The sequence below is a fragment of the Gossypium raimondii genome, chromosome 6 (genome assembly GCF_025698545.1).
Source record: "Gossypium raimondii isolate GPD5lz chromosome 6, ASM2569854v1, whole genome shotgun sequence".
Lineage (NCBI taxonomy): Eukaryota > Viridiplantae > Streptophyta > Magnoliopsida > Malvales > Malvaceae > Gossypium > Gossypium raimondii.
The window spans coordinates 29,537,730-29,609,818 of NC_068570.1; the positions used below are offsets into that span (position 1 = coordinate 29,537,730).

The 72,089-nt window shown below is 35.8% G+C and overlaps 2 protein-coding genes and 2 non-coding genes across 4 annotated transcripts; 1 reads left to right on the top strand and 3 right to left on the bottom strand.

Moving 5' to 3' along the window:
• Positions 1–11,843: 11,843 nt before the first annotated feature.
• Positions 11,844–23,531, bottom strand: LOC105771873 (uncharacterized). The gene is made up of 2 exons (XM_012593255.1): positions 23,376–23,531; positions 11,844–12,098 (listed from the first exon to the last, which is right to left on the bottom strand). Exons 1-2 carry the CDS (start codon positions 23,529–23,531, stop codon positions 11,844–11,846), a joined length of 411 nt encoding a protein of 136 aa, XP_012448709.1.
• Positions 23,532–26,690: 3,159 nt separating this feature from the next.
• LOC128041713 (uncharacterized) lies at positions 26,691–28,561 on the top strand. The gene is made up of 4 exons (XM_052632012.1): positions 26,691–26,791; positions 26,903–27,162; positions 27,285–27,902; positions 28,212–28,561. Exons 1-4 carry the CDS (start codon positions 26,691–26,693, stop codon positions 28,559–28,561), a joined length of 1,329 nt encoding a protein of 442 aa, XP_052487972.1.
• Positions 28,562–36,966: 8,405 nt separating this feature from the next.
• On the bottom strand, positions 36,967–37,073 carry LOC128042177 (small nucleolar RNA R71). Its single transcript, XR_008197383.1, has one exon. It is a non-coding gene; the product is annotated as a small nucleolar RNA R71 (small nucleolar RNA).
• Positions 37,074–53,370: 16,297 nt separating this feature from the next.
• LOC128042020 (small nucleolar RNA R71) lies at positions 53,371–53,477 on the bottom strand. Its single transcript, XR_008197228.1, has one exon. It is a non-coding gene; the product is annotated as a small nucleolar RNA R71 (small nucleolar RNA).
• Positions 53,478–72,089: the final 18,612 nt, after the last annotated feature.

Below are 72,089 nucleotides of genomic sequence, written 5' to 3' on the forward strand. Positions count from 1 at the left end.
TTTAATTTAATTAAGTTCATGTGTGTTGTTTAGGTGCAGCCGAATTTGAAGATACATTGGGAAGATCCATGCATGTAGATTCATGCATGGGGAGATGCATTTGCAGCTGGTACATTTCATGCATTGAAGATGAATTAATTTGGGATTATTCAAGACAACTATTCAGCCAAGAGTGTTCAATCTATTTATCCATTCAAGGCTTGGCCGATTCCCTTCTCAAGGAAGCATAAAAGCTGTTCACACCATGGCTGTTCGGTTCAACCATGTTCACACCATAGGGACTCTTCAAAACTGTCCATTCACACCTAAAAAGGCTGCTCAAGTTCTTCTTTAATGTTGGTCACTTTTCAGCAAGAGTTGCCTAATGAATGAGTCCATTAAACTCATTAGCTAAATTTAGCTGCTGCATGAATCTCCAAAATTCATTTAGAAGCTACCTATTAGTCACCATTCAGCCGAATCTACATTGGCCATCATTCATGAATTAAAGCTGGAATTTAGTTCAATGTTTCCTTAGAAATTAAGCCTAGAATTTGTCCATTCGGCTACTATACATTAAGCTATAAATAGTTGCTATTTTTCATTATAAAAGGACTTTTTGCCAATTTGATAATATATTGAATATTTATGAGATTTTCTTCTCTCAATTTCGTCCAAAGACTCCGTTGGCTTATCTACTAGTTAGTAGCGTCAACCCTGCTCTTTGCAAAACCGAACTTATCACTTTCAACCAAAGTGTGGCGTTCAACTTATACCGAGGTTCCTATCTTTAATAGATAGTGGGTCGAGGTCCTTTATCTTCGTCCATTTTCCATCCTAAGAACATATAAGATTCGGATCAACACTTACCCATTGTGTTGGTTCTTTCTTGTTTTTAAGCCAATCCATCCATTTCCCATTAAACCGAAGTTCCATACCTTTCCATCGTATTACTTCTTTTCTTAGCCGAAACAAATTACGCAAACCAATTCCCTTTAACCTTAATTGAACCATAAACAACTTCATCGAACGATTATATCTCTTTGACTCAAGACGAACCAAACTTCTTCGTTAGACGATCGGGCAACGAAAGAGACTCAACTCATTCAACCGAGGCTAGGTCGCATCACTTTTTTACCTCTATCATTTTTCTTTTGATCTTTTTTGCAATCGTAAGCTCAGACAAGAAAACTAAAGGAAAGCAAAAAATTGAGATTAAGATCATTGAAAATACGGATGATAGGCTCATTGCATTTTCAAAACGACGCACAGGAATAAATACGAAAATCTCTGAGCTCTCAACTCTATGTGGTAGGGAGATTCTTTCTATTATTTTGTCACCGGCTGGTAAACCTTATTCGTTTGGTCATCCTTCTGTTGAATCTGTCGCTAAACGCAAGCCAACATCTCGAGGAAACCACAGATGCTTCTGTTGAGACTTACCGTAGGGAAAGAATCAACATGCTAGTATAAGATTTCAATGATGTCCAAGAGCGACTAAATGTAATAAAAGAAAAACAAAAGGAGATTCATTTCGCCCAACGGTCACATGGAACAGAAATTCGTCATCGGTGGAAAGCTCCCATTGATCAGCTTAACTTGAGGGAGCTCTACGAACAAGACGAACGCTTCGCAAAGTTTAACAACTTGATCTCTATCACGAGGGACAAGAAGATTGCAACTATTTCCTCAATGCAGGCTCCGATGGATGAAGATGTCCCTTCTGCCTTTCCCCCTAGATATGGCCCTAATATGCAATAGTTTCGTACTTCAATGTCAACGATGTTAAATGTTATTTTATTGATTTATATTTTATGTTTCTTAGGTGTGCCAGTATTGGGAGTCCTCAAGGCATACACGGTCCTGTTCTTGTAGCCGGCCAACATATGGTCTATGGTCTCTATTGTACCATTCTCGAGCCTTGACAATTTAGGGTTTAGGGCTATTTCTGTTCAAATTATCATGGTGTGTTTTATTTTCTTTTAGTAAATCAGTGATTAATAAAATTGTTGCATCCTGTTTTTCTAACCACTGAGATCAAAGCTGTGAATTTCCTTATATTTATAGCCCGATCAAGTTTCAATTCATGCGTGGATAAACTTTCCACTATCATGATCCCGTTAAAAAGTTTTCATGCAAAGTAAGTAGAAGAATATATCATAGTGGGATATGCTCTCTCTTCTTACAAGATTCCACGTCCAATATTGGAACCGAATGATATAAAATTAATAGAAATTTCTTGGAAAGACTGATCGACAACGATTTATTGTATAAATAGTTTTCACTTTAGGATTAATGGTAGGCCTTCAATGCAGATGGAGTCTAAATGAAATATATATTTTTGGGAGTTCTCCTTGTAGCGAATTTTGTCTCCCCTACAATTCCATGTTAATAATATGCCTACACCATATCTTTTTAATTTGCTTTATTTATTGAAAAAGGTACATTTTCATATCCTTTTTTGTTCAAGCTTCAAAATAGAAAAGAAAAGTTGATAACAATAAAATGCATGCATTAGGTACAAGTGAATTAAAATTAAAACTGGTTATACATTTGTATTTTAGGTCAATCACGTAGATGTAAATATTTTCAATTATCATTAAATAAAAATGAAAAATTTTGACAATAATTTAGATGTAATTTATTTATTTTTTAAGTAATAAAAGGAAAGGGCATAACAAATTTTCCGCAAAAATAATCTAAATGTTATGTTTAGATATATTTTACGTGTAAGTAATTTTAAAACCCTTTAACCATATATTTTATTAAATTAGGATAATGTTGAGTTCTATTGTTATGTTATTGTCATTTGCATAATAAAAAGAGCTAAATTATTCAACAAATGTAAAAATTATTGCAATAAGACAATTAAAACCAAAGAACATCGTTCTTGTACCTCCAACCAACAAACCCCATGAAAAATGGGAAATAAATTGATTATGAGAACAAATCGACACACTTTATCTTTCCTCGTGGATTAGGATTTTTATACATGGAAAATCATAACATAGGTAGCCCTATTCAGAGTGAAATTGTTCAATTTTAGGTGCTCAATATTCATTCAACAACTTGCTGTTACTCCAATTCGCAATAACTGTAGGAGTTGAATTCTTAAAGCCCAGGACAATTTTATTTTCTTAATTTATTCTTCTTTATATAACTTTGATGTAGACATTGCGATATTTCATTTATCGTAAAATAAATCCAAGTAAAAGCACAAAATCTAGGTCATTTTAGATGCTATTGGCAACATCATCATACTTTCAATGGTAGTACAACCTAACCTGTTCTAGAATTTACCAAAATTTGCAAGGAAAGAAATTTGATATCCCTTATTTCCTTATATGGTTTTGGAGCATTATTTTTCTTGATTTATGTACAAGTCTTTCTGTTCTTGGACATTATATCAGTTATGCTAATTGTGCCTCTAATTCTACCAAATAACGGTATCGGTTTTCGGTATTGTTCAACATTTAATTGACTTAAAATGTACCATAGTATCATTAATTTTTGTTTCATTTATTTCATATTCGATATAATGTATATACAATCAATAACACAACATTTATACCTCATTCAAGAAACATATTTAACTACCTAATTCAGGACTAGATTTATTTACTAACACGATATTCAATTGTTGAACGTCAAATTTGATCACCTAATTTCATTAGTTTCAGCATTTAATTTCTAGGGTTTTTATTTTCCTATATATATATATCAATTTCATCCAAGAAGATTTTCAGTCCAAACCATCTGAAAGGCTAGTAAGGCTTTCCTTTGTAACTTTTTTGCTTCTTTCTTTTTTCATTTGATCTTTTTGCAATGGCAAGCTCAGACAAGAAAACTAAAGGAAAGAAAAAAATTTGAGATTAAGATCATTTAAAATGCGGATGATAGGCTCATCGCATTTTCAAAATGACGCACAGGAATTTATAAGAAAATCTCTATGCTCTCCACTCTATGTGGTGGGGAGATTCTTTTTATTATTTTCTCACCAGCTAGTAAACCTTATTCGTTTGGTCATCCATCTTTTGAATCTATCGGTAAACGCTTTTCAAACGCAAACCAAGATTTTTTGGAAACCACTGATGCTCCTGTTAAGACTTACCGAAAGGAAAGAATCAACTTTCTTGTACAATATTTCAATGATGTTCAAGACTAACTAGATGTAATAAAAAAAAAAAGGAGATTGCATTGGCTTATCCTGAGGGAGCTCTACGAACAAGATGAATGCTTCGCAGAGTTTAACAACTTGATCTCAATCATGAGGGACAAGGAGATTGCAGTTATTTCCTCAATGCAAGCTCTGATAGATGCGGATGTCCCTTCCGCCTTTCCACCTAGATATGGCCCTAATCTGCAATAGTTTTGTACTTTAATGTCCTTGATGTTAAATGTTGTTTTATTGTCTTATCTTTTATGTTTGTTAGGCGTGCCTGTATTGGGAGTCCTCAAGGCATACATGGACGTGTTCATGTAGCCGTCCAACATATGGTCTACGATCTTTATTGTATCATTCCCGAGCCTTGACTATTTAGGGTTTAGGGCTATTTCTATTCAAATTATCATGGTGTGTTCTATTTGCTTTTAGTAAATTGGTGATTAATAAAATTGTTGCATCCTGTTTTTCTAACCTCCGAGATCAATCCCGTTAAAAAGTTTTCATGCAAAGTAAGAAGAAGAATATATCATAGTGGGATATGCTTTCTCTTCTTACATGATTCCAAGTCCAGTTTTGGAACCGAATGATATAAAAGTAATAGAAATTTTTTGGAAAGACTGATCGACAATAATTTATTGGATAAATAGTTTTCACTTTTGGGAGTTCTCCTTGTAAGAGAATTTTGTCTCCCCTACAATTCCATGTTAATGATATGCCTACACCACATCTTTTTAGTTTGCTTTATTTATTTAAAAAGGCACATTTTCATATCCTTTTTTGTTAAAGCTTCAAAAAAGAATGGAAAATTCGATAACAATAAAATGCATGCATTAGGTGTAGGTGAATTAAAATTAAATCTGATTATACATTTGTATTTTAGGTCTATTACGTAGAAGTAAATATTTTCAATTATCATTAGATAAAAATTAAAATTTTGACAATAATTTAAATGTTATTTATTTATTGAAGTAATAAAAGGACAAGGCATAACAAATTGTTCGACAAAAATAATCTAAACGTTACGTTTAGATATATTTTATGTAAGCAATTTTATATCTGCTTTAACCATATATTTTATTAAATTAGGATAATGTTGAGTTCTATTGTTATGTTATTGTCATTTGCATAATAGAAAAGAGCTAAATTATTCAAGAAATGTAAAAATTATTGCAATAAGACAATTAAAACCAATGAACATCGTTCTTGTACCTCCAACCAACGAACACCATGAAAATTGGGAAATAAATTGATTATGAGAAAAAATAAACACACTTTATCCTTGCTCTTGGATAAGGATTTTTGCGCATGGAAAATCCTAAACTAGGTAACCCTATTCAGAGTGAAATTGTTAAATTTTAGGTGCTCAACATTCATTCAACAACTTGTTGTTACTGCAATTCGTAAAAACAGTAGGAGTTGAATTCTTAAAGCTCAGAACAATTTTATTTTCTTAATTTATTGTTCTCTATATAACTCTGATGTAGACATTGCGATATTTCATTTATCGTAAACTAAAGCTAAGTAAAGATGCAAAATCTGGGTCATTTCAGATTCTATTGGCAACATCATCATACTTTCAATGGTAGTATAACCTAACCTGTTCTAGAATTTACCAAAATTTGCAAAGAAATAAATTTGATATCCCCTATTTCCTTATATAGTTTTGGAGCATTATTTTTCTTGATTTATGTCGAAGTCTTCCGTTTTTGGACATTATATCAGTTATTCTAATTGAGCTTCTAATTCTACCGAATAACGGTATCAATTTTCGAAACTTTTCAACATATAATTGACTTAAAATGTACCATAATATCATGCATTTTTGTTTCATTTATGGCATAGTCGATATAATATATATACGATCAATAACGCAACATTTATATTGCATTCAAGAAACACATTTAACTACCTAATTCAGGACTAGATTTATTTGCTAACACGATATTCAATTGTTGAACGTCAAATTTGATCACCTAATTTAATTAGTTTCAGCATTTAATTTCTAGGGTTTTTATTTTCCTATATATATATGAATTTCATCCAAGAAGAATTCCATTCCAAGCCATCTGAAAGGCTAGTAAAGCTTTCTTTTGTAAAATTTTTGCTTCTTTCCTTTTTCTTTTAATCTTTTTGCAGTGGCAAGCTCAGACAAGAAAACTAAAGGAAAGTAAAAAATTGAGATTAAGATCATTGAAAATACAGATGATGGGCTCATCGCATTTTCAAAACGATGCATAGGAATTTATAAGAAAATCTCTGAGCTCTCCACTCTATGTGGTGGGGAGATTCTATTTATTATTTTCTCACCGGTTGGTAAACCTTATTCGTTTGGTCATCCTTCTATTGAATCTATCGCTAAACGCTTTTCAAATGCAAGCCAACATTTTCTGGAAACCACTGATGCTCCTGTTGAAACTTACCAAAAGGAAAGAATCAACTTGCTTGTACAAGATTTCAATGATGTCCAAGAGCAACTAGATGCAATAACAGAAAAACAAAAGGACATTTCTTTGGCCCAACGGTCACATGGAACCGAAATTCATCATTAGTGGAAAGCTCTCATTGATCAGCTGAACTTGAGGGAGCTCTATGAACAAGACGAACGCTTCGCAAGGTTTAACAACTTGATCTCTATCACGAGAAACAAGAAGAATGTAGCTATTTCCTCAATGCATGCTTCGATGGATGAGGTTGTCCCCTCTGCCTTTCCCCCTAGATATGGCCCTAATTTGAAATAGTTTTGTACTTCAATGTGTTGGATCACCGGCACCCCTACGGCGCAGCGAAAAAATTAAAAATTCGGTGATCCTAACCACGGATCCATGTGTGAGGAACGAATCGGGGTGATAAAGGTTACGAAATTACCGAATGTTTATTCTGCGTAGACAGCAATGCCTCAACAATGAGTAGTCTGATCTACTATCGAACCAAGCCGCAGTCTATCGTGACCCCGGCCTCTACGTAATCCACCCAGTTGATTATGAACGGAAGGAATCCCCAAAACAGTTTTGAAAAGAATTTTCTTCGACAGCTGCTAGACCCAAGCAAAGAAAAATGGGATTCTTATATATATTTTTAGGGTTTCTAGAAATTAAAATAAATATAATAATATTTTAAACCGAAAATTATAATTACATTAATTATAATATAATTTCGGTAAACCATATATTTATTTGAATTTATATACTAACCAAATTCATGTTCTCATAATGCGTACAACAACCTTGTACGTAATGTGTTCGATATTTGATTACCCAAATAAATTAATTCTATAATTAATTTAATTCAAGCGACAACCAAACACAATACCAACTATGTTTTATTCTGTTCATTTCAACTATAGGGTGTGACCCTATAGGTTCTTGTAACGTTAGCAGTAATACTAGAACGATTCCAATGTTACAAACAATGAGTGGCTAGCAATGCATCATTGCTACCTAAGTCACAAGAAATCATGATTCGATATAAACTTTTTATGATTAACCTTTTATGCAATAATCCTTAAGTCCTTTATCTCTGGATTGGACACAAGTCATGAAATAGTCACACTTGCATAGTCCTTTCCATGTTCCTTGATATCTTAAGCAGACTATGATATACAAATATGTATGACATCTCATATCAACTTATTTGAGCATAGCCATGCATTTCTAGTCTCACTCAATCAAGTGGCCTAAGATATTACTCCCATTATGTAGGAGGGGCTTATCCTATCTCGATCAACCATATCCCTCTACATAGATCGTGGTACATCCAACATCAGCCTTTATAGAACAACCAGTTATGGTGTACGTTTGACTGTATCAAAATATACAACTCACGATGTTGGGATTATGATGATCTCAAGTCTGAGGATCATATACATATTAATCACTATGAGTAATGTTGTGACAATTACATAATAATCCAAGAAACATACTTATAACGGGTCAGTCCAATATGTTGTTCTGTAACACACATATCCATGCATCGATTCTGACATTTCATATCAATGACAACTCTTTATCTTCAACCAACTACATGTTAGTCTTAATGCATTATCGTTGTCCTATCCAACAATAATACTTGACTAAGGAACTTTGAAGAATAATCATATTATTCTTAGAACATTATTATAAAACAGTTTATTTATACACATAGAAAAGAAACTGAAATAATAATGGTAACACCGTATATGAATAGACATGATAAATGAAGAATGTTATTACAACCATCTCATGATTAATCTTTGGGCATACTCTAACATTCTCCCACTAGCACTAAGACCAATCACTTATATATCTAATACCAAGTGACTTAGTGTGACGATCATGCTTCTGCTGTGTCAGAGGCTTGGTCAGGGGATCAGCAATGTTATCATCTGTAGGTACTCTGCATATCTCTACATCCCCTTGATTGATAATCTCTCGAATAAGATGGTAGCGCCTAAGTATATGTTTGGATCGCTGGTGAGATCTAGGTTCTTTAGCTTGTACAATGGCTCCATTGTTATCACATCAGAGTTCTATAGCATCTGATATGCTAGGCATAACCCCTAGTTCAGTAATGAACTTTTGATCCAAACCGCTTCTTTTGCTGCCTCACTGGCTGCAATATACTAAGCCTCTATTGTAGAATCGGCTACTGTACTTTGCTTTGAACTCTTCCAGCTCACAGCACCACCATTAAGGAAAAACACAAAACCTGATTGTGATCGAGAACCATTCTTATCGGTTTGGAAGCTGGCATCAGTGTAACCTTTTACACTTAACTCTTCCTCACCTCCTTATATTAGAAAAGTATCCTTAGTTCTTCTCAAGTACTTAAGGATATTCTTGACTGTGGTCCAGTGACCTTCACCGGGATCTACTTGGTATCTGCTCGTCATACTTAAGGCATATGAGCATCTAGACAGGTACATAACATGGAAAACATGATAGATCCAATAGCGAAAGCATATGAAATTTTACTCATGTGTTCTCTCTCTTATGGAGTTGAAGGACACATTTCTTTTGAGAGTGAAATACCATGTCTCATAGGTAGGAATCCTCTCTTAGATTCTTCCATACTGAACCTTTTCAATACTTTATCTATGTATGTACTTTGGCTTAGACCTAGTAGTCGTCTTGATCTATCTCTATAGATATTTACCCCTAAGATGTAATTGGCTTCGCCCAGGTCCTTCATAGAAAAACAACTTCCTAACCAAGTCTTAATAGATTGCAAGGTAGGTATGCCATTTCCTATGATAAGTATGTCATCCACATACAGTACCAAGAATGTTATAGTGCTCCCACTAACTTTCTTGTAAACACATGGCTCATCTTCATTTTTGATAAAACCAAACTCTTTGATTGCATCATTAAAACGAAGATACCAACTTCGAGAAGCTTGCTTTAATCCATAAATGGATCTTTATAGCTTATATACGTTTCCAGTGTCCTTTGGATTGACAAAACCTTCAGGTTGTGTCATGTACACATCCACTTCAAGTTTCCCGTTAAGGAAAGTTGTTTTCACGTCCATCTGGAAAATTTCATAGTCATGAAATGTAGCTATAGCAAGCAAGATCCTGATGGATTTAAACATAGCTATAGGAGAAAATGTTTCATCATAGTCAACACCATGAACTTGGCGAAAACATTTAGCGACTAATCGCCCATTGTATGTTTGTACATTACCATCCATTTCGGTCTTCTTTTTGAAAACCCACTTGCACCCTATGGGTTTAACCCCTTCGGGTGGGTCAACCAAAGTCCATACTTGGTTTTCATACATGGAATCCATCTCAGATCTCATGGCTTCAAGCCATTTCTTAAAGTTTGGGCTCGTCACCGCTTCTTGATAAGTCTTAGGCTCATCTTGATCTATAAGTAGAACGTCACCATGCATTGTAATGAGAAATCCATATCTCTTAGGTGCTTGGCGTTCTCTTAAAGATCTACGCGGTGGTTGTGTTTCTATAGCAATTACTTGTTCCTCAATCCCTTGTGGAACTTGCTGTTGTTCTATCTCTGGTTTAGTGGTATTTTGTGATTCTCGAAGTTCATCAAGTTCAATCTTTTTCCGACTTCCTTTTCCAGAAACAAATTCTCTCTCTAGGAAGACGCCAGTTCAAGCAACAAGTATTTTGTTCTCAGTGGGATTAAAGAAATAATATCCTTTGGTTTCTTTTGGATACCCCAGAAAAACACATTTTTCAAATTTGGGTTCAAGCTTAGTAGACGTCTGACGTTTAACATAAGCTTCACAACCCCAAATTTTCATAAAAGACATACTGGGATGTTTCCCAGTCCACATCTCATATGGCATCTTTTGAACGGATTTAGATGGAACACGATTTAGTGTGAAAGCAACTGTCTCAAGTGTTGTCCTTAAAAAGAAGTCGGCAGATCAACATGACTCATCATAGAGCGAACCATGTCTAACAAAGTTCGATTTCTTCTCTCAGAAACTCCATTCCATTGAGGAGTACCAAGAGGAGTAAGTTGTGAGACAATCCCGCATTGCTTCAAAAGATCATCAAACTCTAAGCTCATATACTCCCAACCTCGATTAGATCGAAGTGTCTTAATAGTTTTTCCTAGTTGATTTTGTACCTCATTTTTGAATTCCTTGAACTTTTCAAGGGATTCAGACTTATTACGCATGAGATAGACATACCCATATCTACTGAAATCATCAGTGAAAGTAATGAAGTAGTGAAATCCTCCTCTAGCTTGTGTATTTATTGGCCCATATACATCAGAATGTATTAGGCCCAATAAATCACTAGATCGTTCACTTTTACCAGTAAAAGGAGATTTAGTCATTTTTCCCAATAAGCAAGATTCACATACTTCAAATTGTTCAAAACCAAATGAATCCAAGAGACCATCCTTATGGAGCTTGGATATGCGTTCCTCACTTATGTGGCCCAAATGACAATGCCATAGATAAGTTTGATTTGAGTCATTTATTTTTTATCTTTTAGTATTTATGTTGTAAATGGGATTCATTTGATCTAAAATATAGAGGCCATTAATCAATGGTGCCGAACCATAGAAAACATTATTGAGATAAAAGGAACAACAACTATTCTTAATAATTATCTCAAAACCAATTTTGTCTAAACAAGAAATTGAAATAATGTTTTTAATCAAACTGGGTACATAATAACAATCCACTAAACATAAACTAAGTCCACTAGGCAAAGATAAATTATATGTTCCCATAGCTAATGCAGTAACTTTTGCTTCATTTCCAACTCGTAGGTCCACATCTCCTCTAACCAAAGTCCTACTCCTTTGCAGTTCCTGTACAAAAGTACAAATGTGAGAACCACAACAAGTATCTAATACCCATGAAGTAGTAATTGATAAATTAATATCAATAACATAAGTACCTGAAGCAAACATTCCGCTTATTTTGGCCTTCTTGACTTCCTCAAGATAGATAGGGCAGTTCCGCTTCTAATGTCCAGTCACACCACAATGAAAACAGATTCCTTTCTTAGCCACCCCACCTTTAGGTTTCAATGCAGCCTTTACTTTTCCAGGCTTGGGCCTACCTTTGCCCTTGGGCTTTGTCTAAACTTTGGCTTTCCCTTGCCCTTGTTATTACGGACCATCAGTATAGGCTTGGGTCCAACCTTTTTCATGTTGCCTTCAGCAGTTCGTAACATACTAAGCAACTGTGGCAGAGTCTTATCAATTTCATTTATATTGAAATTAAGGACAAACTAGCTGTAGCTATCCGGCAACGATTGGAGAATAACATTAGTGGCCCACTCTTGGCTTAATGGAAACCCAAGCTTAGACAGGCTCTCAATATTGCCAATCATCTGAAGGACATGAGGTCCTACTGGGCTTCCTTCAGCCAGCTTACATTGGAATAGGGCCCTAGAGATATTGAACCTCTCTTGCCATGCTTGCCCCTGATAAAGTTCTTTCAGGTGCTCAATCATTTCATAAGAAACCATGTCATCATGTTGCTTCTGAAGCACAGGATTCATAGTGGCAAGCATAAGACATCCAATGTGTACCATGTCATCGAGATGCTACTTGCAAGCATCTCTATCAGCCCTCGAGGCATTAGCAGGTGGTTCGTTAGGAACTGGGTGTTCAATGACATATAATTTTCGTTCTTGTTTGAGGACAATCCTCAAGTTACGGAATCAGTCAAGAAAATTTAAACCATTCAACTTCTCCTTCTCAAGGACCGATCGCAATGAGAGTGTATTAGTGTTTGCAGCCATAATATATCTACAACAATAAAATTATGCGTGTGAAAATTTATCAAATTTATACCAGTCATTAAAAGGACTTAATTAAATGATGTTCCCACTATTTTATTACAAAACTAATACCCTCATATATTAGTTTTGGAAAGACTTTCTCGAAAAGTATTTCAAGTGGGTTAAGGATCCATATTTCACCTCCTCTTAAGTCAGCTTTGGCTTTACTCTCAAGATTATGGCTATCTAGGTAAGAAACACTTGCTAATTACATCATATGTAACTCCTAAAGTTTGGTGAACAACTCTTGTTCTAATCATCTTATGATTTATCCAAATTACTTCCCTCTAGGTTTCTAATCCTATTAGAATAACCTAGTTAAGTCATTAACCAATTTTAACCAGCAAATATCACTTGTTTATTCTTCGCGTCTAATCAAGATAAATACTCGTACTTCACTTTAGCAGAACCTACACAGTATTGATCGAGGCCTTAATGAGGGCAAAATTAGAAGGCTATGTTGACTTAATATTTTAATAGAGGGATTTTATTAAGATCATTCCATCTCACCAATTATGGTTTACATTAGTCCATTTAGCCATTTAATTGATCTCATCAATTAATGTCGTTCATTATTATCAAATTTTAACATGTTTAAAATTTGGCATGCTTTAGACATCCATAGCATCTCATACATGAATTAAGCAATAAATAAATGCAATAGTTATAGCCCATAAACTAAGGTGGTGCAACCTAAGCCAATGGGAGAACCAAAAGGAAACCTAAAGGTGTAAGTCGTTTCTCAAGCTATCAGTCTATACTGGTTGGCCCATCTTCCTTCTCGGCTAGTCCAAAGCAACTCTTGCAAATTACAATATGCAGAAACTCGTTTTACATACGAGGGAGTAAGATGAGAAGAGAAATACAAGAGAATAGTAGTAAGGCATGACACGCAGGCCGTATTTATAAAATTACAACCTTTTATCAAATGGGCTGTTGGGCTATAACTATGCATTTCAAACACCGTGCATGTCAAAAATAGCATACATGATTAAACACTTTGTTAAGGTGAATTATAACATATCCTTTCAACTTTTATGGCCCACCTAGTTTTATTTATTATAAAACATACGTTAAGAAGATGGGGGCTGAGGAGGTGCAGGGAGCGGGCCGAGCCGCATATCCCGTTCAAATGAAACCTCACGACTTGATAACTTTTATCAACAAAATCGTGTTTTCGGGATTTTAATCCCTGAGGTTTCATGTCGGAACAACCCTTGTACCATTAACCAGTTAGCTCTTACTGGAAATTGTCAACACCACTGTCGCACCATTATAGATCTATTAACACTTAACAGTAATAACATAAAACTGAATAGACCATAACACCATGATTAAAATTTAATCCATTTTCAAAAGGAACGGTTATCAGGTTACTCTTAAACGATTTAAACAGTCAGAAATTTAATAAAATTAAAGCATGCATCTCATACAATTGCATCACCCAAGTATTTAAACCCGAGTTCGTATCACACAAGTGGCTCTGAACCTACTGTTGGATCATCGGCACCCCTACGGCACAGTAGAAAAATTAAAAATTTGGCGATCCTAACCACGGATCCATGTGTGAGGAACGAATCGGGGTGATAAAGGTAACAAAATTACTGAATGTTTATTCTGAGTAGACAGCAACGCCTCAACAACGAGTAGTCTGATCTGCTATCGAACCAAACCGCAATCTATCGTGACCTCAGCTTCTACGTAATCCACCCAGTTGATTATAAACAGAAGGAATCCCCAAAACAGTTTGGAAAAAAATTTTCTTTGACTGCTGCTAGACCCAAGCAAAGAAAAACGAGATTCTTATATATATATATATTTAGGGTTTCTAGAAATTAAAATAAATATAATAATATTTTAAACCGAAAATTATAATTACATTAATTATAATATAATTTCGGTAAACCATATATTTATTTGAAATTATATACTGACCAAATTCATGTTCTCATAATGCGTACAACAACCTTGTACATAATGTGTTCGATATTTGATTACCCAATTAAATTAATTCTATAATTAATTTAATTCAAGCGACAACCAAACACAATACCAACTATGTTTTATTCTGTTCATTTCAAATATAGGGTGTGGCCCTATAGGTTCCTGTAGCGTTAGCAGTAATACTAGAACGATTCCAATGTTACAAACAATGAGTGGCTAGCAATGCATCATTGCTACCTAAGTCACAAGAAATCATGATTCGATATAAAACTTTTTATGATTAACATTTTATGCAATAATCCTTAAGTCCTTTATCTCTAGATTGGACACAAGTCATGGAATAGTCACACTTGCATAGTCCTTTCCATGTTCCTTGATATCTTAAGCAGACTACGATATACAAATAAGTATGACATCTCATATCAACTTATTTGAGCATGGCCATGCATTTCTAGTCTCACTCAATCAAGTGGCCTAAGATATTACTCCCATTATGTAGGAGGGGCTTATCCTATCTCGATCAACCATATCCCTCTACATAGATTGTGGTATATCCAACATCAGCCTTTATAGAACAACCGATTCTGATTATGCGTTTGATCGTATCAAAATATACAACTCACGATGTTGGGATTATGATGATCTCAAGTCTGAGGATCATAAACATATTAATCACTATGAGTAATGTTGTGACAATTACATAATAATCCAAGAAACATACTCATAACGGGTCAGTCAAATATGTTGTTCTCTAACACACATATCCATGCATCGATTTTGACATTTCATATCAATGACAACTCTTTATCATCAACCAACTACATGTTAGTCTTAATGCTTAATCTTTGTCCTATCCAACAATAATACTTGAATAAGGAACTTTTAATAATAATCATATTATTCTTAGGACATTATTATAAAATAGTTTATTTATACACACAGAAAAGAAACTGAAATAATAATGGTAACGCCTTATATTAATAAAAATGATAAATCAAGTATGTTATTACAACCATCTCATGATTGATCTTTGGGCATACTCTAACATAATGTCCACGATGATAAATGTTATTTAATTGTTTTATCTTTTATGTTTGTTAAGCGTCCCTGTATTGGGGGTCCTCAAGGCATACACGGACGTGTTCATGTAGTCGTCCAACATATGGTCTATGATCTCTATTGTACCATTCTCGAGCCTTGACTATTTAGGGTTTAGGGCTATTTCTATTCAAATTATCATGGTGTGTTCTATTTGCTTTTAGTAAACTGGTGAGTAATAAAATTGTTGCATCTTGTTTTTCTAACCTCTAAGATCAAGGCTTTGAATTTCCTTATATTTATAACCCGATTAAGTTTCAATTCATGCGTGGATACACTTTTCACTTTCATGATCCTGTTAAAAATTTTTCATGCAAAGTAAGAACAAGAATATATCATAGTGGGATATGCTCTCTCTTCTTACAAGATTCCGCGTCCAGTTTTGGAGACTAATGATATAAAATTAATAGAATTTTCCTTGAAAGACTGATCGACAACGATTTATTGTACAAATAGTTTTCACTTTAGGATTAATGATAGTACTTCAATGCAGATGGAGTCTAAATAGAATATATACTTTTGGGAGTTCTCCTTGTAGTGAATTTTGTCTCCTCTACAATTCCATATTAATGATATGCCTACACCACATCAGAATAGAAAGGAAAAGTCGATAACAATAAAATGCCTGCATTACGTGTAAGTGAATTAAAATAAAATCTGATTATACATTTGTATAATTTAAATGTTATTTATTTATTTTTTGAAGTAATACAAAGGACGGGGCATAACAAATTGTCGGGCAAAAATAATCTAAATGTTATGTTTATATATATTTTAAGTGTAAGCAATTTTAAATCCGCTTTAACCATATATTTTATTAAATTAGGATAATGTTGAGTTCTATTGTTATGTTATTGTCATTTTCATAATACAAAAGAGCTAAATTATTCAACAAATATAAAAATTATTGCAATAAGACAATTAAAACCAATGAACATCGTTCTTGTACCTCCAACCAATGAACACCATGAAAAATGGGAAATAAATTGATTATGAGAACAAATTGGCATACTTTATCTTTCCTCGTGGATTAGTATTTTTGCGCATGGAAAATCCTAAACTAGGTAACCCTATTCAGAGTGAAATTGTTTAATTTTAGGTGCTCAAAATTCATTCAACAACTTGATGTTACTGTAATTAGCAATAACAGTAGGAGTTGAATTCTTAAAGCCCAGAACAATTTTATTTTCTTAATTTATTCTTCTTTATACAACTCTGATGTAGACATTGCGATATTTCATTGATTGTAAAATAAAACCAAGTAACGACGCAAAAACTGGGACATTTCACTTTCTATTGGCAACATCATCATACTTTCAATGGTAGTACAACCTAACCTGTTCTAGAATTTATGAAAATTTGCAAGGAAAGAAATTTGATATCCCTTATTTCCTTATATGGTTTTGGAGCATTATTTTTCTTGATTTATGTACAAGTCTTTCCATTTTTGGACATTATATCAGTTATTCTAATTTAGCTTCTAATTCTACCGAAAAATGGTATCAATATTCGATACTTTTAACATATAATTGACTTAACATGTACCATTATATCATGAATTTTGTTTCATTTATGGTATATTCGATATAATATATATACGATCAATAATAGAACATTTATATTGCATTCAAGAAACATATTTAACTACCTAATTTAGGACTAGATTTATTTACTAACACGATATTCAATTGTTGAACATCAAATTTGATCACGCAATTTAATTAGTTTCAGCATTTAATTTCTAGGGTTTTTATTTGCCTATATATATATGAATTTCATCCATGAAGAATTTCATTCCAAACCATTTAAAAGGCTAGTAAAGCTTTCCTTTGTAACTTTTTTGCTTCTTTCATTTTTCTTTTAATCTGTTTGCAATGGTAAGCTCAAAACAATGCATAGGAATTTATAAGAAAATCTCTTAGCTTTCCACTTTATTTGGCGGGGAGATTTGTAACAACCCGAATTTTGGGCTAGTCAAAATATGGTTTTGGGACCACAGATTTGACAAAAAAAATTATGTTCATTATATTTTTATGATCTACGATTTCATTAAATGATTTTGTGAAAATTTCATTCCAAAATTTTGACGTTTGGGCACTCAATTCAGTCAAAAGGACTAAATTGTAAAAAGTGCAAAAGTTGAGTTCTACATGTTAAAAGTGACCAATTGTTATGAAATTTTAAATTGGAGGTCCTTAAATGGTAATTAGACCATTGGTTAACTTTTTGGACAAAAATGGACAAGAGATAACTGAAATAGGAAATTTTTATGTTGGGGGCATTTTGGTAATTTGTAATTAAAAGAATTAAAAAGAACAAAATAGCCAAAAATTTGTCCATCTTCTCCATGGTGAATGAAATCAGCAAGGGGGAAGCCATATTTACGGTTTTCAAGCTTCCAAGCTCCATAGTAAGTGATTCCAAGCCCTATTTTTAATGTTCTTTACGTTTTTGTAGTCCCAGTAACTTGATTTAGCTTGTTCTATCAATAATTTAACCTAGGGTTCATATTTGGAAAAATACCCATAGGTGAAATATGTTTATTTTGATGTTTTATGGTAGAATATGAAGCTTTAAATTATGTTAAATAACTTTTGCTAGCCGATTTTAAGTGAAAACGAGTAAATTAACATAATTGGTAAAAATACCTAATGTTCATAAGTAAGTGTTAGAGTGAGAATTTGATGTTGCCATAGAAGGTAAAAATGATCAGCATGTCATAAAACATAAGAATAAGGAATAAAGTTTAACTTTCGAGCCTAGGGGAAAAATGATAATTTTGTGAAACTTTAGGGGCAAAAATGTAATTTTTCCAAAATATGATTTTTGGACTGGATTGAATAATGTGAGTGTTAAATAAGTTAAATGTGTTATTATAAGTCAAGAAAGATAAGGAATTGACTTTGATTAGTGAAAAAGGAAAAAATGAGAAAAAGTGAGAAATTTCCCGATTGAACATTCGGAATAAAAAGGGATACGAATAAAGTGACAGAAATGATCACATGTGTGGCATGGACTGTGTGTAGGCCGCTATGTGAAAGTGAAAGTGATGGTCACGTGTGTAGTACTATGTGCAGGCTACTACGTGTACCAGAATGATAGGTCGCATGTGTAGTACTATGTGCAGGCTACTATGCGTACCGGATAGCTTTGATCATGTGTGTAGTACTATGTGCAGGGTACTATGTGAACCAGTATCATTAATTATAAGGTGGTTGCTATGCGCTGACCCCACCAGATATCATTGATTACAAAAGGTGGTTGCTGTGTGCTGAATCCACCGTGTATCTGTTACTATTCCGAAGTGTTCATCGGGAAATTGACTAAGTGAAAATACATGAGATCATGTAACGATTAAGTGTGATTGAATGATGAATATATGTGTGGAATTGAATTGAATAATGATTGGAAGTGAAAAACTGAAATTATGAAAAAGTAAAATTAGCAACAAAGCAGTTTTGGATAGTAACAATAGTGTGACTTTTAAAAATAACCAAAATGGTGGAAATTGAATTAGAGAGTGAATAAGATATTAAATGAAATATTAATGAGTCTATTTTACATAAAATAAATAGAACAAGCAAAAGAGTTATATATTTTGAGATGTTTGAATTTTAGTGAGGTAGGGTCGGATTGATTTTGGTATCCCTTGTTCTAACTTTGGAAAATAATTAAAATTGTACAAAAATAATTATGAGTTATAATTTATATTCTTATAATACTTAATGAGATATTTTGAAAGTAAATAAACAAAAATATGATATTAATTTTATACAATGAGATAATTCATTTTTAGTGAAGAGAAGTCAGAGATGTTGAGCAGTGAAACAAGGGTGAATTTAAAGAATAAAATTTACTAATTGGCTAAAAAAAATTTGAAAATTTTATGGTAAGAAGATATATGAGTCTAGTTTCAGGAAAAATTAACGAAACTTAATTTGAAGCTCTGTAGCTCCAGATAAAAATAATTTAGTGACTATAACTCAACTAGACAGCTTTGAATTTAAATATAAGTGAATAGTGAAATTATGTATAATGCTATTTAAGCATGTTATATACATAAAGGATGTGGGATGAAGTGGAGGAGGAGGAGGAAAATAAAGTATACGAATGAATTGTGTATAATTGGTTAAATTTCTGATTATAATTGATAAATGTTGAAATAGGAGTGATGCTTATATTGGTGCATTACTGGTCATGGTAAGCTCATGAGAGAAAATAAAGTTTCATAGCATATGCGTGTGGTATATTTGGCATGAAATGATGTCATGAGTGGCTCATGATTTAAATCATATTGGTAAGTTGATGCATAATTATAGTATTCAAATATATACATATTTGTAATATTTTGCTATGTGATTCGGAAAAAGGGGAATACATAGCATACTGAAAATTCGGCCATGGTGCTAGTTTATGTTAAATAATGGCAGATCTTAAGTAATGGAATGTTATGAATTTTGAGATTAATTTGCTAGTCATATAAATGACAAATTAATTGATTACGTATTCGTAATTTTGACATATGCTTGGTATATGAAACGCAATAATATATGCTTGAATAAACTTTAAGTATTCGAATGACATGGATTTGATGGTGATAAGATTCGAACATTGAATTCATGAAGCACAGGTGATGTATTATTGTTGTGTGATAGCTTGGCTAAAGAAATTTGTTAGGTAAATGGTAAGTGAAAGCATTAATGGATATAGAAGAAAATTTGGAGTGAATATGAAATTTAGCTCAATTAAATGATTTCATCAATTAAACATTGTGTATACCAGAATGTGTTAGTGAATTACATATTCGTAAATTGAGATTCAAAGTTCAGTTAGTGATATATGAAAATAACATGAAAAGATTTATGATTGTGATTAATATTGATTCTGACTTAAAGTGGATTCTTCAATATTGGATTGATTTAACGGATATATTGAGCATATGAATGGGTATGTATTGGGCCTCGTAAACCCTAATTAGCGACTCGAAGATTATAATCTGAAAGTTTTTAATTTGGATGAAATTTTATAACTCTATTTGATATGTTTATAAGTCTATTTATTTTGGTAATGCCTCGTACCCTATTCCAGCATAGAATACGGGTAAGGGGTGTTACAGTGTGACATCACCAGATTCGGCCCAAATGTTTAGGTCGGGATAGGGGTGTTACAAGATTCTTTTTATTTTTTTCTCACCAGCTAGTAAACCTTATTTGTTTGGTCATCCTTCTATTGAATCTGTCGCTAAATGCTTTTCAAACGCAAGCCAACATATTGAGGAAACCACTGATGCTCCTGTTGAGACTTACCGTAAGGAAAGAATCAACTTGCTTGTACAGGATTTCAATGATGTCTAAGACCAACTAGATGTAATAAAAGAAAAACAAAAGGAGATTGCTTTGGCCCAACGGTCACATGGAACAGAAATTCATCATTGGTGGAAAGTTCCCATTGATCAGCTTACCCTAAGGGAGCTCTACGAACAAGACGAATACTTCGCTGAGTTTAACAAGTTAATCTATCACAAGGGACAAAAGGATTGCAGCTATTTCCTTAATACAGGCTCCGATGGATGAGGATGTCCCTTCTACCTTTCCCCCTAGATATGGCCCTAATCTGCAATAGTTTTGTACTTCAATGCCAACAATGTTAAATGTTATTTTATTGTTTTATCTTTTATGTTTGTTAGGCGTGCCATTATTGGGAGTCCTCAAGGCATACACAAACATATTCGTGTATCCGGCCAACATATGGTCTACAATCTCTATTGTACCATTCTCGGGCTTTGACTATTTAGGGTTTTGGGCTATTTCTATTCAAATTATCATGGTGTGTTCTATTTACTTTTAGTAAACTGGTGATTAATAAAATTGTTGCATCCTGTTTTTCTAACCTTTGAGATCAAGGCTGTGAATTTCCTTATATTTATAACCCGATCAAGTTTCAATTCTTGCGTGGATACACTTTTCAATTCCATGATCCCCTGAAAAAGTTTTCAAGCAACATAGAAAGAAGAATATATCATAGTGGGATATGCTCTCTCTTCTTACAAGATTCCATGTCAAGTTTTGCAACCAAATGGTATAAAATTAACAGAAATTTCTTAGAAAGATTGATCGACAAAGATTTATTGCATAAATAGTTTTCACTTTAAGATTAATCACATGCCTTCAATGCAGATGGAGTCTAAATAGAATATATATTTTTGGAAGTTCTCCTTGTAGCGGATTTTATCTCCCCTACAATTCCATATTAATGATATGCCTACACCATACCTTTTTAAGTTGCTTTATTTATTTAAAAATTCACATTTTCATATCCTTTTTTGTTAAAGCTTCAAAATAGAAAAGAAAAGTCGATAACAATAAAATGCATGCATGAGGTGCAAGTGAATTAAAATTAAATTTGATTATACCTCAGATTTTAGGTCTACTACGTAGACCTTAAATATTTTCAATTATCATTAAATAAAAATGTAAATTTTTGAAAATAATTTAATTTTATTTATTTATTTTAAGTAATAAAAGGAGAGGGCATAACTAATTGTCCGACAAAAAAACTAAATGTTATGTTTAGATATATTTTACGTGTAAGCAATTTTTAAATTAGCTTTAACCATATATTTTCGAAATTAGGATAATGTTGAGTTCTATTCTTATGTTCTTGTCATTTACATAATAGAAAAGAAATAAATTATTCAAGAATTGTAAAAATTATTGCAATAAGACAATTAAAACTAATGAACATCGTTCTTGTACCTCTAACCAATGAACAACATGAAAAATGGGCAATAAATTGATGAAGAGAACAAAACGACCCACTTTATCTTTCCTCGTGGATTAGGATTTCTGCGCATGGAAAATCCTAAACTAAGAAACCTTTTTTAGAGTGAAATTGTTTAATTTTAGGTGCTCGACATTCATTCAACAACTTGCCATTACTGCAATTTGCAATAACAGTAGATGTTGAATTCTTAAAGCCCAGAACAATTTTACTTTCTTAATTTATTCTTTTCTATATAACTCTGATGTAGACATTACGATATTTCTTTTATCGTAAAATAAAGCCAAGTAAAGACACAAAATATGGGTCATTTCAGAGGCTATTGGAAACATCATCTTTAATGCCCCAAATTTCAAGTCTTTAATTTTTTCATGATTTGTCACTGATTGCTTATTTCCTTTAATGGTTTAGTGATTTGGGTGTGTTTGGGAGTGTTTGAGAAGCCTGGGTTTAAGTCTTGGCCTTGGTACAATTTTTTGTTTTTCTCTTAAATGAATCTGGACACTGGCACTTAGGCCTTATATATAATAATACTTGTTTTATGACACAAATAGCTTATTGCACCAGTGGTAGGTGGCGTGTGAAGTATCCTTGAGTTCTGAGGTTCAAGTCCTGGGTTGTTCAAGATAGTAATTATTTGTTTGCTTGAGCTGTGTATGTAGTGGTGTTGGACTGAAACACAGTTGTGGAGAGTTTGAATGGATTTTGAATGGAGTGGTTGGAGAAGTTCAGGAGGAATTGGTGGAGAAAATCAAGGAGGGATAATGGGAGAGTTTTTAGGAGGAAATCATGGAGTTTGAGAGTGAGGGGGAGTTGTGCCGTTTGGGGGTAAGCTTCTGCTGAATTTGGTCTTTAAGCTTTGTCGGAATCGATTTTGGGGTTGTTTTTCTCTCCGTCTGCTTTGATTTGGTCAATTTTTCTTTCACCTTTTGCTTGTGCCGAATATTGCTAAAGACTATGGGTACCTTTCGGGTTTGCTCATTTGTTTTCCTGTTTCTCCTTTTATTCTTTTTGTTTTCTCCTCTTTTTTTGCTTTGATCGAATAGTTCATTAGTCCCCTTTACCGAATCCCCTTTATCCTCCCTCTTCTCTGGGTTCCATAATCTTCTTTTCTCTCTTCCTCTCTCCTCTTTACTGCTTCTTCCTCTCCCCTACCTTTTCCCAGACATTGTTGAATTCTTGCTCTATCTCCACTCTAGATACTTTTAAAGGGAGTATTAGCATTGCTTCTTCTTTGTATCCTCGGTCAAGTGTTGATAAGTGAGTTCTGGGACACCCTTTGTCTGGTTCGGTTTGTGCTTTTCTATCCATTGAAGTTTTGTTTCTTTTCCCTGCCTTGCCTCTTTTCAGTTTTCAGATCCCCTTTTAGATTTTCTCGTGCTTGTGCTTCAAGTTGCACTCTACCCTGTCAACCAATTGGTAGGTGAGTAAGTGGTTGTTATTCGTTGTTTGGGATGCGGTTTGAATGAATGTATGTACATTGTTGGGTTACATGGTTAAGCGGAATGCGACCTAAGGGTTGGAAGTAAAGGGTTTTGTGGCTTTTGTGCTAGGTGGAGTTCAATAGTTGGTTGGTGTTTCTCCAAGGAGCTGAGGGTATGGTTCAGTTGTTTCGGTAAGAGGGTTTGAGTACTATTTTTTCCACAGCATCATTTGGCTTTGTTTGATTAGCGAATTTTGTAGTTAATGAAATGACGTTTGGTTGAATCTAGGTTGGTGTATGTGGAGATTTGCACTTTTCTGTCGAAGTCAGGTGTGTAATCAGCCCACTTCAATCGTAGATCGGCAAAAAGCTGAAAAGCCGTAAACACGACGTTTGTGACCTTACGGGCGTGCGATTGCTCAAGTGGTAAGCCTACTTGCGATTCATGGGCAAATGATCGAAATACCCTCGAAGGGTAAAATGACCGAAATACCCTCTAAGGGTAAAATGACCAAAATACCCCCAAAAGGTAAAATAACCGAAATACCCTCGTACGGTAAAATGACCAAAATACCCCCGATTGGTAAAATAACTGAAATACCCCCGAAGGGTAAAATAATCTAAACACCCTCGATGGGTAAAATGATCGAAATACCCTCGAAAGGTAAAATGACCGAAATACCCCTAAAGGGTTAAATGACAGAAATACCCCTAAAAGGTAAAATGACTGAAATACCCTCGATGGGTAAAATGACCAAAATATCCCTAAAAGGTAAAATGATCGAAATACCCCCAAAGGGTAAAATGACTGATATACCCTTAAAGGGTAAAATGACCAAAATACCCTCATGGGGTAAAATGATCGAAATACCCTCGAAGGGTAAAATTACCGAAATACCCTCAAAAAGTAAAATGATCGAAATACCCCGAAGGGTAAAATGACCGAAATACCCTCGATGGGTAAAATGATCGAAATGCCCTCTATGGGTAAATTGACCGAAATACCCCCTAAAGGTGAAATGACTGTTATACCCTTAAGAGTTGAAATATGTGTATGACCAATTTGCTTTAAGATATATATATACATGATTGTTACTGAGTTTGACATACTGCATACACGTATGATTTATGACATGACATATTGCATGGGGTTAGGATTCTGATATAGGGGAAGTATACTGTACTGGTGGCTTTGTCACATATACTATTACTGGCAGCTTTGCTGCGTTACTATTCTGGCAGCTTTCCTGCGATATTGTTGTGTTGGGTGGGTGGGACGATTTTATCCCCACATGGTGTGTTGGTGGTTCGGAGTGGTGTGTTGGTTGGATTGGGATGGGTTGCATCACTGCATTATTCTATTTACTGTATTGGGCAAAGGCCCACATTGTCACTGTACTGGGCTAAGGCCCACACCCTTACTGTAATGGGCTTAGGCCCATACTGTACCGATGCTATATAGGGCTTAGGCCCAGACTGATTCTGCATGTTCCATAGTGATTGTCTAGAAGGGGATTACACATTGAGTGTCGAAAACTCACTTTTTCATTTAACTGTGCAGGTAATCCTCAACCATAGACGATTCGGGGTTGCGAGGGACTCGGAGGTGGCCACACAACTACTGCTGATGTTTACATTTGCCTTTCTTTTAATTTTATTAATTTGTTGGGTTTTAAGTTTGTAATAAGGCCATTAAGTTGGTTTTAAAATTTTAATTCGGCTTTGCCTATTTATTTTACACTACTAGTTTAGGAGAAGACGAAATTTTAAATTAATTTTTGCTTTCAAAAAAACGGGTTTTAACAATAGAATTTAAAGAGCTTCCATGAGTTTTAGATCAACCTATTAAAACAATATCAAACAGCAAGACAAACGTTTTGACTGAATGAAATGTTAATTAATAGTAAGAAGCTTATTATGAACTTAAAAATAATTTTTTACCAATGAGACCTAATTGTCAAATACACTTTGATGTGGAACGCCAAATTTGACCATTATGTCTAGCCCGGGTTTGAAAACTATTTTGAATTATTTTTGAAGGTTACAAATGTGGTACACCGAGTCTTCAGTGTCGAATCTGTAAGTTTCTATATACTGTAGACTACTTAAACTGAAATATATTGAGAGATTACCATAGATACCAGGACTTTACTGAAACTCTTAGATTAGAGAAAATTGAGACTGTAGGAAAACTGAAAACTATAGGGAGACTCTTGAATTGCGAAAACAAACTCTGATTACTGTTTTTTCATAAGACATCTGTTAATAATTACTGGAATCATAAACTAATGCTTAAAACTTCGTAAACAGATTATACGTTATTCGATATGAGCACTAGAGGTACTCGCAAAAGGGGTACACGAGGCCGTGGTAGAGGCTGAGGAGGTGCTAGGGCTGGGCCTTCGGCGACAAGCCTCATGCCTAATGTTGAGGCTAGGAAGGCACCAACTTCACCGGTGACTGGGTTAGGATCATACGATGGAGCGACTGGGGAAGACGCATTATCCCAAGCTATGCTCCGTATTCTAAAAATGGTTGTAGGACCAACACTAGTGTTGTGGGCCGTGGGTCAATTTCTGAATGACTCCGGTCGAATGGAGCGAAAACTTTTAGGGGTGTATCTGGAGTAGCCCCTAATGTGGCTGAATACTGGTTGGAAGCCACGGAAAGAATAATGGATGATCTCGACTGCACTTCTAAGTAAAAGCTAAAAGGTGTAGTGTCTTTACTACGAGACGAGGCCTATCATTGGTGGCTTACCGTGAGAGAGGGTACTCAGGCCAGACGATTAACGTGGAATTTCTTTAAGTCGGCCTTCCAAGGAAAGTATGTGGGCGCAAGTTATGTGGACGCCCGAAGAAAGGAATTTTTGAGTTTGACCCAGGGGAATAAGACAGTGTCGCTATGCACGTGGGATAGTGGCAACTAAGTATAAGCGCTACGTGCGTTTTGAGGATGGTCTCTGGGATGAGTTGCGAGTTCTGATAGCTCCGTAGAGGGAGCGAGATTTTGCTGCCCTTGTTGAAAAGGTCAAAATTGCCGAGGATATGAAGCGCTCTAAGTGCCAGAACCGTGAGAAAGATACAGGCAGGTTTAGGAGGGATTTAGAGCCCTCACGTTCTTCTGATAGGCCTAAAAAGAAGGCCGGGTTTGATGGGCCAGTCTGAGCTGGGGTTACTATAGCTAGACTATAGCCTTATAATTACTGTGGGAGACATTATTTGGGTAAGTGTCGGAAGAAGATTGGGGCATGTTTCAGATGTGGGTCTAGGGAGCATCAAGTTAAGGATTGTCCTCAGAGGCTAACGCAGATGCAAGCTACAGGTCAGGGTTTTGTTCAGCCAGTGAGAGGTGGTCAGCAGCCACCAAGAGGCCGTGAGCAGGTTAGAAGTGAAAATGGTGTAGGTCGAGGTCGTGGAACATTTGGTAGAGGTGTTGGCAACAGTGAGGCAAGACAACCAGTACTGGTCTATGCTGCTCATTGCCGTGAGGATGATGATGCTCCAGATGTTATAATTGGTATGTTCCTAATTCATAAAGTTCCTTACACTGCTTTAATTGATATAGGGTTTACGCATTCATACATTGCATGCATTGTGTCTAGCACCTTGGGTATCATTTGTGATAGTACTATTAATAAGACGACGGTGTTGAGTCCGCTAGGACAATCAGTCAGGGTAGACAAGTTATTCAGAGATGTGGCCCTAGGGTTCAAGGAGTTATATTTCTAGCAGATTTAATGGAGCTACTGTTTGGTGATTTTGACCTAATCTTGGGGATGGATTGGTTGGTAAAACACCGTGCAAGTTTCGATTGTGCTGCTAAGCGTATGGTATTAAAGACTACTGAGGATGAGGAGGTGGTTGTGATTGGGGAGCAAAGGAATGTTCTGATTAATGTGATCTCTGCTTTAAGGGTTGAAAAATTGGTTCGCAAGGGTTGTGAGACGGTTCTAGCCTATATTAATACATCTAATTTTGAGGGTCCTTCTGTTGGAGATGTCAGAAATGTTAAGGATTTTTTCGATGTATTTCCTAATGAGCTCTCTAGGTTACCTCCGAGCCACGAGGTCAAATTTGGAATTGAGCTCCTGCCAGGAATGGCTCCAGTGTCTGTCGCCCCTTATAAGATGGCACTAAAAGACTTGGTGGAATCAAAAGCTCAAATCCAAGAACTATTAGATCGAGGGTTCATTCGACCTAGTGTGTCTCCGTGGGGAGCACCAGTATTGTTCGTAAAGAAAAAGGATGGGACCATGCGTATGTGCATCGACTATCGGCAATTGAATAAACTGACTATCAAGAATAAGTATCCCTTGCCGAGGATAGATAATTTATTTGATCAGTTGCAAGGAGCATCGATTTTCTCCAAAATAGATCTTCGTTCTGGGTACCATCAGTTGAGAGTTAAGGAGCTTGATGTGTATAAGACTGCGTTTAGGACTCGTTATAGTCATTACGAGTTCCTAGTGATGCTGTTTGGGCTGACGAAAGCACCAGCCGCCTTCATGGACCTAATGAACTGAGTTTTTCAACCCTATTTGGATTAGTTTGTGGTGGTATTTATAGATGATATCTTGGTGTATTCGAGAACTGAGGATGAACATGATGCCCATCCTCAAATTATTCTACAGATTTTAAGGGAAAAGCAATTGTACGCTAAGTTCAGTAAGTGTGAGCTCTGGTTGCGAGAAGTGACATTTCTGGGTCACGTGGTGTCTTCTGCGGGGATTAGGGTTGACCCTCGAAAATTTGAAGCTGTACTAGAATGGAAACCATCTAAGACTGTATCTAAGATTCAAAGTTTTCTGGGTCTGGCAAGGTATTACAGACGTTTTGTTGAGGGGTTTTCCTTGATTGCTGCATCTTTGACTAAGTTGCTGCATAAAGGGGTACTGTTTATCTGGACTGATAAGTAGCAAGAAATTTTTGAGAAATTGAAGAAAGTTTTGACTGAGGCCCCTATCTTAATACTTCACTATCTACAGTGATGCATCACACGTTGGTTTGGGTTGTGTGCTGATGCAAGGGGGTAAGGTGGTTGCTTATGCATCTCGTCAGCTTAAGCCTCTCGAGGTGAATTACCCTACTCATGATTTGGAGTTAGATGTGGTGGTATTTGCACTGAAAATTTAGAGGCACTATCTCTACGGTGAAAAGCGTACTATCTACATAGATCACAAGAGCCTTAAGTATCTTCTCACTCAGAAGGAGTTGAATCTTAAGCAGCGAAGATGGGTAGGGCTGCTTAAGGATTATGATTTCTCAATTGAGTACCACCTTGGTAAGGCTAATGTGGTGGCTGACGCACTGAGTGGTAGGGTACTCAATTGAGCAATCATAATCCTTAAGCACTCAGCTTGTTTGATGATGGTAGTTTGTTGGCTGAGCTGGAAGTTAGACCAGCATGGACTAAACATATTAAGGGTAAACAGTTGTTGGATGTGTCACTAGTTCATCGTTTCTGACAAGTTGAGAATAGGGAAACTTCAAATTTGGGTTGATAGTGAACGAGTGTTGTGCTTCCAAGGGGGAGTCTATGTACCAAGGGATAATGATTTGAGGCAGTCTTTACTGTGAGAGGCACATAGTAATCCTTTTGTTATGCATCCGGGCAGGAATAAAATGTATCAAGATCTTCATGAGTTGTACCGGTGGCCAGGATTGAAACGTGAAGTAACTGATTTTGTGGGTAAATGTTTAACTTGTTAGCAAGTGAAGGCTGAACATTAGTTACCTTTAGGGTTTCTTCAGCCGGTTAAAATTTCACTTTGGAAGTGGGAGAGAGTAACCATGGATTTTGTGAGTGGGTTGCCCTTAACGCCTACTAAGAAAGATTCTGTATGGGTTAGTGTAGATCGATTGACTAAATCTGCCCATTTCATACCAGTCCGTACTGATTACTCTTTGCATAAGGTGGCTAAACTGTATGTGGCTGAGATTGTAAGACTGCATGGGGTATCGGTTTCCATTATATCAGATAGAGATCCTCGCTTCACGTCTCGATTCTAAAAGAAGTTACATGAGGCTTTGGGTACAAGACTAGACTTTAGTACTGCGTTTCATCCCCAGACAGATGGTCAGTCAGAAAGAGTGATTCAAGTACTGGAGGATATGTTAAGGTGTTGTGTAATGGATTTCCAAGTCGACTGGGAGGATTATTTGCCGCTAGTAGAGTTTGCATATAATAATGGCTACCAGTCCAGTATGCAAATGGCATCGTACGAAGCATTATATGGTCGTAGGTGTCGTACTCCTTCCTGTTGGACTGAGTTGGGCGAGAGGCAAGTTCTAGGGCCAGAATTGGTTTTTAACACCTAAGTGAAGGTAAAATTGATTCGAGACCGATTGAAGGAAGCATCTGAAAGGAAAAAGTCGTACGCGGATCTTAAATGCCGAGAGATTGAGTATTCTGTGGGGGACTATGTATTTCTTAAGGTTTCCCAATAGGAAAAGATACTGAGGTTTGGACGAAAGGGTAAGCTTAGCCCTAGGTTCATTGGGCCTTATCGTATACTAAAGTGTGTGGGATCGATCGCATATCAACTTGAGTTGCCTCCAAAATTAGACCGACTTCACAATGTGTTCCATGTCTCCATGTTAAGGCGTTACTGCTCTGATCCTACACACATTGTTCTAGTTGAGAAAATCGAGGTTAGGCCAAATCTGACCGTCAAGGAGGAACCAGAGTAGATTTTAGACCGTGAGGTTAAGGTACTAAGGAAGAAATCTATTCCTCTAGTCAAAGTGCTTTGGTGTAATCACCGTTCAGAAGAAGCCACGTGGGAACCCGAAGAGGCGATGCGACAGCAATACCCTCATCTTTTCTGATCAGGTAAATTTCGAGGCTTAAATTTCGTTAAGGGGGTAGAGTTGTAACGCTCTAAATTTCAAGTCATTAATTTTTGCATGATTTTTCACTGATTGCTTTTTCGCTTTAATGGTTCAGTGATTTTGGTGTGTTTGGGAGTGTTTGAGAAGCCTGGGTTCAAGTTTGGCCTTGGCACAATTTTTGCTTTTTCTCTTAAATGAATCTGGACACTGGCACGTAGGCCTTATATATATTAATACTTGTTTTATGACACAAAGAGGTTATTGGTCCAGTGGTAGGTGGCGTGTGAAGTATCCTTGAGGTCTGAGGTTCAACTCCTGGGTTGAGCAAGGTAGTAATTATTTTGTTGGTTGAGCTGTATAGGTAGTGGTGTTGGACTGAAACACAGTTGTGGTGAGTTTGAATGGATTTTGAGCGGAGTGGTTGGGGAAGTTGAGGAGGAATTGGTGGAAAAAATCAAGGAGGGATAATGGAGGAGTTTTTAGGAGGAAATCAATGAGTTTGAGAGTGAGGGAGAGTTGTGCCGTTTAGGGGTAGGCTTATACCGAATTTGGTCTTTAGGCTTTGTGAGAATCGGTTTTGGGGTTGTTTTTCTCTCCGTCTCCTTTTATTTTGGAAGTTTTTATTTCACCTTCTGCTTGTGCTGAATATTGCTAAAAACTGTGGGTACCTTTCGGGTTTGCTCATTTGTTTTCCTATTTCTCCTTTTATTCTTTTTGTTTTCTCTTCTTGTTTTTATTTTGACCGAATAGTTCGTTAGTCCCCTCTGTCGAATCCCCTTTCTCCTCCCTCTTCTCTAGGTTGCCGAATCTTTTATTCTCTCTTCACCTCTTCTCTTTACTGCTTCTTCCTCTCCCCTACCGTTTCCCAGACCTTGCAGAATTCTTGCTCCATCTCCACTCTAGATAATTTTAAAGGGAGTATTGGTGTTGGTTCTTCTCTATCTCCTCAGTCTAGTGTTGATAGGTGAGTTCTGGGACACCCTTTGTCTGGTTCGGTTTGCTCTTTTCTATCGATTGCTCTTTTGTTTCTTTTTCCTGTCTTGCCCCTTTCTAGGTTTCGGATCCCCTTTTAGATTTGCTCTTACTTGTGCTTCAAGTTGCACTCTACCCTGTCAACCATTTGGTAGGTAACTAAGTGGTTGTTTTTCGTTGTTTGGGATGCGGTTTGAATGAATGTATGTACATTATAGGGTTACATGGTTAAGTGAAATGCGATCTAAGGGTTGGAAGTAAAGGGCTTTGTGGCTTTTGTGCTAGGTAGAGTTCAATAGTTGATTCGTGTTTCTCCAAAGAGCTGAGCATGCGGTTCGGTTCGGTTGTTTTCAGTAAGGGTCTTCGAGTACTGATTTTGTCATTAGCATCATTTGACTTTGTTTGATTAGCGAATTTTGTAGTTAATGTAATGACGTTTGGTTGAATCTAGGTTGGTGTACGTGGAGATTTTCTCTTTTCTGTTGAATTTAGGTGTTTAATCACCCCACTGCAATCATAGATCAGTGAAAAGCCGAAAAGCCATAAACATGGCATTTGTGACCACATGGGCGTGCGATCACTCGAGTGGTAAGCCTACTTGCGATTCGTGGGAAATGATCGAAATACCCTCGAAGGGTAGAATGACCAAAATACCCCCGATGGGTAAAATGACTGAAATACCCCCGAAGGGTAAAACAACTGAAATACCCTTGAAGGGTAAAATGACCAAAATACCCCTGAAGGGTAAAATGACCGAAATACCCTTAAAGGGTAAAATGACCAAAATACCCTCGAAGGGTAAAATGACAGAAATACCTCGAAGGGTAAAATGACCGAAATACCCTTGAAGGGTAAAATGAGTGAAATACCTCGAAGGGTAAAATGGCTGAAATACCCTTGAAGGGTAAAATGAGTGAAATACCTCGAAGGGTAAAATGACTGAAATACCCTCGATGGGTAAATTGACCGAAATACCCTCGAAGGGTGAAATGACTGTTATACCCCTAGAAGTTGAAATATGTGTCTGACCGATTTGATTTATGATATATATACATACTGCATACACATTGATTTATGACATGACATATTGCATGGGGTTGGGATTCTGATATAAGGGAAGTATCTCGATCTTGGTGGCCTTGCCACATATGTCGCTTCTTGGTAGCTTTGTTTGCGTTCATATCGCAACTTTGTTTGCGCTTTTATTCAGCGACTTTCTTTGTGATATTGATATGTTGGTTGGGTGGGTCGATTTTATCCCCACATGGCGTGTTTGTGGTACGGAGTGGTGTGTTGGTTGGATTAGGATGGGTTACATCACTGCATTATTCTATTTACTGTATTGGGCTAAGGCCCACATTGTCACTGTATTGGGCTAAGGCCCACACTGTTACTGTAATGGGCTAAGGCCCACTCAATACTGATACTGTATAGGGCTCAGGCCCAGACTGATTCTGTATGTTGCATAGTGATTGCCTAGAAGGGGATTACACACTTAGTTACGAAAACTCACTCTCTCTTTTTAACTGTGCAGGTAATCCTCAGCCATAGACGATTTGGGGCTGCGAGGGACTTGGAGGTGGCCACACAACTACTGCTGATGTTTACATTTGCCTTTCTTTTAATTTTATTAATTTGTTAGGTTTTGATTTGGTAATGAGGCCTTTAAGTTGGTTTTAAATTTTTAATTGGGCTTTGGTTATTTATTTAACACTGCTAGTTTAGGAGAAGACAAAATATTAAATTAATTTATGCTTTCAAAAACACGAGTTTTAACAATAGAATTTAAAGAGCTTCTGCGGTTTTTAGATCAACCTATTAAAACAATATCAAACAGCAAGACAAATGTTTTGACTGAATGAAATGTTAATTAATAGCAAGAAGTTTATTATGAACTTAAAAATAATTTTTTACCAATGAGACCTAGTTTTCAAAGACACTTTGATGTGGCACGCCAGATTCGACCATCATGTCTAGGCCGGGTTTGGGGAATTACATCATCATACTTTCATTGGTAGTACAACCTAACCTGTTCGAGAATTTACCAAAATTTGCAAAGAAATAAATTTGATATCCATTATTTCCTTATATGCTTTTGGAAGATTATTTTTCTTGTTTTATGTAGAAGTCTTTCCGTTTTTGGACATTATATCAGTTATTCCAATTGAGCTTCTAATTTTACCGAATAACGGTATCGGTTTTTGGTACTTTTAAAACATATAGTTGACTTAAATGTACCATAATATCATGAATTTTTGTTTCATTTTATGGCATATTCGATATAATATATATACGATCAATAACACAACATTTATAATGCATTCAAGAAACATATTTAACTACCTAATTTAGGACTAGATTTATTTACTAACACGATATTCAATTGTTGATCGTCAAATTTGATCACCTAATTTAATTAGTTTTAGCATTTAATTTCTAGGGTTTTTATTTGCCTATCTATATATATATGAATTTCATGCAAGAAGAATTTCATTCCAAACCATCTGAAAGGCTAGTAAAGCTTTCATTTGTAACTTTTTTGCTTGTTTCTTTTTTCTTTTGATCTTTTTTGCAACGGCAAGCTTAGACAAGAAAACTAGAAGGAAGCAAAAAATTGAGATTATGATCATTGAAAATGCAGATGATAGGCTTATCGCATTTTCAAAAGGACGCACAGGAATTTATAAAAAATCTCTGAGCTCTCCACTCTATATGGTAGGGAGATTTTATTTATTATTTTCTCACCGGTTGGTAAACCTTATTCGTTTGGCCATCCTTCTGTTGAATTCTGTCGCTAAACACTTTTCAAATGCAAGCCAACATCTTGAGGAAACCACTGATGCTCTTGTTGAATCTTGCTTGTACAAGATTTTAGTGACGTCCAAGACCTACTAGATGTAATAAAAGAAAGACAAAAGGAGATTGCTTTGGCCCAACGGTCACATGGAACAAAAAGTCGTCATTGGTGGAAAGCTCCCATTGATCACCTTAACTTGAGGGAGCTCTACGAACAAGACAAACGCTTTGCAAAGTTTAACAACTTGATCTCTATCACAAGGGACAAGAAGATTGCAACTATTTCCTCAATGCAGGCTCCGATGGATGAGGATGTCCCTTCTGCCTTTCGCCCTAGATATGGCTCTAATCTGCAATAGTTTTGTACTTTAATGTCCATGATGTTAAATGTTATTTTATTGTTTTATCTTTTATGTTTGTTAGGCATGTCAATATTGGGAGTCCTCAAGGCATACACGGACATGTTAGTGTAGATGGCCAACATATGGTCTATGGGCTCTATTGTACCATTCATATGAAATAGAAATTTGTCATTAGTGGAAAGCTCCCATTGATCAGCTTAACGTGAGGGAGCTCTACGAACAAGATGAATTCTTCACAGAGTTTAATAACTTGATCTCTATCACGAGGGACAAAAAGATTGCAACTATTTTGTCAAATGGGCAATAAATTGATTATGAGAACAAATTGACACACATTATCTTTCCTCGGGGATTAGGATTTTTGCACATGGAAATCCTAAACTAGGTAACCCTATTCAGAGTGAAATTGTTTAATTTTAGGTGCTCAACATTCAGTCAACAACTTGATATTACTGCAATTTGCAATAATAGTAAGAGTTGAATTCTTAAAGCCGAGAACAATTTTATTTTCTTAATTTATTCTTATCTATATAACTCTCATGCAGACAATGCAATATTTCATTTATCGTAAAATAAAACTGATAAGTTATAAAATTAACATATTTTAATATCATTCTTAATGCATTTTTGGATGATTAATTATGCAAATTAGTGAATTTCATGCTCCTAATCCTTTAAATTCATGTTCTATACTTAAAAGAGCAATTGAGAGTGAAAAATGAGTCAAAATCAGACAAAAAGAGTTGCTTCCAGGATCCACACGGGCTGGTCACACGCCTATGTGCCAACCTGTGTAAATTTTGCACCCTACTTCTCAATACACGAAAAAACCCAATTTTTAGGCTTTCTAAACATTTTAAATACTATAAATACCAGTTAGACAGAATAGAGAAGGGGGCAATCAGAGTAGATTAAAGAAAACACTCGAAGAATACTATCGGAATCAACTCGGAAGCGGATTTCTATTAAGATTGAAGACCTCCTTTTAATTTCTTTCAAAGCTTTATTGAGTTTCTTTATGTCTTGTGCTTTTTCTGACTTTGAGATGTTCTTATTAACGATTATGAACTAAATTTCTTAGATGCCTAGGGAGGATGAAACCTATGATGAATCCTCTTATTTAATTTATGTTTTTACATGATAAATACTTGATTCTTGTTCTCAATTATGTTTTCTTATTTCTTGTTTTAATATTTTTTGGATATTAATTCATGTTTAATGTGCTTATTTCAGTAGAGCAAAAGTTCCTATTTAAGAGTAGATCTAGAGTGGAGTCGTATGCAATCCTAGAAATAGGATAACATTAATCTACTGGATTAGAGTCAAATCTAATAGGTGAATCCATAGATCGAGTTAATGCGACAATAGGGATTTTTATTAGAAAGAGTTTTCAATTAATCAACCTAGAGTCAATTGTTCGTACTCTCGAAAGAGATATTAACATAATTTAGGGATTTTTACGGATCAAGACACAAGTGAACAAATCATTTAATTCAAATTCATAATAAAAGGTGAAGTCTAGATGGATCCTTTCTTGGGTATTGCCTATCTCATTGGTTTATATTCGATTATTTCCTCAATTCATTCTTTGTTGCATTCTTAGATAAATTAGTTTAGTAATTTTAGAATAAAACACATCACCCCAATTTGTCGACTAGATAATAAGAAGACGATAATGACTAGTACTTTTAGTCCACGTGGATACGATGTTCCCTACTCTCCATAGCTATACTATTGTTTGATAGGTGCACTTGCCTTTGTCGTATTTATAGTTAGTTTAGTGACTGTCAAGTTTTTGGTGTTGTTACCGGGGATTTATTTTTATTAATTTAGCCATTTATTTTATTTTTGTTTTGAGTTTAATTTTTACATTCTAATTTTACTTTTGTTTGCTTCTAGCAGGTTCCTTTATTACTGAGGAGATGGGTGATACTCAGAATAATCAGCTACCTCCCGTAATTGCTACAAATCTGTAGATCCTGTTATTGTTCCTCGTACTATGTACGATTATGCTAAGCCCACTTTAACTAGGGCTAAATCGAGTATTTTTAAGACCCACTATTGTTGCAAATAATTTTGAACAAACACCGAACACTATTTAAATGATTCAATAATTTGTTCAGTTCAATGGTTTGCAAGACGAAGATCCATATACTCATTTTGCTAGATTTTTGGAAATATGCGATACTTTCAAAATTAATGGTGTCACTGATGATGCCATTTTCCTACGGTTGTTCCCTTTCTCATTGAGGAACAAAGCTAAGCAGTGGTTGTACTCTTTACCATGAGGTTCCATCACTACATGGAATCAAATGATCGAGAACTTTCTACTGAAGTACTTCCCACCGGCTAAGACAGCCAAGTTGAGGAATGACATCTCTTCCTTTGTGCAAATTGATTTAGAGACGTTATATGATGCATGAGAGAGGAATAAAAATTTATTGATAAGGTACCCTCACCATGGGTTACCTCTATGGCTACAAGTTCAAACTTTTAACAATGGTTTGAATCCCACAACTAGGCAACTAATCAATGTAATAGCCGGTGGAACTCTAAATAATAAAACACTTGAAGCGCTCATGAATTTATTGAAGAGATGTCATTGAATAATCATCAGTGGCAAATCATGAGGACAAAACCGATAAAAGTAGCTGGTGTCTTTAGTTTAGATGCAATCACCATGTTACTGAACCAAGTAGAAATATTAAACAAGAAATTTGATGATTTATATCTTTTTATGTAGGTAAATCTAGTGATATAATGCGATGCAAATGGAGGTGGAATAAACAATCCAGAAGATATACCCTTCAATCTTGGCACGGAGAAGGAGCATATCAATTATATAGGTAATAATTCTAGAACTCAAAATAACCCTTATAGTAATAACTATAATGCAGGTTGGAGAAACCACCCAAACTTTTCATGGGGTGGTCAAGAAAACCAAATATCTCAATTCCTTCCGGGCTTACAACAATCTTATCAGCCAGAGAAGAAGCCAAACCTTGAAGAGATGTTGGAAAATTTATTTTGGCGTCGGATATTCATTTACAAAACATCGAGACAACTTTGAAAAATTAGCAAGCATCAATTCTTCAGCTTGAAAATCAGGTTGAACAACTTGCTAAATTGGTTTTAGAAAGGAAATAAGGTAGTTCACCTAGTAATACCGAACCTAAACCAAAAGAGCATGTGAAAGTAGTTACATTGAGGAATGGGAAATTGTTGGCTGAACCTGAAAAGAAGTTGCAACAGGAAACTGATAAGGCAAATGATAAGAGAGTAAAACATGAAGGAATTCAGACACCAATAGTTAAAGAATAGAAACCACAATATCCAGCAAAGTTGATGAAAGACCGCATGGATGACCAATTTAGTAAATTTCTTCGACTTTTTAAACAATTACATATCAACTTACCTTTTGTTGAAGCTATTTCACAGATGCCCATATATGCAAAATTCTTAAAAGAGCTATTAACAAACAAAAGGAAGTTTGAAGAACCATCCACTATGGAACTCAACGAGGAATGCTTAGCTATTCTACAAAATAAACTACCAACTAAGCTAAAGGATCTAGGAAGTTTTACTATTCCTTGTTTTATTGGTAGTTTAAATATTGAGAAAGCATTAGCTGATTTGGGTGCTAGCATTAATTTGATGCCTTATAAAATGTTCAAGAAACTTGGTCTTGTGGAACCAAAACCTACTAGGATGAGTACTCAATTAGTCGATAGATCTGTTAAATATCCTAGGGGTATTATTGAAGATGTACTTGTAAAGGTAGATAAGTACATTCCCTATTGATTTTGTTATGCTTGACATGGATGAGGGTAGTGAGGTGCCTTTAATTTTAGGCCGCCCCTTTTTAGCCACTGCTAGGGTTGTGATTGATGTGGGTGATGGTAAACTTGTGGTTAAGGTAGGTGATGAAGAGATCACTTTTAAAATCTATGATGCCATACGATTCTCTACAGAACAAGATGATCCCTGTTATTTTATTAACTCTATTGATCATGTTATTCAAGATTCATTTAAAAAGATTGTTCATAAAGACATGTTGGAACTGTGTCTTGTTCAAGGAGAGGAGGTAAATGATGATAATGTTGTGATAAGTGAGACAAAAATTGATTTAGATTCTAATGAGTCTTCACAGAGATAAAAAAATTATAAGGACATTGAGGTAAACAAGGAATTAAAATTAAAACTCTCTATTGAAGAACCTTCCAAGCAATTACCAAATCACCTAGAATATGAATTTCTTAGAGACAATTCTACATTACAAGTGATTATTGCTTCAGGTTTAAAGCCAAATGAGAAAGATGAGTTATTACAAGTGCTGAAGAAACATAAAAGAGCTATAGCTTGGGAGATTTCTAACATCAGAGGGATCAATACTTCTTTTTGCACCCATAAAGTTTTAATGGAAGACGAGTACAAACCATGTTTGCAAGCTCAAAGAAGGTTAATTCTAACATGAATGAAGTTGTTAAGGCTGAGGTAATTAAACTTCTAGATTCTAGAGTTATTTGTCCTAAATCTGATAGTACTTTGGTGAGTCCTGTGCAGGTTGTTCCTAAGAAATGAGGCATAATTGTTGTGGCCAACGAGAAAAATGAGTTGGTTCCAACAAGAACAGTCACGGGATGGAGAGTTTGTATTGATTATAGCAAGTTGAATGAAGTCACAAGAAAAGATCATTTTCCTCTACCATTTACAGATCAAATGTTGGAGAGATTATCTGGTCACATGTATTATTGCTTCCAAGATGGAATTTCTGGCTACTTCCAAATCTTGATAGCTCCCAAGGACCAAGAAAATAAATGAGAATCACCTGACCATATGGTACGTTTGCTTATCGAAGAATGCCTTTCGGATCGTGTAATGCTCCTGCTACTTTTCACCGTTGCATGTTAGCAATATTTGTAACGCCCTAAAAATTTAAGTATTTAATTTCTTTGCATAATATGACACAAATTGCTTGTTTGCTTTAATGGCTAAGTGATTTGGGTGTGTATGGGAGTGTTGGGTTCAAGTCTTGGCTTTTGCAGAATTTTTAGTTTTGCTTTTAAATGAATCTGGACACTAGCATATAGGCTTTATAAATAATAGTGCTTGTTGTATGGCACAAAAATAGCTTGTGGTCTAGTGGCAAAGTGGCGTGTTGTGTAACAGTGAGGTTTGAGGTTCAAGTCTTGGGTTGCGCAATGAAATATTTATTTTGCTGCTTGAGTTGTGTAGGTAGTGGAGTTGGACTGAAACACAACTAAGGGGAGTTTGAATAGAATTTGAATGGAGTTGTTGGGGGAGTTGAGGAGAAATTGGTGGAATAATTCAATGAGGGATAAGGGGAGAGATTTTAGAAGAAAATCAAGGGAACTGAGGGGAGAGGAGAAGTGTGACGAATGTGGACTTTGATACTCAAGAAATTCGGCCAGAGGGGATACTACTCATTTTGGTATACTTTTCATTTCAATTTTGTGTAGTGTTTCCCTCCTTTTGATTTTTGGTGAAGAATTTTCGCTAAGTTTTCAATTATCTCTTGGGTTTGTTCGATTACTTTTCTGCTCTTTCCTTTTATTCTTTTGGTTTTGGCCAAATAGTATTTTGGTTCCCTCCTCTGCCGAATTCTCCTTTCTTTCTTTCAGTTATCAGTTTTTGATTCTCCATTCCTTTTCCTTTCTTCTTCTCTTTCTAAATCTGTGCTCTCTTGGCCGAATATCTTCTTTGCCTTTCAATTGGTTTACCATTTCCAGGCTATTTCTCCTTCTACCTCCTAGCTGAATATCATAATTTCATTGTATCATTCTCTGCGCCAATCTTTTCTTCGCTGTTTCTTCCTGCTCCAGTGCTGCAAGTGTTTCTGACTATCGGTCAAGTGTTTATACTACTCACTTTTTTATTAAACCTGTTCCCTTCTATTCTACTTCTTCAAATTGAATACTCTCCTTTTTATCCTTTGATTACCTACTGTTGATTCTTTCCTCATAATTTGTTACTCATTGCGCTTTAGGGTTTTCTTCGAGGAGTGGTGGATTGTAAGTGGTTTGAAGTAGTCCAACCCTTGTTCTCTACGTTCAGTCAAGGTAATATGCTACCTCACTTTTGGGGTTTAGGCCGTATACTAATTATGTTCTTATAGGATATCGTTCGCGATTTGAGGCCACTTATATGGCCTAACTCAGTTAATGAGATCGTTGTTTGTGGTACAGATAACCGATAAAAGCATGTGACCGCTTTTGGTTGGCGGTCTTGGAATATTTAAGTTGCCCTTATTGAAGCAAGGTAAGGATGCTGTTTTTGGATTAAGTGTCAATAAGAGGGTGTTTTACCCTAACGATTAAAGGACTGATATTGGGTCATTATTGAATCTAGGTTGGTGTACGTGGAGATTTGGGCTCTTCTCGTAAACAGGTGTGTAAACACCCCATTGTAATGGTAGAACGACAAAAAGCTGAAAAGCCAGAAATATGATGTTTGAGAGCACACAGACGTTCAATCGCTCGTGTGGTAAGCCAAATCCGTGAATTATGGCTTGAGCCGTAATGGTCCATGTTAGGCCGAGATGGGCATTGTGGGCTAATGGGCTCGTGGACCACACACGGATGAAACCCTTAATTTGTGGAAAATACTGGACTGGGCTATGTAGATCTCATAGCTGTGGCAAACTCTGGGCTGAACGGGCCGCACGAGCGTGTGGGCCCACTTGGGCCAAGTAATGGGCATTGGGCCCATTTACACTGTTATGACCATTTAGGTTTCTTGAGTCACTTGAGGTGACAGTGAACTTCTCGAGAGGTCGATATATGCATCGAGACCCCAAAATAGGTAAATTTACCAAAATACTCCTAAAGGGCAAATGTCTATTTTACCCCTAATAGGTAGGAATGACCATTATACCCCTAGAGGTGGGTTGACTGATGTGTTCATGTTTCGTATATGACTGTTACTGAGTATTACATTCTGCATACACGTATGATTTAGGACATGACATACTGCATGGGGTTGGGATACCGTTATGGAGGAAGTATATTGTACTGGTGGCTTTGCCACATATCTCGTTATCGGCGACTTTGTTGCGATCTTGATCTTGGCGACTTCACGCGATACTATTATTGGCGACTTCACGCGATATTGGTGTGTTGGCTGGGTGGGTCAATTTTATCCCCACATGGTGTGTTGGTGGTACGGAGTGGTGTGTTGGCTGGATTGGGATGGGTTTCATTATTGCACTGTACTATTACTGTATTGGGCTAAGGAAAAACACTATTATTGTATTGGACTAAGGCCCACACTATTATTGTATTTGGCTAAGGTCCACACTATACTGTTACTGAATAGGGGTCAGGCCTAGACTGTTTCTGCATGTTGTATACTGACTGGCTGATAAGGGATTACACACTGAGTTTTTGTAAACTCACCATTTCCTTTTAACTGTACAGGTAATCCTCAGCGATAGGCGATTTGGTACTGCGAGAGGCTCGGAGGTGGCCACACAACTGTAGCTGTTTTACACTTACTTTTATTTTAAGTTTACTTTTTTGTTGGGTTTTGTTTATGTAATAAGGCCATTTATGTTTTTTTTAAATTTTTAACTAGGCTTTTGCTTACTTATTTGAAACTGCTAGTTTAGGAGGAGACGAATTCTCAAAATGAATACTATTTTAAAAGATACGAAATATAAACATTAGAGTTTTCAAAAACTTTCGTGATTTTAGATCAACCTCTTTTTAACAATAGCAGATAACAAGGCAAACTTTTTGACTAAATGATTTGTTAAATAATAATAAAGGGGTTTTTAAACCTAGAAGTGAATTTTTACCAACAAGTCTTATTTTCGAAAGACACTTTGACGTGGCACACTAGATTCGACCATAACATCTAGACTGAGTTTGGGGTGTTACATTTAGTGGTATCAGAGCTTAGTTGCAAAACTCAGCTATAGAACGGGTTTTGAAAATATTTGGAATTTCCAGAAAGCTGTTCTTGAAGTGTTTTGGAAGGTTTACAAGTGTCGCAAACTAAGTCTCCAACACCGAATCCGTAAGTTTCCTTTTATAACGTAGACTTCTTGAACTGAAATACACTGAGAGACTACTATAGATAGTAGGACTGTACTGAAACTCTTTATTGAGCGTAAACTGAAACTGTAGGGAGACATTGATTTGCGAAAACAAAACTCTGATTACTACTTTTCATAAGACATTTGTTAATAATTACTAAAATTTCAAACTAATGTATAAAACTTCGTAAACAGATAATACATTATTTGATATGAGCACTAGAGGCACTCGTTGAAGGGGTACACGAGGTCGCGATAGAGGCCGAGGAAGTGCTAAGGCTGGGTCTTCGGCATCAGGCCACATGCCTAATGTTGAGGCTAAAGAGGCACCAGCTTCACTGGTGACTGAGACGGGATCATACGATCGAGCGGCTGAGGATGATGCACTATCCCAAGCTATGCTCCGTATTCAGGAAAGGGTCGCAGGGACTAGTACTGGTGCAATGGGTCGTGGGTCAATTTCAGAATAACTCTGGTCGAATGGACCGAAAATATTTAGGGGTATATCTGGAGTAGCCCCTAATGTGGCTGAATACTGGTTGGAAGCCACAGAGAGAATAATGGACGACCTTGACTGCACCTCTGAGCAAAAACTAAAAGGTGCAGTATCTTTACTGCGAGACGAAGCCTATCAGTGGTGGCTTACCGTGACAGAGGGTACTCAGGCTGACTGGTTAATGTGGGATTTCTTTTAGGTGGCATTCCAAGGAAAGTATGTGGGCGCAAGTTATGTGGACGCGTGAAGAAGGGAATTTCTAAGCTTGACCCAGGAGAATAAAACTGTGGCAGAATATTAGGCAGAGTTCCTACGACTGAGTCACTATGCTCGTAGGGTAGTGGCAACTAAATATGAATGTTGTGTGCGATTCGAGGATGGCCTCTGAGATGAGTTATGAGTCTTGATAGCTCCGCTTTGTTACCCTAGTAGAAAAGGTAAAAATCACCGAGGACGTGAATCGCTCTGAGCGCCAGAATCGTGAGAAGGATAGGGGCAGGTATTGGAGGGATTCAAAGCTCTCGAGTTTTTCTAGAAGGTCTAAAAAGAATGCCAGGTTTGATGGGCCAGTCCGAGTTGGGGTTCCTATTGTAAGACCACAGCCTTGTGCTGATTGTAGGAGATGTCACTTGGGTGAGTGCTGGAAGAAGGTTGGGGCATGTTTCAGATGTGGGTTTATGGAGCATCAAGTTAAGAATTGTCCTCAGAGGCCTATTCAGATCCAAGCTATAGGTCAGGGTTATGTTCAGCCAGAGAGAGGTGGTCATCAACCACTGAGAGGCTGTGGACAGGCTAGAGGTGGAAATGGTATCAGATGAGGTCGTGGAGTGCCAGACAGAGGTGTTGGTAACATTGAGGCAAGGCAACCAGCTTTGGTCTATGCTATTCGTCACCGAGAGAATGGTGACATTCCAAATGTTATAATCGGTACATTCCTAATTAATAATATACCTTACACTGTTTGTTTGATATAGGGTCTACGCTTCATACATTGCATGCACTGTGTCTGGCACCTTGGGCATCTGATAGGCAGCATCTGATAGGCAGAAGTCTTATGCAGATCTTAAATGTCGAGAGATTAAGTATTCTGTGGGGTACTTCGTGTTTCTCAAGGTCTCTCCATGGAAAAAGTTACTGAGGTTTGGGCAGAAGGGTAAGCTTAGCCCTAGGTTCATTGGGCCTTATCATATACTGAAGCGTGTGGGACTAGTTGTATATCACTTGAGTTGCCTCCAGAGTTGGATCGGATTCATGATGTGTTCCACGTCTTTATGTTGAGGCGTTATCGCTCTGATCCCACAAATATAGTACCAGTCGAGAAGATCGAGGTTAGGCCAGATCTAACCTCCGAGGAGGAGCTAGTGCAGATATTAGACTGTGGGGTTAAGGTACTGAGGAAGAAATCTATTCCACTAGTCAAAGTGCTTTGGTGTAATCACAGTTCAGAAGAGGCCACGTGGGAACTTGAACAGGCGATGCGACAACAATACCCTCATTTGTTCTGACTAGGTAAATTTCGAGGCAAAAATTTCGTTAAGGGGGTAGAGTTGTAACGCCCCAAAAATTTAAGTCTTTAATTTCTTTGCATGATATGACACAAATTGCTTGTCTGCTTTAATGGCTAAGTGATTTGGGTGTGTATGGGAGTGTTTGAGAAGCTTGGGTTTAAGTATTGGCTTTTGCAGAATTTTTAGTTTTGCTTTTAAATGAACCTGGACACTGGCATATAGGCCTTATAAATAATAGTGCTTGTTTTATGACACAAAAAGAGCTTGTGGTCTAGTGGCAATGTGGCGTGTTATGTAACTGTGAGGTCTGAGGTTCAAGTCCTGGGTTGCGCAATGAAGTATTTATTTTGCTGCTTGAGCTGTGTAGGTAGTGAAGTTGGACTGAAACACAACTAAGGGGAGTTTGAATAGAATTTGAATGGAGTTGTTGGGGGAGTTGAGGAGAAATAGGTGGAATAATTCAAGGAGGGATAAGGGGAGATATTTTAGGAGAAAATCAAGGGAAGTGAGGAGAGAGGAGAAGTGTGTCGAATGTGGACTTTGATACTCAGGAAATTCAGCCAGAGGGGATACTGCTTATTTTGGTATACTTTTCATTTCAGTTTTGTGTAGTGTTTCCCTCTTTTTTCTTTTTGGTGCTGAATTTTCGCTATGCTTTCGTGTATCTCTTGGGTTTGTTCGATTACTTTTCTGCTCTTTCCTTTTATTCTTTTGGTTTTGGCCGAATAGTATTTTGGTTCCTTCCTCTACCGAATTCTCCTTTCTTTCTTTCAGTTATCGGCTTTTGATTCTCCATTCCTTTTTCTTTCTTCTTCTCTTCCTCAATCTGTGCTCTCTTAGTCGAATATCTTCTTTGTCTTTCAATTGATTTACTGTTATCAGGCTATTTCTCCTTCTACCTCCTAGCTGAATATCAACCTTTCGTTGTATCATTCTCTGCGCTGATCTTTTCTTCACTGCTTCTTGTTGTTCCGGTGCTACTAGTGTTTATGACTATCGGTAAAGTGTTTACATTCCTCACTTTTTGATTAAACCTGTTCCCTTCTATTCTACTTCTTAAAATCGAATACTCTCCTTTTTATCCCTTTGATTACCGACTGTTGATTCTTTCCTCATAATTTGTTACTCGTTCCGATTTAGGGTTTTCTTCGAGGAGTGGTGGATTGTAAGTGGTTTGAAGTAGTCGCAACCCTTGTTCTCTACGTTCAATCAAGGTAATATGCTACCTTACTTTTGGGGTTTATGCCGTATACTGATTATGTTCTTATAGGATATCGTTCATGATTTGAGGCCACTTATATGGCCTAACTCAGTTAATGAGATCGTTGTTTGTGGTACAGATAATCGATAAAAGCGTGTGACCGCTTTTGGTTGGTGGTCTTGGAGGATTTAAGTCGCCCTCATTCAAGCAAGGTAAGGATGGTGTTTTTGGATTAAGTGTCAATAAGAGGGTGTTTTACCCTAACGATTAAAGGACTGACATTGGGTCATGATTGAATCTAGGTTGGTGTACATGGAGATTTGCGCTCTTCTCGTAAACAAGTGTGTAAACACCCCATTGTAACTGTAGAACGACAAAAAGCTGAAAAGCCAGAAATACGGCGTTTGAGACCACACAGGCGTCCGATCGCTCGTGTAGTAAGCCCAATCCACGAATCATGGGCTTGGGCCATAATGGGCCGAGATGGGTCGTATGGACCAATGGGCTTGTGGGCCCTGTAACATCTTGAAATAGGGCCTAAATAGAATAGTGGTTGTGAAACCACGAATCCGAGATAAAAAAGTTTATTGTGATTAATTTTTATGATTTACCAATTGATTGGATGCATGTGTTAGAATACCGATAAGAAATTTCAGCGATTGCATGTCTGAATTGCTTATTAGGGTTTAATTACAAAAGTGGTTAAATATGAGCTTTAGATGATAAAGGATTTAATTAAAGTGCATAATTGAAGTAGAGGTTCTTAAATGGTAATTAGATCATTAGAGTTTCATGGAAAAAATAGGCATGCATAGATAAAAATAACTAAAGTTTTAATGAAGGGCATTTTAGTCATTTGGTAATAAAAAGAATTAAAAGGGAAAAAGATGGAAAAATGTGCTCATCTTCTTTATAAGGGCCGAATTTCAAGAGACTCCATAGCTAGGGTTTCTTAACTTTCTCAAGCTCATAGTAAGTGCATCCAATCCCCGTTTTTAATGTTTTTTTTACATTTTTGGAGTCCTTGTAGCTCAATTTAGCTTATTCTACCTTTAATTCATGTTAGGGTTCACATTTAGAAAAATACCCATAGGTGAAATGTGTTTATTTTGACGTTTTATGGTAAAATATGAAGCTTGAAATTATGTTAAACAACTTTTGCTAGGCGATTTTAAGTGAAAATGAGTAAAACGACATAATCGGTAAAAATACCTAATGTTCATAAGTAAATGTTAGAGTGGGAATTTGATGTTGCCATAGAAGGGAAAGATGTTCAGCATGTCATAAAACATAAGAATAAGGGATAAAGTTTAATTTTCGAGCTTTGGGGAAAAAGTGTAAATATGCAAAAATTTAGAGGCAAAATCATAATTTTTCTAAAGTTTGAGTCAAGGATTGTTTTGATGAATGTGAGTATTAAATAAGCTAAATTTGCTGTTATAGATCAAGAAGAATCAAAACTGAAGTTAGACCGGGGAAAGAAAAAGGTTGAAGACTAAGTTGCTAGATTTGATTGTATTTTGTACCGAGGTAAGTTTACGGTAAATAAATGCAATATTTCAATAATTATTATTAATATTGTTATTTTCCAGCATCTAAGTACTTAACTCAGTAAAAATTTGCAATGGAGCAGTTTTTCGACAGCAGCATTGATGTGATTTTGAAAAATCTCCAAGGATAGTAGAAATGGAATTAGAGAGTGAATGAGATATATAATTAAATATTATTGAGTCTATTTTCACATGAAAGAAACGCTGTATGCAAAGGAATTATATATTATGAGATATTTGAATTTTAGTGAGATAGGATCAGAATGGTTTTTGAAGTCCCCTATTCTGACTTTAGAAAATCATTAAAAATTTTGAAGAAAGAATTGTGAGTCATAATTTATATTTCTAGATTCCTTAAGGAGTCTATTTTCAATAGAAAGAAGCAGAAGCATCATATGAAACCCGTACAATGAGATAATTGATTTTTAGTGAATAGAGGTCAGAACCATCAGACACTGAAATAGGGGAGATTTAACAAATAAACTGTACTATTTGGCTAACAAAAAAATTCTGGAAATTTTATGTTAAGAAGATATATGAGCCTAGTTTCAGGAAAAATTTATGGATCTAAATTTTGAGTTTCGTAACTCTAGTTATAATTAAATTAGTTATTTTTACGCGAGTGGACAGTTTTATTCTGAATAGTGAAATAAATTATTTTCATTTGTTTAAGTATTAGGAAAATTTTTAATGTTCCCGGTTTGGACCCAAACCATTTCCGTTGCATGTTTTAAGGTCTCAATGGCCCTTTTTAGGGATATATTGATTGAACAAGAGAGGATTAATTTTAAAAGAAAATTTTTATACTCCAAACTAGTAAGTTAAGTCAGGTATCGCCTCGTGCTCGACTCCGGCAACAGTCTCGGGTAAGGGGTGTTATAGGCCCCACACAGATGAAATATCTGATTTGTGGCAAATACTAGACTAGGATATGTAGATCTCATAGCCATGGCGAAATCTGGGCTGAACGAGCTGCACGAGCGTGTAGGCCTACTTGGGCCGAGTAATGGGCCTTGGGCCCATTTACACTGTTATTGGGCTAAGGCTCACACTGTATTGTTACTGAATAGGGCTCAGGCCCAGATTGTTTTTGCATGTTTTATACTGACTGGCTGATAGGGGATTACACACTGAGTTTTCGTAAACTCACCATTTCCTTTTAACTGTACAGATAATCCTCAGCCATAGGCGATTTGGTGCTGCGAGGGACTCGGAGGTGGCCACACAACTGTATTTGTTTTACACTTGCTTTTATTTTAAGTTTAAAGTTTGTGTTGGGTTTTTTTATGTAATAAGACCATTTATGTTTGTTTAAATTTTTAATTGGGCTTTTGCTTACTTATTTTAAACTGCTAGTTTAGGAGGAGACAAATTCTCAAAATGATTACTGTTTTCAAAGACACGAAATTTAAACATTAGAGTTTTCAAAAGCTTCCATAATTTTAGATCAACCTCTTTTTAACAATAACAGATAATAAGGCAAACTTTTTGACTAGATGATTTGTTAAATTATAATAAAGGGGTTTTTAAACCTAGAATCGATTTTTTATCAACAAGTCATATTTTTGAAAGACACTTTGCTGTGGCACGCCAGATTTGAGCATAACGTCTAGGCCAGGTTTAGGGTGTTACAATCTTTGATGAACTTGTAGAAGACATTATGGAGTTATTTATGGACAACTTCTAAGTATTCAGTAATTCTTTCCACCTTTGTCTTAAAAATCTAAAATGAGTTTTAATGAGATGTGAGGAAACGAACCTTGTGCTGAATATTTAGGGAAATGTCACTTCATGGTTCGAGAAGGGATTGTGTTGGGCCATAAAATTTCTAGTAATGGGATTCAGGTTGATAGAGTGAAAATTGAAACCATTGAAAAACTACCTCCTCCTAAATCAGTTACGACTATTCGAAGCTTTTTAGGACATGCTGGATACTATAGAAGATTTATGAAAGATTTTTCAAAAATAGCTAAGGCCTTGGCTAATTTGCTAGAAAAAGATGTGCCATTCAAATTTAGTCAGGAATGCTTAGAAGCATTTAATACTCTTAACAAAAAATTAATTAATGCCCCGATTGTGGTTGCACTTGATTAGGATTTACCCTTTAAACTAATGTGTGATGCGAGTGATTTTGCAGTAGGTGCAATTCTTGGACAGCGAAGAGACAAGAATTTTCAGCCAATCTATTATGCTTGCAAGACTTTGACAGATGCACAAGAAATTTACACTACTACAGAAAAATAATTGCTAGCTGTGGTTTTTGCATTTGATAAATTTAGACCATATTTAATATTGTCTAAAGTTGTTGTTTACACTAACCATTCTACTCATTGCTATCTTCTAACTAAATCGAATGCAAAAACTCGACTTATAAGGTGGATTTTTTTTATTTTAGGAGTTCGATTTGGAAATCTAAGATAAGAAGGGAGATGAAAATCTTACAGTAGATCAAGTTTCACGACTAGAGAATCCCCATATCAAGGAGCTTAATGAGAACGAGATAAATGACTCATTTTCTTAGGAACAACTCATAGTTATAACCGATTCTGAAGTCCATTGGTTTGCAGATATCACAAATTACTTGGCCGTTAACATCCTACCAAAAGGGTTGACACATCATCAAAAGAAGCAATTCTTTGCCGATGTGAAAAATTATTTTTGGGAGGACCCTTTTATTTTTCGTGTGTGTGCAGAGCAAATAATTTGAAGGTGTGTTACAAAATCAAAAGCAAATAAAATATTGGAACATTGCCACTCAGGACCAACAAGAGGACATTACAATGGAATTAGGATAGCACATAAAACGCTTGAATCAGGTTTTTATTGGCTTACACTATTCAAGGATGTTAATAGGTATGTTACTTCTTATGATAGATGCCAAAGAATAGGTAATATTTCTAAATGTGATTAAATGCCTCAAACTTATATGCTTTCATGTGAATTTTTTGACATTTGGGGCATTGAATTCATGGGCCCATTTCCTAGCTCTTTTGGTAATAACTACATTCTAGTAGTAGTTGATTATATGTCAAAATGGGTAGAAGCTCAAGCTTTACCTACTAATGATGCTAGAGTGGTAGTTCGATTTGTTAAGAAGCTCTTTTCTTGATTTTGAACACCTAGAGCGATTATTAGTGATAGAGATACACATTTTTGTAATGCTCAATTGGACAAGGTCCTTAAGAAGTATGGAGTGCAACATAGAATGACTACCCCTTATCACCTTCAAACTAGTGGGCAAGTTGAAGTTGCGGATCGAGAACTCAAACGTATCCTAGAAAAAACGGTGGAGTCAAATAGAAAGGATTGGCCAATAAAAGTAGATAACGCTTTATGGGCTTATAGGACTGCGTATAAAATACCCATAGGAACCTCTCCTTACAGACTTGTATATGGAAAGAGTTGTCATTTACTATTTGAACTCGAGCATAAAGCATTTTGGGCAATAAAATTTCTAAACTACAACCTTAAACTTGCAAGTGAGAAGAGATTGATGTAGCTAAATGAGTTAGACGAGTGGCGAGCTAATGGTTATGAGAACTCGAAACTTTATAAAGAAGTGACAAAGCGATGACACGACACTCGTTTGAAGCAGCCCAAATAATTCACAATTGGGGATCGTGTCCTTTTATACATTTCAAAGCTCAAATTATTTCCCGAAAAGCTAAAATCAAGATGGTCAGGTCCATTCATGGTACAAACTATTTTCCCGTATGGTACGATAGAGGTAACCATCCGACATATGGCACATTCAAGGTAAACGGACATCGACCCAAATTTTATAGTGGTGAAAATCTTAGAAATGATAGAGAGGAGCTTCTACTCCAATAACCACTATTACCATACATCAGGTAAGTCGAGCTTAGACTTTAAATAAGCTCATCTCAGGAGGCGACCCGAATTTCTAACTCTTCCTAATTCTTTTAATTCCAATGCATGCTAATTTAAAATCAAAAATTAAAATAATAATAAAAACTGTGTGTTTTCTACCTACACAGCCTGGGCACATGGGCGTGCCCTAGGCCATGTGTAAAATAGAGTACTCGATAGTGCGTCACACGGCCAGAAAACACGGGCATATTCTTGGCCGTGTGTGTAAAAAACATTCGACAATGAGTTACAAGGTTTGGCAACATGGCCATGTGACCCACACGGCCTGAACAAACGGGCGTGTCCTTGGCTGTGTGGATCCTGGGACTTAATTTTTCAAAAATTCGAAGGTTACACGGCTTGACATAGTCCACACAGCCATGAGACACGGCCGTGTGAAACTTGGAGCTATTTTTTTTAATTTTAAATCAAGTTAGAGAGTTACACAGGCAAGGCACACAACCTTGTGCGAGACATGGCTGAGCCACACGGGCATGTGAGCTTCAACACAAGCGTGGGAGAAGCGAAGGAGATCACACACGGCCTGTACACACGACCATGTATGCCACACATCCTAGACACACAGGTGTGTCTGAGGCCATGCGTGATCTCCTTTGCTTCTTTTTCTTTACAACAATGTTTGCTTAATTTTATTTAAGCTAAGATGATTGCTTTGATTAAATAATATTTATTTGATTCATGCTTATAATGTTTGTGCCTCAATTGGTCATGTTTTCAATTAAAATCAAGTCTGTATTTCATTCATACGTGATTGAAATGCACCTGAATTGTTGAGCGATCCTAACCAGACGACGGCTAATGGACGCATAATTGAAATGTGCATGATCAATTTAGATCCTAACACGATTAAATTGTAGGTTGCATAACAACTATCACCAAGCTTTGTTATCTACATAGTTTTTAGATTTGTGTGATTAAATTGTTTCAAACCTAACACGTCCATGTTACCTCACACGAATGCTAAGAAACCCTTAGTAAATAAGGATCAGTAAAATGCGTAATTACTAAGTAAAGGATTCCGAAAGGAATTAATGTGGTTTCCAAACTCATGAAAGATCGAGTTGCCATTAAATGTTTTTCTGAATGTTATTAAGCATGTTGATAATAAATTTAGTTTAATTAAAGTAATTGTCCTAGTTTATTTATGTTACAATTGTTACAAATTGTATTTAATTTTACTAAAATCTATTTCAATCATATAGTTTGCATACTTAGGATAATTGGCATTAGGGATCATTGCATTTAGTTTAATATATTTTAATCACCACTTCTCAACTATATTGTGTTTTTAATTACCAAATTGTTAATATAATTTTACAAATTAAGTGACTTAGCACAAATACAATCCCTGTGGAAATGATAACTCGATACTTACTTACTACTTGATAACGATTGTGTACACTTGCACAAACCTAAGAGTTACAAGTTTTTGGCGTCGTTGTCGGGGATTGTCAACTGTTGCCATAGTCAATTTTGTCATGAAATGATTTATTTTCAATTTGACTTATTTCTAACATTACTAACTTATTATTTTTAATTATTGTTATTTTCTTTTCAGGTGTTTATGAGCATAGATCAAATTATCGATTTCCTCCCTGTAGACCCTGAAATTGAGCGAACTTTTAGACAAAAAAGAGGTGAACGAAAAACTCAAAGATCATGTACGAAATCCTATCCTAATTGCTGATGATAGGGATCGATGCATCAGACAATATCCTGTGCCACTTTTTAGTGAGTTAAACCTAGGAATTAGAAGGCCAGATATTGAGGCAACCCTGTTTGAATTAAACCAGTGATGTTTCAAATGCTACAAATGGTGGGCCAATTTACTGGTATGCCCACGAAAGATCCACATCTCCACCTTCGATTGTTTATGGAGGTGAGTGATTTATTTAAGATAGCTGGTGTGACTGAAGACGCACTGAGGTTGAAGTCGTTTCCATACTCGTTGCGAGATCAAGCATGAGCATGGCTCAATTCATTGCCACAAAGTTCCATATCTACATGGCAAGAATTAGCAGAGAGATTTTTGGTTAAGTATTTCCCAACTAGCAAAAACGCTAAATTAAGGAACGAGATTACAACTTTCTGACAATTAGATGACGAGTCTTTGTATGAGGCTTGGGAGCAATTCAAGGAGTTACTTTGTAAGTGTCTTCATCATGGGATTCCTCATTGTACCCAATTGGAGACATTCTATAATGGTCTCAATGCACATACAAGATTGATGATGCATACTTCTGCGAATGGTGCAATTTTTTTCTAAGTCTTATAATGAGGCTTATGAGATCATTGAGAGGATCGCGAGTAATAACTATCAATGGCCAACAAATCGAACAGCTTCAGGAGGATGTGTAGCCGGAGTTCATGAAGTTGACTCCCTCACTTCGTTATCAACTTAGGTATCGTTTATTTCCTCTATGTTAAAACAGTTAACCGCTAATAGTACTAATAATTTTGTAGCTTAGCCACCAAGTCTGTTTGAAACAGTTTCCTATGTGTACTATGGGGAAGGTTATTGTTTTGAGAATTGTCCATCAAATCCCAAGTCAGTGTACTATGTGGGGAACCAATATCAAAATAGGAGTGGACAATGACCTCAGTCCAACTTTTACAATCCTTCATGGCATAAGCATACTAACTTTTCTTGGAGTAACCAAAGAAATGGACCAAACAACAACTTATTATAGCAACGAACAAACCAATCTCAAGGGTTTAATCAGCAAGCTCTAAAACCACCTCAACCTGAGGCATCAAATAGTTTGGAGAACTTGTTGAAAGCGTACATGTCAAAGAATGACGCTTTGATCCAAAGCCAAGTAGCAACACTGAAAAATTTGGAAAACCAAATGGGTCAGTTAGCTGCAGAGCTATGTAACAGACCGCAAGGAACCTTGCCGAGAGATACTGGGGATCCAAGAAATTTGGGTAAAGAACATATCAAGGCAGTGGCATTGTGAAGTGATAAAATTCTAGAACCCTGATTGATTGATGTCAAAGATAAGCCCGTTGAGAAGAATCAACCACCTTCAAAAACTGCAAAGTCTACAAGTTAAACCCCGACTTAGTGAATTCAAATATTTTAACATCTTCTTTGGATGCAGATTTACCTTCCCAGAAAAGTTATTTGGTTCAACCGAAAGTTCCATCACCCCCATATCCGCAAAGATTGCAGCAAAATAAGCAGAAACATGAGGTGCAATTCAAGAAGTTTTTGGATGTTCTGAAGAAGTTACACATCAATATTCCGTTGGAGGCTTTAGAACAAATTTTGAATTATGTGAAGTTTATGAAGGATATACTGTACAAGAAGAAATGACTGAGTGAGTATGAGACTGTTGCCTTGACAAATGAGTGCAGTGCGTTCTTGCAGAACAAACTGCCACCGAAATTGAAAGACCCAGGAAGTTTTACTATACCCTGTAACATTGGTGAATCTTACTATGGTAAAGCTTTGCGAAACTGACGAAAGATCAAGAGGAGCAACTAATTGTTGTTCTAAATAAATTTAAGAAAGCAATTGGTTGGACCATAGCTGTAACACCCCTAACTCGGCCTAGGAGTTATGGCCGAATCTAGCGGTGTCACATTAAAGTGTTTAGCATAAAACTTGTTGTTGTTGAAATCTTTAAAATCAATTAATCATTTTGTTATTAAACGATGATTCCAAAATGGGTTGTTCATTTCCAAGCGTGCATCATTAAAATCTAATCACATTTAAAACGTTATAAATTTTCCAAAATCTTATTTATTGCGAAAAAGTGGTGTCTTTGAAAATGGTTACCTTTTGAAAACCCGTCTTATTCTACAACTATCAGGTTATATCAAACTAAATAAATAAAAATCCCAATTTAAATTTTATAAACCCAATTTAAATTTTATAACTTTATAGAGGCTTTTTTACATTAAAATACCCAAAACCAGTTCCTTATAAATCAAAAACTAAAAACGAAAGCTGATCCGGTTGTGTGGCCACTTCTGAGTCCCTCGCAACTCCGAACCGTCTAACGTTGGGGATTACCTGAAAGGTTAAAAATGGGGTGAGTTTACGAAAAATCAGTGTGTAATCCCCTTATTAAAAAAACAACCAAGAAATGTAAACAAAGATAGTCTAGGCTCGAGCCCTTTAACAAGAATAAAGACAAAGGTGGATCTTAGCCCAATATAGTAACGGTGATGATTTGACCTTAGCCCCCATCAGCCTCGGTTGGGCCTGATCCCATATCAAATGGCACATATCACATATATATGGGCCTAAGCCCATCTCAATATCAAAATCAGTATATGCAATGCATAAATACCCATACCAATCCTGCACTCCATCTCCTGTCCAACCCTACACTCCTGTGGGGATTAAATCGACCCACCCATCTCTACACTCTTTATTTAGCACCGGTTATGGCACTAACCAGTATCGCAACAAAGCTGCCAGTAACCAGAATGGATAAGAGCCGTAAACAGGATAGCTATAAGCTATAAACAGAATTGCTACAAGCCATAAGTACAGTAATATTATTTGCACAAAGCCATCAGTAGTAGTAATATGATCGGCACACAACCATCAGTAACAGTAGTATGATTGACACAAAGCCATCAGTAGTAGTAATATGATCAGCACACAACCATCAGTAATGGTAATATGATCGGCACACAGCCATCAGTAATGGTAATATGATCAATACAAAGCCCTCAATAGCATCGCAGCGAAGTTGCCAGCAATAGTATCGCAGCAAAGCTGCCAGTAACAGTATATGTGGCCAAACCACCAGTAATAGTGATTGTGGTAGAGCCATCAGTACAGTACTTCCTCCATAACAGAATCCCCACCCCATGCAGTATGTCGTGTATGCAAAATGCCATGCACGGAATCAGTCATACAAATCACAGACAAATCAGTCATACAAATCATAGACAAATCAGTCATTTAAATCACAAACAAATCAGTCATTTAGATGTCGGACAAATCATTCATTTACATCATAGGCAAATCAATCATTTAACCCCGAGGGGCAAAATAGTCATTTTACCCTACAGGGGCATTACGGTCATTTTACCCTACAGGGGCGTTACGGTCATTTTACCCTATAGGGGTATTACGGTCATTTTACCCTACAGGGGCATTATCCTACAGGACCTTACGGTCATTTTACCCTACAGGGGCATTACGGTCATTTTACCCATTGAGGGTATTTCAGTCATTTTACCCTTTCGGGGTATTTGGGTAATTTTACCCTTCGAAGGTATTTCGGTAATTTTACCCTTTGAGGGTATTTTGATAATTTTACCCTCGAGGGTATTTCAATAATTTTACAACCTTTCCGAAGGCCTACAGTCGTCTCAAGTGACACAGATAACCTAAATGGTCATAACGGTGCAAATGGGCCCAAAGCCCATATTCGGCCCAAGTGGGCCCACACGCTCATGTGGCCCAATTCGCCCAAATTCAGTCACAACTATGCAAAATACATAGCCCGGTCTAGTATTTGCCACCAATCGTGGATTTTATCCGTGTGGGGCCCACAAGCCCATTGAGTCCATACGGCCCATCCTGTCCCACGTGACCCATTACGGCCTAAGACCATGAAAATGCTCATGGAGGCCCCCACAGTTTAATGCCCATGATTCACAGGTTCGGCTTTCCACATGAGCGATCGCACGCTCGTGTGGTCCTAAATGTCGTACTTCAACTTTTGCCGTTCTACAGTTACAGTGGAGAGTTTACACACTTGATGCAATTTGCAGATTCCCGTCGATCCGAACACTCTTATTCCGGAAATCAATGATCATCGCACCCTTGGTTCCCTGGCAATGTGCCAATCAACCTCGACCACCACCAATAAGGAATGGAAGCATTGTAGGTTGGAGAAAGCGACGAATACCTTGAAAGCCTCACCGTTCTCCCCCCATTTCGAGCAAGGAATAAATTGGATGGATATATATAACTCTCCACAACAACAACCTCCCTAAATCCCAATATTCTCTCCTCAAATCTCTCCCCTTATCACTCCACCGATTTCTCCTCAATTCCCTCTATGACCAGTTCAAACTTCCTTCGGTAGTATTTCACTCAAACTTCCTTCGGTAGTATTCCACTCAAACTTTGCCTCTTGCACAGCTCAAGCAGCAAAATAAATACCCCATTGCGTAACCCAGGACTTGAACCTTAGACCTCACAGTACACAACACACCATCTTCACACTAGGCCACAGGCTCTTTTTGTGTCACATTTTGTCTTCAATTAACTAAAAGGTCTAAAGGCCAAAGTCCAGGTTCCTTTAAAAGAAAAACCAAAATAAATTGCAAGAGCCAAGACTTGAACCTAGACTCCCTTGCAACCTTAATGACACCATAAGTACTAGACCAAAGCATCCAGGGTTTTATCCACTTAAAACCAAAATTTTGGCTAAAGCCCAGGTTTGAACCTAGGACTTTTCCAACTCCTCTCAGGACCCTTAACCACTACGACAGACATACTTTTGTACACAGTTTCCAAATTGTTCCCTTGCTCAAGGCCCAATACTTCTAGGCCCAAATTCTAGGGCGTTACAATAGCTGATATTCAAGGTATAAGCCATTTTTTTGCATACATAAAATCATTTTAGAAGAAGGTGAAAGAGCTGGAATTGATGGGAAAAGGAGGCTCAATCCTATTATGAAATAAGTTGTGAGAAAGGAAGTGATCAAATGGTTAGATGCAGGAATCATCTATCCTATTTCAGATAGTTCATGGGTAAGTCCAGTGCAGTGTGTGTCGAAGAAATGTGGAATCACGATTGTTGAAAATGAGCGTAACAAGTTAATTCCAACAAGAACTGTTACCGGTTGGAGAATTTGTATTGATTTCAGAAAGTTGAACAAAGCCACTTGGAAGGACCATTTTTCATTGCCTTTTATAGATCAGATGTTAGATCGATTGGCAGGTACTAAATTCTATTGGTTTTTAGATGGATATTCAGCATATAACCAAATAGTTGTAGCCCCGAAGGACCAACATAAAACAACCTTTACTTGTCCATACGGTACGATTGCTTTTAGGCGAATGCCTTTTGGTTTATGCAATGCACTTGCAACCTTTCAACGATGCATGATGGCAATATTTACTGATATGGTTGAAAATTTTGTTGAGGTTTTCATGGATGATTTTTCTGTTTTTGGTAACAGTTATGATATCTGTTTGCGTAATTTGGCTAAGGTACTGAAGAGATGCGAAGAGACGACTCTTGTCCTTAATTGGGAAAAATGTCATTTTATGGTCAAAGAAGGGATTGTCATAGGTCATAAGATCTCAAAGAAAGGAATTGAAGTCGATAAAGCAAAGGTGGATGTAATTGAAAGATTACTGGCCCCAATGAATGTGAAAGGATTCAGAAGTTTCTTAGGCCATGTTGGTTTTTATCGAAGGTTTATTAAAGATTTCTCGAAAATTTCTAAACCGTTGTGTTTGTTGATAGAGAAAGATACAGTGTTTGATTTCAATAAAGCATGTTTGGAAGCTTTTGAAGAGCTAAAGAAGCAGTTAATCTCAGCCCTTATAATCATTACACCTGATTGGAACTCACCTTTTGAGCTGATGTGCGATGCGAGTGACTATGTCGATGGAGCTGTGATGGGTCAAAGAAGAAATAAAGTGTTTCACCTTATTTACTATGTAAGTAGAACTTTGATGGGAGCCCAATGCAATTATATGGTAACCAAAAAAGAATTCTTCGCTATAGTTTTTGCTTTTCACAAATTGCGATCATATCTTATAGGTACCAAAGTTACAGTATTTACTGACCATGCGGCCATTAAATATTTGCTCATGAAGTAAGATGCAAAACCAAGGCTAAATCGTTGGATACTTTTAATCCAAGAATTTGACCTTGAGATCCAAGATAGAAAAGGTGTTGAAAATCAAATAGTTGATCATCTGTCGAGGTTGGAGCAAGATGAGGTAACTCAGTCATGTGTTCCTATCAACGAGAATTTTCTAGATGAACACTTATTTGAGGTAAATCAAATTCATGAAATACCCAGGTTTGCTGATTTTGCCAATTATCTTGCATGTGGAATAATTCCTCAAGAAATGACATACCAACAAAGGAAAAAATTCCTTCATGATAGTCGATATTATCTTTGGGAGGATCCGTTTTTGTTTAAACAATGCGCAGATAATATAATTCGAATGTGTGTAGCTAAAAGTGAGATTACTAAGATCTTGTATCATTGCCATTCATCTCCAAGTGGGGGACACTTTGGTGGTTCACGTACTGTAGCAAATATTTTGCAAGCAGGTTTCTTTTGGCCTACACTTTAAAGAAACTTGTGCTTATGTGAAGAACTGTGATAAATGCCAAAGGATTGGAAATATATCAAGGAGGAATGAGATGCCCTTGACAAAGATTTTGGAGATTGAATTGTTCAACGTATGTATTGGAATGCCGGCACCCCTACAGTGCAGCAGAAAAATATAACACCCGGCGATCCTAACCATGGATCCATGTGTGAGGAACGAATCGGGGTGAAAAAGGGTTTCAAAATTACCGAATGGTGATTCTGAGTAGACAGCGACGCCTCGGCAATGAGTAATATGATCTACTATCGAACCAAGCCGCAATCTTTAATGACTCTGACCTCTACATAATCCACCCAGTTGACTATGAACGGAAGGAATCCCCAAACAGTTTTGGAGAAGACTTTGCTTTGACGGTTGCTAGACTCACCAAGCAAAGAAAAACGAGATTTTATATCTTATTATTTTTTTAGGGTTTATCAAAATTAAATAAATATAATAATGTTTAAAAAACTGAAAATTATAATTACATTAATTATAATAAAGATTTCGGTAAACTATATTTATTTATATACGAACCAAAATCATATTCTCATTATGTGTACAACAACCTTGTACATATAATGTGTTCGATATTTGATTACCCAATTAAATTAATTCTATAATTAATTTAATTCATGCGACAACCAAACACAATAGCAATTATGTTTTCTTCTGTTCATTTCAACTATAGGGTGTGACCCTGTAGGTTCTTGTAACGTTAGCAGTAATGTTAGAACGATTCCAATGTTACAAACAATGAGTGGCACCTAGCAATGCATCATTGCTACTTAAATCATAAGAAATCATGATTCGACATAACATTTTTATGATTAATCTTTTCATGCACTAATCCTTAAGTCCTTTATCTCTGGATTGAACACAAGTCATGGTATAGTCACACTTGTATAGTCCATTCCATGTTCCTTGATATCTTAAGTAGACTATGATATACAAATAAGTATGACATCTCATATCAGCTTATTTGAGCATGGCCATGCATTTCTAGTCTCACTCAATCAAGTGGCCTAAGATATTACTCCCATTATGTAGGAGGGACTTATCCTATATCGATCAACCATATCCCTCTACATAGATTGTGGTATATCTAACATCAGCCTTTATAGAACAACCGATTCGGTTACGCTTGATCAGTATCAAAATATACAACTCACGATGTTGGGATTATGATGATGTCAAGTCTGAGGATCATATACATATTAATCACTATGAGTAATGTCGTGACAATTACATAATAATCCAAGAAACATACTCATAACGGGTCAGTCCAATATGTTGTTCTCTAACACACATATTCATGCATCGATTCTAACAGTCCATATCAATGACAACTCTTTATCATCAATCAACTACATGTTAGTCTTAATGTGTTATCGTTGTCCTATCCAACAATAATACTTGACTAAGGACCTTTTAAGAATAATCATATTATACTCAGGACATCATTATAAAACAGTTTATTTATACACACAGAAAAGAAACTGAAATAATAATGGTAACGCCTTATATTAGTAAACATGATAAATCAAGTATGTTATTACAACCATCTCATGATTGATCTTTGGGCATACTCTAACAGTATGGGGCATTGAGTTCTTAGGCCGGTTTCTTTCTTCGTATGAGAACAAATACATCTTAGTTGCTGTGGACTATGTATCCAAGTGGGTTGAAGCTGAAGCATACCCTACAAATGATGATAAGGTAGTCAAGCGATTTCTACATAAGCATGTGTTTACACGATTTGGGACACCAAGAGATATTATTATTAATGAAGGTTCTCACTTTGTGAAAAAATGGCTTAAGTGATTGCTTGACAAATATGATTTGAAGCACAAGATTGCTACTGCCTATCATCCCCAGTCTAATGGGCAAGTTGAAAGAGTGAATCATGAAATCAAAGGTATCCTTGAAAAGGTAGTACGCCCTGGCAGAAAAGATTGGTCTCAAAGGCTTGATGATGCATTCTGGGCCTATCGAACAGCATTTAAGACTTTATTAGGAACGACTCCTTATTGGTTAGTATTTGGAAAGGCATGTCATTTGCCATTAGAGTTGGAGAATAAAGCTCACTAGGTTTTGAAGCAGTTGAACTTTGATCTTAAGCTAGCCGGTGAGAGAAGGATGTTACAACTTGATCAGTTGGAAGAGCTGAGGTTGTTATCCTATGAGAATGCAAAAATGTGTAAAGAAAGATCAAAGAGATGGCATGATAGTCATATACACCTCACTAGTTTAAAGAAGGTCAGAAGGTTTTATTGTTTAATTCAAGGTTGAAGTTATTTCCTGCGAAGCTTAAATCCCAATGGAAAGGACCTTATACCATCTACCGAGTTTATCCTTATGGAGCTATTGAATTATACGACAATTATGGAGGTACGTTTAAAGTTAATGGTCAATGTTTCAAACACTACTAGGATGGTGAAGTTGAGTGAATTGAATCCTCGCTCAAATTAGTAGACCCTTAATTTTTCATGAACTCATTTTGTAAATAAATAAATAATTAGAAGTTATTTTCTTAACTTATTACATTTAGTTAATTCTTTCTAAGGAGATTGGAACTTAAGCGGGACCGCTCTGACCCTTCCAACCTTTCCTGAGAATTAATTTAATGTAATTTGTTAATAAGAAATTTTCTAATTAAGACTTAAATTTTTTTTAATTTCATTTATTCTGTTTAAATTTTAAATTTTATGTTAATAAAGAGGGTTAATTTTGGCCCAAGTACTAATAAAGTTTTTTAGTAAGATATAGTCTGAGTTTGAGGCCCAAGACAGCAAAAAGGAGGGAAAAATCCATGCCTTACCGTCACACCTATTGCTTGCCGCCCAAGTAACTCTAATATAGAAACTTTGTCGAATTTTCGGGAAAAGATACCATGTCTCACAAAAGAACCAAATCTTTAAAGACTGCTTCTGAAAACCTAATTTTGATTGATGAAGAAGTGAAAGAAAGATTTGATTCAATCTTCAAGCATCAACCTATGGTGCCGGAAAAAGGTTTTGACTTGAAGAGTAATGATTTGATGGTTGTTCCTATACCGATTAGAAAGAAAATCAATGTTCTCAAGTGGAAATGATTTTGTGATGTTCGTTAACTTCCCGATGATGAACTAGTTTGAGAATTCTATGCTAGTTTGACTACGCAAGAAGCTACTGAAGTCATCGTTCGAAAGAAAAAGGTACCTCTTACTTCTAATTCCATCAATAATTTGTTTAATTTACCTGATGTTGAAGAAGATGCGTACTACCCAATGATGAACAATATCAATTGGGATTTTCTTCAACAAGTGCTTGATGTTGTGACAAATCCGGGATCCCAATGGATTACAAGAAAGTATGGGAGCCATTCTTGTCAAAGAGAATACTTAAAACAAGTAGCAAAGGTATGTTTTGTTTTGTTCGCTACAGTTTTATGCCTATCTCACATAGTTCTACCATCTCGATGGAACGGATGCTTTTGTTATATGCAATTTTGACAGAAAAGTCCATTAATGTTGGGAAAATTATCCTCAAAGAGATTCACGATTGTGCTAAAAAGTAGGCAGGAAGTGCTTACTTTCCATCATTAATCTCTTCACTTTGCTTAAAGGCCTATGTTAAAACACAAGCAAATCTAAAGGGGCGATATGTTCAAGGATGTATTACAAATTATGATCTTGAAAGATTAGTAGAGAGGGTGCATGAGATGAATCAAGGCGACCAAGAAGAGCCAACTGAGCCGGATACAGAGGAGTCAACAGATGGAACTGAAACTGGAGCTAATTCAGTCACAGACACTGAAGAGGAAGAATCTGACAAGGAACCAGGCATTCCTAAACCAAGGGTTGAGCGAGAAGAAGAACCAGTCAAGCTAAGTGTTGAACCTGAATATACAACTATCATGCTGACTTCTACAAGTACTTCAAGGAAATCGGAGTTGTTAGTGTTGATGGATATGTGCAAGTTCATGCACAATCAACAACAAACTTACTTGAAGTATGAAAAAATTAGAGGTGACTCAATTCAAAATATTTTTAAGAATATCTCTAATACTTTTGTTCCTGAGTTCCTAGATGCTATCTTTGAGACATCGACAAAAGATACTGACGATGGAAGCGGAGATAGAACTAAATAAGACAATGGGAATAAGTTAGAAAAATAAAAGGTTGGATTCTTGTCCTGTTATTTATTTAATTATTTTTAGGTCTTTATGAATTTATTTCTTCCGTAATTAGGATTTAATTTCTGCAGAATAAAACATACCAAGCATGAACAAACTTAGCACTTATTTAGAAAGAATAAGACTAAGTGATGTGGAAATGGGAATGAACATGTCTAGGATTGGGTTATTAGGGAAGACTTGGTACTTAAGCAGTCTTAATGGCTCACCTCTTTTTCTTTACAACCCTACCTGGTTTTCAGTTTTCATTCATTACTTTGTTCTTGCAATGAGAACATTGCTTCTTTTTAAAGGGGGTAAGGCAAATAAATTGCTCAAACTTTTAAATTTTTGAAGTATGTTTTAATCAAATCTTTCGTAAGTATGTTTTAATAAATGAATGTTTGGAGATATTCTTATTACTAAGATAGTTTTTATGCAAGTATGAATGATGATTTTATCTAAGTGAAAGTATGTTATCATGAAGAATGAAATGCTTGAATGATCTTAGCCTTAGGAATGTTTGCCATGAAAACGTAATTCTTTTGAGATTAAACATGCATGAAGGTTTATATCTTTAGAACTGACTTAGTAACTTTCTTGAGGTGAAATCCTAAGGGACATAAAAATCTTAAATGATATAGACACTATTCTTTTGGGTCGTTTGAGCCTTTTCAAGGCAACCCTATGATATTAGACCCTTGAAACTGTAATTTTGAGCTTAAAGGTCTGTGTTTTTTTTTTTTTTGCAATGAGCCTACATTATAAGCCAATTATCTTTTTTTTAAACTATCCTAAAATTGTGCACCTATCTTAACTAAAGTTGTCTTGGGAATCAATATTTGAGGAAATTTTCATAAAGATGCATGTGCTCATGCTTGAAAAAAAAAAGAGCGAGGATAAGTTCGCTCAGTCTCCAAAAAGGAAAAATGTATGAACTTGAGTTCAAAATAAGTTTGGGGGTGTTCCAAAGGTTCACTTAAAGAAAAATGTTGTATTACGAGAAAACTAAGACAAAGTTAAAGGTTAAGATTTCTAAATCGAAATGTCCTATCTGTTAAAATCCCTACCTTTAACCGAGCCCCATTACAACCTTATAAAAGGCCTATTGATTTGATGATTATGTCACCTACATTAGTGGAGAGGAAGTCCTAAGTTCAACATATGAACATCATAAATAAGCCTTGTGATTGTTTGCTTGATTGATAGGAAATTATGTTGAATGAAGAATGTTATCTATGGCCGTGACATACATGCAAACTATGATTCGTGTTGGCATATTTTGAAGCTTAGTATAATCTTAAGGAATGTTTGTATATGAATTACTTGTTAATAAAGAAGATTGATAAGTATGAAGTTATTAATGCATGATTATGGGACAAAGATTGATGTTGTTTACACAATTAGCAATTTTGCCTTAGCAAGATCTTCTGCTGTGCATAAACATTACTCGGGGCAAGCAATGATTTAAGTTTGGGGGTGTGTAAACGGAAATATATATAGGATTTTTCCTAAGTAATTTATCACCTTTTTACTTAAATACGTTGTTAAAACTAAGTAATTTTTTAATAAATTAATGAAATATGTGAAAATATGAAATTAGGACATAGAAATTATTAAAATGTGATTTTATGCTTTATTATATAGTTTTCATGCAATAAATGGCTTATTTTATATTAATTTGAATATATTATACTTTTTAGACATAAAGTGGGACATGCATGATTAAATTAAATAATAAAATATAAAATTATATTTAATAATTCATTTTAAAATATTTCATTAATAATTTGGGTTTTAATTAATTAATTAAATTGGATAAATTTAATTTTTTGTTCCTCTAACTTGTTGATTTATTTTGGACAGGTCTGACAACTTTGCTAGATTACAAAATTGTCCAAATTGGAGACCAAGTCAACCCAAAAATCGACTACACATGGCTGTCCATAAACCACTTTTTGGTTTAATTACATAAGGTCCTTGAAGAGTCGAAGAAATTAGAGATTTACCTGAAGATTTGCACTTGACCGGGTCTCAGTCCTGAGTTGTTGTGGCACTCAAATTGACCAAAAATCAAGGAAAAATTAGCTCAACTTACTAAAATTATGGCCGGCCACCCATGTATGATGCTTCAAAAGATGGAAACTCCTATTTTTAGCAAACTATCTCTCTCTCTACACCTATAAATAAGTCCCTCTCATTCCTTCGTTCATCATCCCTCAAGCATCCATGAAGCATCATTCTCTCTTTTTCTCTTAGCCTTTTTCATTCCCACGCCTAGCATCATCTTTTCATAGAGAATTTAGCAATTAAGCCTCTTAAAGAACCCTTGGTCGGCTGATGTGATCTGGCCCGGGAGAGTCGAGTCGATTCACGTGTTTGCGTCGATCGTCGATGAGGAGAATGTTCGGGCGTTGAAATCGCAAGTTTGGCGATGATATGCGGAAGCTAAAAAAGTGGTTTTATGAATGAACGGAGGGTTTAGAAATATGTAGGTTCGGTTTAATAATAAAGAAATAATGGATTGATAAGTCGGATAGGTGGTGGATGTGGAAAAATGATCTTAAGGACAAGAAAGAACCAACACTATATCAAATTGCTGACCCGAGACTTATATGTCACTTAAGGTGGACCTTGACCCGCTAACTAGGAAGTTAGGAACCAAAGGTATATTTTGGAGAACGACACACTTAGTGATGAGTGATAAGTTCAAAGGAACAAGTCGGGAAGATGCCACTAGCAACGCTAGATAAGTCGAACAAGACTAATATGAAATAGGAGAGGAGGTAAACTCACTCGTGAACAAAATGTTCATAAAATTTTATCAAAGTTCCAAAAGTAAAAAGTCCCTTCAAAAGGCTGATTACACACATATTTATAAGGCTAGAAAAAGGCTAGCCGAATGGTCACAAGTATTCATCTTAAAAGTTGAAATAAGCTCAAGTCTCTTGGAATTCTTGAACCAAATAACTCCACCATTTAATTCACTTCAATTCAATTGCATAATTGACCTTGAATGCTTGAAAAGTGACTCTTGAAATGTCCTTTGGTTTGCTGAATAGTCACCAACACCTTAATAGTTTTTTGAATGCTTGGATTAATTTTTTTGAAGCAGCAAAAATGGTAGGTAGTTGAAAAGCTTGCTGCCGAATTTAAAGAAGCAATAATCCACTCTTTAAACTATTTTAAATGATGTGTTAAACCTCCTTTGTAACAACCCCTTTACTTTGTAATTGAAAATGACCTGAACAGTCACTTTATTTAATTTGTAATAGCCTTGAATTGTAACGGTTATGACTTGAAAAGACTCCTGCAATAAACAAATTAAAATGAGCTTATTAAACACATGTAAACACTTATTAAACATAACACACATTAATACTTAACTTAAGTAAATGAACTAAAACATATGCATTAATTATTCCAAGAACTAGTTAATTAAAGAAGCATAATTAAATGAACTTAACTCATGCATCAATAAATAATCCTAGGAACTAGATTAATTAAGAAGCATCTATTAAATGAAGTTCAATAATAACTCAATTATTAAAACTAAGATGAGTTGAATTAATGACCAACAACTCATTTATTAATCTAAGATGAGTTATTAACTAAGATGAACTCAAACTAAGATGAGTAATTTATTCAAACAACTTAATTAAAAATAAAGTCCAACAACTCAATTTATTAACAAACTGAAATTAAACATCTCATTTTACACTTGGGCCCCTCGAGTTTAGGCCAGTCCCGATGTCGTCGAGATGTTTCGAAACATGATGCGACCGGGTTCGTATCATCGGCCACCTTGGAGAGCCATCAGCAAAGGAGCAAAACAAAGGAATGAAGGACTTTCGTCAGTCAGAGTCTTGGGTGACAGACACTCTGAATTGGGTTTAATCTTTCTTTTCTTTAACTTAATATAAAAAAGTTTGGTATGTGTTCTTTGTTCTTGTTTACAATAATGTTAGCTTAATTTTATTTAAGCTATGATGATTGCTTTGATAAATAATATTTACTTGATTCATGCTTATAATGTTTATGCCTCAATCGATCATGTTTTTAATTAAAATCAAGTCTGTATTTCATTCATACATGATTGAAATGCACCTGAATTAGCTGAGCGATCCTAACCAAACGACAACTAATGGATGCATAATTGAAATGTGCATGCTCAATTTATATCCTAACATGATTAAATTGTTGGTTGCATAACAACTCTAACCAAGCTCTGTTATCTGCATAGTTTTTAGATTTGTGTGATTAAATTGTTTCAAACCTAACACGTCTCTGTTACTACACGAATGCTAAGAAACCCTTAGTAAATAAGGATCAGTAAAATGCGTATTTACTAAGTAAAGGATTCCGAAATGACCTAATATGGTTTCCAAACTCATGAAAGATTGAGTTGCCATGGAATGTTTTTCCTAATGTTATTAAGCATGTTGATAATAAATTTAGTTTAATTAAAGTAATTTTCCTAGTTTATTTATGTTATAATTGTTGCAAATTGTGTTTAATTTTACTAAAATCTATTTCAATCATATAGTTTGCATACATAGGATAATTGACATTAGGGATCATTGCATTTAGTTTAATATATTTTAATCACCACTTCTCAACTATATTGTGTTTTTAATTACCAAACTTTTAATATAATTTTACAAATTAAGTGACTTAGCACAAATACAATCCCTGTGGAGACGATAACTCGATACTTACTTATTACTTGATAACGACTATGTACACTTGCACAAACCTAAGCATTACAACCTCTGCCGAACCGTCACACCTCATCGTTCCCCTTTTTTCTCTGTCAGTCCTTCTTTCTTGGCCTTCCACCGAGCTGTGGCCCTCGCCACAAACCCAACTCTAGCCTCGTCAACCTCCATAACAACCACACCCACGAGAACCAACCCCCTTTTCTCTCCCTCGCCCGAGTTTTCTCCCTTCCGACGCCCTTATCCTCTATCGAGTAGCCCATAAGCATGAACCACCCCTGCACCCCTACCATTGGCCAACTAGCCTTTCTTTCTCGCCATTCTCGCCGCCCCTGTACCTATGATCACCGCCACCGTAAGTTTCCCCTTTTACTTTATTTTATTTTTATTATTTTATTCTATTTTATTTTCTCTTATTTTAATAATTTTTAGTTCTCATTTCTTATTTATTTTTATTTATTTAGTGTTTTCTTATTGTTTGGCATTGTGTTTATTTTATTTCTGGAGATTACTATTTTTTTATTTTTTATTATTTTTATTTGTATTTTCTTTTACTATTACATTTGGTGTTATTATTATTTTGTTTATTTTTTTAGTCTTAGGATTATTGTTTTTATTTTCGCTTTCATTTGGTAACTTGTCTTATTATCTTGTTTTTATTTTTGTTCATTTCTATTTTTCAATCATTCTTATTATGATTATTAGTTAGTTTTATTTTTGGTTATGCTTATAAGTCATTTTGATATTTGTGAAATTATTTTAGGATTTGATAATTCCTTTTTCTTATTATGATATAGTTTTCTTTTCTACTATTCTTATTCTTATTATTATATTGGATTCAACTATATTATTTTTAGTTGAGTGTTCGAGTATACAATCTTTTATTTTAGTTGAATTCGAGTTTCATTTTGTGCGTATTTAAATTGCTCCATTTTGTCGATTTATATTATTGCTTTAAATACTGAAATTGTTATTTGGTTGTTTTTCTTACAGGGACACCATGACTAACACTCGCAGCAAGTCTAAGGTTGCCGTTCCCGCTTTGAAAAAGTACAAGACTTTGGGCACAACATCTCTTTTGGCCCTTCCCCCGAGGCCTGCCATCCCTATTTTTGATTTTTAGCGGGTCTCCAGTAGGACTTATATCAGCTGCTTCGACTAGGACCACTCGGTTTAGGCCGCTATATTGATTAGGCCGCTTTGGAGCAAGTCCAATTTGTTGATTATGTGCGCACCATCATTGCCACAGCCCCGTGGGACCGGTTCTTCTCTATTATCGAGCCCACCTACATGGAGCTAACATTGGACTTCTGTACTACATTTACTCTACAGAAGGTGATGACGACTCATGACGAGCCGGGCACCATCACTTTCAGACTCGGTTGCCTGACGTGACATATGAGTGTCCCCACAGGGAATATCGATCATGACCCATATGAGGATGATCAAGCGACTTTGTGGAGTGGATCCTCCTCAGTACCGATTATTTCATTCTAACCCTCAAAATGAACCCAAGGACTTCACTGAGGATGTCTTTTTCCATCATGAGGATCCACCTCATCATCTACGTTTCAGTCACCGTCTTGTTTCTTTTGCTACTACATTAGAAGACCTCTCTGAGCGGTTCATTTGCTTCGAGCAGTAGATCTTTCAACACCTCCATATCTCTTCTTCGGCACCGGCGACTCACACTATTGGTGCCTCTGACGATGAGGATCATTGATTTTATTTGTTTTGTTTTTAATTTTCTTTTTCTTTTGTTTGTTTATGTTTATTTCTATTTTTAGTTGTTTTGTTTTATTTTTATTTCCTTTTACTTCTTTTAATTACTATCTTTTGAACTATATTTTTTGGTTGTTTCTAATCGAGTTATAACCCCTTAATCTTCTTTCTTATTTGTGTTCATTTTCTTATTAGTTTACTCGGAATCATGCACTATATTTAGATTTGCCTACATTTCACTTTTCACCATTTTTGAAAATTTATCTAATATTCGAGGCGATTTTAGTTTTCTCCTCTCTTATGATATTCTATTTATACTATGATTATATTTGTTTGTACATTGAGGACAACATACATCTTAAGTGTAGGGAGGTCATTTATATTATTATTAGACCATCCTGAATTATTTATTGTATTTAGGTAATTTTCTCATACTTCTATTAGAATGAATTTTTGTCAATTTGAAATTTTTGTTGATGTGTTTTGGATTGATTTGTAGATATTTGTGCATTGGTTGATTTAAAGTTTAAGACATTAAAGAATCAAGCATGATAAGTTTATTTTAGAATTAAAATTTTAAGTTGTTTCCCTGAATTTAGGTATTTTCTTGAAGTTTTAAATTTGCAAGTTTGACATCAAAAACCATGAATTTTTGTGAGATTTTGAGCCATTATAGCATACATTTATCTTACTCATTTTATTATTGATTATGAGTGTGTCAATTTGATTTTTTAGAATTTGCTTTGATTATACATGTTGAGACCACACCTTTGATTTGATATACTGAGATGATAAAGGCACTTAGGTTTTAACGCAATTATCCCATAAAAAGCCTACCTTTGTACTTAACCCTTAGTGAACTCCGCTAAGCCTAACACACGGTTTCTTGATTTTTCCATTAATGGTAACCCATAATTCAATTTTTCATTTAAACTTTTTCTCGTTTTATTGACTCCCTTTCTGTTGAGATTTGATTTGGTTAGTTGCTTAACTATACTCTTTTGTTTGATTCGCTAAATTATTTTTTATTGTTCTAAAAAAAAGATCTAAATATATATATCGAAAAATATATATATTGATTATTAATTAGTCTTATTGATTGAGCTTGAATAATTAAATTCATATTTTGAGAAGAAGCTCATTTTATTATTCTTGAATAGTTCTTAATTCAGCATTTGTTTATTTTTCTAATTTGGTAATTTATCAATTCAATTTCAATTTTAACCAACTTTTTTAGTCTTTCTCCACACCCTTAACCTAAGCTCCATTATAACCTCTTAAAGACCTTTTGATTTATGTATCATATAATTTTATAGTGCTGGAGATTTGATTTTCATGCAAGCCTATAGTAATGACTTTTCTTCTTTAGCTATTGAGTGCTTATTCTTGAACCTTAAACACTTTGAGTGATTTGAGTGAATCTTTACTGAGGATGTTGATTCTTGTCGATTTTTAATTAAAGGTAATTACTTAGATAAAGGGGAAATACCTATGTTTTCGTACTTTAAAAATCTTTGACTTAGATTGTTTGAATCTTCAATGCTCTTTTAGTTGAATTGCCAATGCATGATTATTTGTGAATTATTTTGAGACATTATTGATGAGAATTATAAGTTGAGAAAGAATAATGTCAATGAGAGTTGAGGATTTTTCTTGAAGACAAGCAAAAGCTTAAGTGTGGGGATATTTGATAAGCTATAAAAGCAACATATTTTAATCTCATTCCTAATGCATTTTTGGATGATTAATTATGCAAATTAGTGAATTTAGTACTCCTAATCCTTTAAATTCATGTTTCTATACTTAGGAGAGCATTTGGGAGTGAAAGGAGCAAAAAACAAGCCAAAATCAGACAACAAGAGTTACTTTCAA

Excerpts from the sequence above, each read along its gene's own strand:
- LOC105771873 (XM_012593255.1), bottom strand. The coding sequence starts at position 23,531 with ATGGATAGAAAAGCACAAACCGAACCAGACAAAGGGTGTCCCAGAACT. Across the intron at positions 12,099-23,375 it reads TCAACAATGTCTGGGAAAAG|AAGCAACATGATGACATGGT; the intron begins GTAGGGGAGAGG and ends CCTGTGCTTCAG.
- LOC128041713 (XM_052632012.1), top strand. The coding sequence starts at position 26,691 with ATGAAGCGCTCTAAGTGCCAGAACCGTGAGAAAGATACAGGCAGGTTT. Across the intron at positions 26,792-26,902 it reads AGGCCTAAAAAGAAGGCCGG|ATGTGGGTCTAGGGAGCATC; the intron begins GTTTGATGGGCC and ends GGCATGTTTCAG. Across the intron at positions 27,163-27,284 it reads TGCTCCAGATGTTATAATTG|ACGACGGTGTTGAGTCCGCT; the intron begins GTATGTTCCTAA and ends ACTATTAATAAG.